Source organism: Carcharhinus amblyrhynchos, chromosome 9 (assembly GCF_965287045.1).
Source record: "Carcharhinus amblyrhynchos chromosome 9, sCarAmb.v2.hapA, whole genome shotgun sequence".
In the NCBI taxonomy this organism is placed as follows: Eukaryota; Metazoa; Chordata; class Chondrichthyes; order Carcharhiniformes; family Carcharhinidae; genus Carcharhinus; species Carcharhinus amblyrhynchos.
Window position 1 is genome coordinate 57,142,510 of NC_137332.1, and position 72,089 is coordinate 57,214,598.

Below are 72,089 nucleotides of genomic sequence, written 5' to 3' on the forward strand. Positions count from 1 at the left end.
CCAGATCAGTAGCAACTCGTCCTGATCGTTCTATGTTAATGCTATTGTTAACAAAGCTCACCGACACTTATACTTTCTCAGGAGGCTAAGGAAATTCAGCATGGCTGCTAGGATCTCACCAACTTTTACAGGTGAGCCATAGAAAACATTCTTTCTGGTTGTATCACAGGTTGGCATGGTTCCTGCTCTGACCAAGACGCAAGAAACTACAAAAGTCATGAATGTAGCCCAATCCATCACACAAACCAGCCTCTCATCCATTGACTCCATCTACGCTTCCCACTGCCTTGGAAAAACGGACACGCTGTCATGGAACTTGGCACCTCCCTGTCGAGGAACTGAACCCCAGTCTCCCACGTGACAGACGGGGATATTAACCTCTACACTAACGCAGAAGCTGCTAAAACAGCTGGACAAACAGTCAGCATAATCAAGGACGTCACACACCCGGGCTTACTTTGTTCCACTTTTTCTGTCAGGAAAAGAATATAAAAGTCTGAGATCACATACCAACCAACTCAAGAATAGTTTCTTCCCTGCTGCCATCAGACTTTTGAATGGATCTACCTTATATTAAGTCAATCTTTCGCTACACCCTGGCACTCTCTGCTTTCCTTCTCCCCTATGGACTCCATGAACAGTATACTTAATCTGTGTAGCACACAAGAAACAATATTTTTCACTATAAACCAATGCATGTGACAATAATAAATCAAATCAAATGATTTGCATTTAACTTCATGAGATAGTGATTCTTTAAGAATTCTTTCAAACTTCTTCAGGTAGATCAGAATGCAGCTTCTTTAATTTAAATAATTTTCAAATGAGCAAAATGTATGACACTATTTTCCTGACCCCAATATTTTTTGTCATTTCCAAAAGACAGGATCATTTGCTGATTTTAGCTACATGGGGACAGTGAGCAAACTGTGGGCTTTGCAGCTCACTGGTTCTAAGAGTCTGAATGTCATATGTGACAATGTGGTGGGCAGGACCAGAAGCAGCCACGTTTCCTGGTCCCGACTAAGATCAATTAAAAATCATGATATTAAGTTGGCTGTTAATTTAAGTGATAGTCAGAATGATTGGCGTCTTCATTGGATCAGCAGGGCCGGCCATGTGGCAGGCACCAGGTCCAATGGCAGCCTGGCACAGAGTTTAAGAACAGTTGCCAGAGGCCGCTGAAGACAACAGTGGAGCAAGAGGGAGATAACAGCGGTAGCAGGAAGGCACATCAGGAGGGAAGGAAACCCAGATGAGCAGCAAGTGCTGCGTTTTTCTGATAATCATTCGTGATCTCAGCCAATGGAGGGGTCGCAGGGGTGGGGAGCATTCTCATGCTCAAAGATGGAAGGAGGAGTCCACCTCAGCTCTGTCAACTTGGCAAAGTCCTCTTTACTAATATCTGGAAACTTGTGCCAAAACTGGGAGAGGTGTCCTGCAGACAAGTCAAGCAGCAGCCTGATAGTCATATTCAGGGAATCATACTTCATACACAAAGTCCTGGACACCACCGTCACCATCCTTGGCTATGCCCTTTCCCACTGTCAGGACAAGTCAAACAGAGGTGACAGCACAGTGGTATACAGTTGGACAGGAATTGCCCTGGAAGTCCTCAGCATTGACTTTGGATTTCATGAACTCTCATAGCATCAGATCAAACATGGGCAAGAAAATATTCAATTGGTTACCACTGTCCTGATGCACTGTGTTCCCACCCCCAGCTGATTAATCAGTACTCATCCATGTTGAACATCATTTGAAGGAAACACTGAGTGCGGCAAAAGTGCAAAATGTGGGAGATTTCAATGTCTATCACCAAGAATGACTCCAGTGCATCACTACTGACTGAGCCTGGGGCTTTTCTTTGACCAGAAACTGAATTGGACCAGTCATATAAATACTGTGGCAGCCAGAACAGAACAAAGGCTGTGAATTACATGGAGAGCAATTCACCTCCTGGCTCCCAAATTTCTGTCCATCATCTACAAAACACAAGTAAGGAGTGTAATGAAATTCTCTCCACTTGCCTGGGTGAATGCAGCTCCAACAACACTCAAGACACTCAACACCATCCAAGACAAAGCAGCCCATATGATGGGCACCCAATTCACGACCTTCAGTATTCACTGCCTCCACCAGAAACGCACAGTGGCAGCAGTATGCTCCAGCTACAGGACGCACTGCAGCAATTCACCAAAGCTCCTTTGGCAGCACCTTCCAAACCCACAGCATCTACCACCTAAAAGGACAAAGGCAGCAGATGAATGGGAAAACAACAACTTATAAGTATGCCTCCAAGTCACACATCATCCTGACTTGGAACTATATTGTCATTCCTTCACTGTTGCTGGTTCAAAATCCTGAAACTTTCTTCCTAATAGTGCTGTGAGCGTAACGACTTCACATGGCTTGCAGATATGAACCATCACTCCTAAATTCACATCCTGTGAACAAATAAACTAAAAAAAAAGCAGATTTTCATACTTCAATTTGGCTCCAGCCTAATTCAAGTGAGTGCACGGAGTGCCTTGAGGCCAAAGCAGGCAGGCAAATTTAGAACAGCAATGGGTGGTAAGTGCAGTGTTCCAATTTTATTGTCATTGCTGTCATGTTCCAAATGAATAGGCTTAGATGAAATTATCTCCTGTTGGTCATGTTCGATTGACTGCAGTAGCCCTCAAACAATTGTTTGAAAGGGATAAGTGTAAATCCCTAAATATGTAATCCAAACTGACACTTTAGCACCAAGTGAATAATGCACACAATAAAATTCTCTACATTAAATGCAGTACCATCCAAAATTTCTCCTTTGACTCTCAAACAGATTGGAATGCCCTGAGGTTGTGAAAGGCACTGTATAAATTAAGTCTACTTTACATTGTGTCAGGGATCTATTTGACTGAAGGGCATCAAAGTTCAGACAATTTTTCAACCAATTCCTATGCAGTTTCTGGTAATTTTATTGGCAATCAGGTACAAATGGTAACCCAGGTTTAATTTTCACAACTAGTGTCTAACATTGTATTGACAGAGGTCAACAGAGACAAGTAATCACAAAGCCTTGAACCTTCTGGTCTTTATGACTTAAAGAAATGTAGTATAGTCCCTCTGGGCCATGGACAAAGTGATATTCTTTAATATGAATGATCTGCACTCGGACTTCAATTATGTTCTTCTACTAATATTGACTTGTACCATGTGTTCATATTGTATTATTTGACTTTTGCTCTGTATATAGATTGGTAAGTACTTTATGTTCCAATTAATTCATGCTGCATATTTAGATTGCCTTTTTTGGTTAATTGATTTGCTCTGCATCTACAACTGATTTGATCTATTTGCTTAGATCAACCTGTACTTTGCACTGAACTGATAAACTTGCAGAGTGAGGTTGTAGGACAGAGTACGCGAATTGCAATCTACATCGGTGTGTTCAGAACGCTTCTTTGAAGCTGGGTTTCTATTTGCTCTGTAATGCACTTGCCACATTCTTGTTAACCCTATGACTGGAGGTCGAATTCTCCCATCCTGCCTGTGGTGGGTTTGCTGGCTGGCCTGTAGAGAACCCTAGCAGGGGCCAAAAAGTTGGAAATCAATTGGCATAAAATCATTTTGCAATTCTCTCAACGGCTGGTCAGTCTTCGCTCAAGCTGATGGGTGTGAATACCATTTGCATCTCATGAATGCTCATTAAAACAGCTGGCCACTGGAATCCTGTCTGGCCTTCCAATCCTGCACCACTTCAGCGTGAAATTATGTTAGTCGAAAACTCGATTGATGAAGAATGGCATGCACAATGTAGTCTTCGGTTTACAAGAGACTTTGAGGTGAATGCAATAAAGTTGCTCTGCTGTAGCACTGATGTGATGTACAACAATCTGCCATGGCAGACCTGTTCCTTGACTCCATTTCCATGTCCAGCTGGTCTTCCTGGACAGCACTGAGCTGCCGGACCCTTGGATCCTCCTGTGTCACCATCTTGGATTGGTGTGGATGTGGGCCTCCTATCGCTGGTGTCACACACCAGTGTCAATCTGGACAGCACTGTGCCGCGGGACTCATGCAGCCACTGCAACAAAGATCCGAAGTTTGATTAGGGGCAAGGTGAGAGATGAGGTCAGTGGGGGTGAGGGGGCAATGCTTGTGATGTGGAAAGAGGGCTATGCAAGGAGGGGGGGATTAAGGTTGAGGGCTTACATATGGACAAGGAGGCAGATGAAGAAGACAAACATTGGAAAGCAGGGGGAAGACAGAGGGGAGGGAAGCTGGAACCTGACAAGGCTGCATGAGAAGCTCATAAGCAAGGGGGTCAAAGGGATACCAAGTGTTTACTAAAATGCGATGCGAAGACTCCAGATGTGCTGGGTAAAGATCCAGTTGGTGAATGGGTGTCTCACAGGTGATGAGCTTAGGAGAATGGTTGATCCAAGGAACAGACTTCTTCTTGAGTCAGGTTTGCTGACATCCCACACAGTCTGCTGAAGACAAATGGGCTGGAGTGATATGAGTGTGTTGGACTGGTGTTTACATACGGTGCTGTGATCTTCAAACTTTCCAGCTAATAGTGGGCACACAAATCAGCTGCCAGTTTTACTGGGAGATTCAAAAGAGAACACATCAGCACATAATTAATGAGGTTCTAAGCGCACAATCTGACATGGGGTCCTGCCAAACTGGCCACCGCACTTAGTCTAAAAATGGGAGAATTCCACTCTGTGTAAATCGTGAGAGATAATCCAGTCATAACTTGAAAATCTTGGATTTCAATGAGCATTGTGTACATATATTGTATAGCAAATCCCCTAACCTCCTGCTCGTAAACTTAAGAGGAGAATGGGTTAAGTCCTTGAGGGTGTCACCTTCAGAAATTAGTCTACATGGTGAGTGGAAAATAGGATAGAACATAGAACATTACAGCGCAGTTCAGGCCCTTTGGCCCTCGATGTTGCGCTGACCAGTGGAACCAATCTAATGGCCCTCTAACCTAAACTATTCCAATGTTATCCATATGCTTATCCAATGACCATTTGAACGCCCTTAAGGTTGGCGAGTCCACAACTGCTGCAGGCAGGGCATTCCATGCCCTTACTACCCTCTGAGTAAAGAACCTACCTCTGACATCCATCCTATATTTATCACTCCTCAATTTAAAGTTATGGCCCTTCGTGTTAGCCATCACCATCCGAGGAAAAAGGCTCTCACTGTCCACCCTATTAATCCTCTGATCATCTTGTGTGTCTCAATTAGGTCACCTCTTAACCTTCTTCTCTCTAACGAAAACAACCTCAAGTCCCTCAGCCTTTCCTCATAAGACCTTCCCACCATACCAGGCAACATCCTGGTAAACCTCCTCTGCACCCTTTCCAATGTTTCCACATCTTTCTTATAACGCGGTGACCAGAACTGTACACAATACTCCAAGTGTGGCCGGACCAGAGTTTTGTACAGTTGCAACATGATCTCACGGCTCCGAAATTCAATCCCTCTACCAATAAAAGCTAACACACCATACGCCTTCTTAACAACCTTATCAACCTGGGTGCCAACTTTCAGGGATCTATGCACATGTACACCGAGATCTTTCTGCTCATCCACACTACCAAGAGTCCTTCCATTAGCCCAATACCCTGTAATCCTGTTACTCCTTCCAAAGTGAATCACCTCACACTTTTCCGCATTAAACTCCATTTGCCACCTCTCAGCCCAGCTCTGCAGCTTATTTATGTCTCTCTGCAAACTGTAACGTCCATCCTCACTGTCTACAACTCCTCTGACTTTGGTGTCATCCGCAAATTTACTAACCCATCCTTCTACACCCTCATCTAGGTCATTTATAAAAATGACAAACAGCAGTGGCCCCAAAACAGATCCCTGCGGTACACCACTAGTAACTGATCTCCAGGTTGAATATTTCCCATCAACCACCACCCTCTGTCTTCTATCAGCTAGCCAATTCCTGATCCAAACCGCTAAATCACCCTTAATCCCATGCATCCGTATTTTCTGCAGTAGCTTACCATGGGGAACCTTATCAAACGATTTGCTGAAATCCATATACACCACATCAACAACTTTACCCTTATCCACCTCTTTGGTCACCTTCTCAAAGAACTCAATAAGGTTTGTGTGGCACGACCTACCCTTCACAAAACCATGTTGATTATCCCTAATCAAATTATTTCTCTCCAGATGACTATAAATCCTATCTCTTATAATCCTTTCCAAAACTTTGCCCACAACAGAAGTAAGGCTCACCAGTCTATAATTTCCAGGATGGTCTCTACTCCCCTTCTTGAACAAGGGAACAACATTTGCTATCCTCCAGTCTTCCGGCACTATACCTGTAGCCAATGATGACATAAAACTAGTTGAGAGTGGAGTTGGATGCTAGCTTGAAGTTGGGATAGGTAATTAGCAAGGCTAAGTGTTGGAATGCCTAGTTGATTTACAAAAGTACAACAAACAAGAAGAAAGTTAAGTCTTCCAATGGAGTGCAGTGGATTGCTGGTTCCTTAAAATGAATCCATCACTCTTGAAGACTCAGACATCTCTACATTCATGTGGCATAAATTAAATTGCCGGTTTGTGTAGGATATTACTTTGTTGTATTATTCCAAAAAACAAATGATAATCCATGACAAAAATTCACAATATAAACAAAGGGGGTGATTTTGCCATCACGCCCTGCTGGCTGGTGGCTGGGGCGAGCCAGTAAAGTCACAGAAAAGGCGAGAATTCTGGTTCGCTCCTGACTTCTCACCTCTCATGATCTACCAGCGAGGTCAGCCTCACACCTATTTTCGGCACAATGCTGAATGAATTATTTAAATTACTTTTACATATATTTAGCATGTGATTAGCGAGTTCGGACCGCAATCATTCAGGCTCACTTACGTCTGTAGCCTTGCCAGGAGAGGTTCTCTCTGGTGAGAATCACAGCGGCTATCCAACAACAGGAACCCTAGGGGATGGCCTTGCCAGTAGAACCGGAGGCAATTGAGGTCTCACTGGGTGGTCAAGTGGAAGGGAGAGGTGATCCTTGGCTAGTGCCATCCTGGCACCCTAGGCAAGTTGGCTCTGCCACTGGGTACCTTGTTTCTGCCCACTGGGCAGGGCCTAGTGATGGGAGAGGCCAGACTGGGCCGGCCGATCAGTGGTACGGTTTGAGGACCACTGTGCACGCTGCAATTGGTGGTGGTAGGGGGGAGATAACCACTGCACACTCTGCAGATCTGCAATCATTTGGTGGAGGGAGGGGGGTTGCCTGCTGCCACTCTGCAGATTTGCAATCATTTGGGGAGGGAGAGAGGGATCAGTCTGGGCAAGGGTGGTGTGATTGCAGGGTAGATTGATCCAGGTGGAGGGGCTTGTGGGGGCCAATCAGTCTAGGCAGGGGTTGTCATGGGGCTCGATTAGTCTAGCCATTATCAGGCAATATCAATGCACCTTTCTCAAAAACGTACTCACTTAACCCTTAAAAGATGAACTGGTCTCTATCACATCCGTTCAATGTCTGATTACTAGCTGCATAAAAAAATTTCTCCTAATTTATTTCAAGACAATTTGGAATTTATGAGCCTTGGTTCACTGTCTCTAAAGAAAGGAAATAATTTTTGTTAATTCACCATATAAAAACCTTTTACAATTAAGAAAATTTCAATTAAATGTTCCTTTAGCCTTTTCTACTCTAATCTCAGTATTTCAAGTTCCTCCTTGTAACTACAGATTGTCTTCTATCTTGATGAAGCTTTATTCTGTAGCTATAATATTCCTGTACAAAGAGAGTCTTTGTTCATCAATACTCTTCAGTCCCTTCACATTTCATGGGGGCAATTTTGAGCCTATGTTAGCCACACATGGGATTGCCAACGTGGGCATAAAATCCAGCGAGATTCACCATTTCCAATTTTCAACCCCCTTTGCCAGTTGAGTAACGTGAAAAACCCTGCAGAAGCCTGGCAACCTCATTTTAATGCATTAGCATATTATTAGCGAGTGCTCAGTTTGGGATTTTCCTCTCACTGAATATTCAACAGGCGCTGATATTATATCTTGTCTATAAGAATGTGAAACTGGGGACCTTAACACCAAAGGGAATATTCGATGCTACAATACCAGATCAAAAACCCCAAGAGTAATTATGAAGCCAGACTGGACCATAAGACTATAAATATAGGAGCACAATTAGGCCATTCGGACCAGCTCTGCCATTCATTTATGGGTGATAGGTTTCTCAACCACATTCTTCCACTTTTTCCCCATAACCATTGATCCCCTTACCAATCAAAAACATATCTAACTCTGTCTTAAATACAGTCAATGACCTGGCTTCCACAGTCTTCTGTGGCAATGAATTTCACAGATTTACCACCCTCTGTCTAAAGAAATTCCTTCCCAGTTTGGTTCAAAAGAGTCATCCCTTTACTCTGAGGCTGTGTCCTCAGATCCTAGATTTTCCTACTAATGGAAATATCTTTCCCATGTCCATTCTGTATTTTGTAAGTTTTAATGAGATACTCCCTCATCCTTCGAAAATCCATCAAGTACAGACCAGAGTCCTCAGAATGCAACAATTTTTCTATTTTGGCATTAATGTGAAGATAGGATGTTTCACTCCAGGTGCGATTCTACTGACAAACCAGGGAGCTTTTATCAAAACTTTTTTTTTGACAATACAGTTTAACTATAACAAATTAATTAGTTCAACTTTTAACAATTGGAAAGTCCTTAAACAAGGCAAGATATGATTCGTAGCTACTAATCTATCACTATGAGTTCCAATCAGGCAAAATTTCCCCTATTGGCTTAAACTGCTTTATATATACAAAGAACAACACAGCACGGGAAACAGGCCCTTCGGCCCAATGAGCCCGCGCCACCGTCCCACTGTCTCAGTGTCCTATTCATGATTTTAGTCTATGCCTAATGTGCGAGGATCAGGGAGGTCCAATTTAGGGACAATTTAGTACCCAATCAATCAGCCTAAAAGCACATCTTTGGGGATGTGGGAGGAAACCGGAGCACCCGGAGGAAACCCACGCAACCACGGGGAGAACGTGCAAACTCCCACAGACACAGGCCCAAATCCATGTGTCTGCACAGCAACAGAGATAGTCTCTGAGCTGTCATGTTGCCCTCGAGATGGTCCAGTTTAAGCACACTAACGACATGAAGCAATAGGCAACTCCCGAAGCAACGTCCAAGAGCAGCCCACTACAACCTGCCGCATGCATGCCCCTTGCTGGACTTAAATGCCTGTGGAGACAAAAAAATTCATTATTAAACAGGCAAAGACTGTAACATCCCTGAGGCAAAACGTATTCCCAAGCCTACAATGTTTAGTAAGGCCTACTATATCCCCCTATATGTAGCCCGCTCATGTGGCTGTCTAAGTGACTCTTAAACAACCCTAGCGTGCCTGCTTCCACCACCTTACTCGGCAGTGCATTCCACATCCCCACTACCCTTTGCGTGAAAAACTGCCCTCTAATATTTGTCTTATACCTAGCCCCCCTCACCCTAAGCCCGTGACCCCTCGTTCTATCCATTTCTAATAGCGGAAAAAGCTTACCACCATTTACTCTATCTATCCCCTTCATAATCTTATAAACCTCTATTAGATCCCCCCTCAGCCGACGTCTCTCAAGGGAAAACAGCCCAAGTTCATTCAATCTTTCCTCGTAAGACAGCCCTTCCATACCAGGCAGCATCCTGGTAAATCTCCTCTGCACTCTCTCCAGGATCTCTACATCCTTCCGGTAGTACGGCGACCAGAACTGGACGCAGTACTCCAAGTGAGGCCTAACCAACGTTCTATACAACTGCAACATCAGACTCCTACTCTTATATTCTATACCTCTTCCTATGAAGGCTAACATACCATACGCTTTCCTCATCACATTCTGCACCTGCACCGACACCTTCAGGGACTTGTGCACTTGCACCCCCAGGTCTCTCTGCGTATCTATACTCCGGATAGTTCTACCTTTTATCGTATAACTCCCCTCCACATTATTCCGGCCAAAGTGCATCACCTCGCATTTCTCCGGATTAAATTCCATTTGCCATCTATCTGCCCAATCTACCAGCCTGTCTATGTCCTGTTGCATTGCCAGGCACTGCTCCTCAGTACCCGCCAATCCAACCATCTTAGTGTCATCAGCAAATTTGCTGATCACACCACCTACCCCCTCTTCCAAGTCATTGATATATACCACAAATAGAAGAGGTCCTAGTACCGAGCCCTGCGGCACACCACTGGTGACAGACCTCCAATTGGAAAAGGAGCCTTCCACTACTACTCGCTGTCTCCTCCTCCCAAGCCAGTTCTCCACCCATCTACATACCTGGCCTTGTATCCCATGAGCCTTCACCTTTTCTATCAGCCTACCATGAGGGACCTTGTCAAACGCCTTACTGAAATCCATATAGACGACATCAACGGCTTGTCCTTCGTCAACCGTTTTTGTCACCTCTTCAAAAAATTCCACTAGATTCGTAAGGCACGACCTCCCTGTAACGAAGCCATGCTGCGTATCCCTGATCAGATTGCAGCACTCCAGATGTTCATACATCCTATCCTTGAGGATCCTCTCCATTAGCTTGCCTATAACTGAAGTCAAGCTCACCGGCCTATAATTCCCTGGGTTATCCCTCTGACCCTTCTTAAACAACGGTACTACATTTGCAATCCGCCAATCCTCTGGGACCTCACCTGTGTCCAAAGAAGAGACAAAGATTTGCGTCAGAGGCCCAGCAATTTCATCCCTCACCTCCCTTAGCAGCCTGGGATAGATGCCATCAGGCCCCGGAGATTTATCCGTCTTTATACTGTCTAAAAGTCCCAACACCTCTTCCCTCGTGATGACTATTTCCCTCAACGGATCCTCAAACTCCTCAAGCACAGCACCAGACATCAGGCCCCTCTCCTGCGTGAATACCGACGCAAAGTATTCATTCAGGATCTCCCCCATTCCCCCAGGCTCCAAGCATAGTTCCCCTCCTCTGTCCCTGAGAGGACCAATCTTCCCTCTAACCATCCTTTTATTTCTAACATAGGAGTAAAATGCCTTAGGATTTTCTTTAATCCTACCTGCCAAAGCCATTTCGTGGCCCCTTTTTGCCTTTCTGATGCCCCTTTTAAGTTCTCTCCTACATTCTCTGTATTCTTCTAACGCTATCTCTGTCCTCAAATGCCTAGATCTAATGTACGCCTCCCTCTTCCTCCTGACCAGGTCCTCAATATCCCTAGTTACCCACGGCTCTCTAATCCTACCCTTCCCATCCTTCCTCTTGACCGGCACATGTCTTTCCTGCAAAGATTTTAGTTTTCCCTTGAGAGACTCCCACATACCCAGCGTCGACCTGCCATCAAACAGCTTACCCCAGTCCGTATCTTTAAGATCCTGCCTAATCCGGTTGTATCTAGCCCTCCCCCAGTTTAACACCCTCCCCTTAGGACAGGCTTCATCTTTATCCATTAATATCTTAAACCAGACAGAGTTGTGGTCACTGTTAGCCACATGCTCTCCTACTTCAACGTCAACCACCTGCCCAGGCTCATTCCCCAGAACCAAGTCCAGTATAGTCCCCTCTCTGGTCGGGCTATCCACATACTGCTCCAGGGATCCTTCCATTACACACTGTACAAATTCCTCCCCGTCAGCACCCTCTGATCTCGGCACCTTCCAATCTACCTCGGGGAGATTAAAATCTCCCACTACCACCACCCTATTCTTCCTGCACTTATCTAGAATGTCCCTGCTTATCCCTTCTTCCACAGCCCTCGGGCTGTTGGGCGGTCTGTAGTACACACCCAACATAGTAACATCTCCCTTCCTATTCCTCAACTCCACCCATAGCGACTCGATTCCTATATCCTCTATACCTCCCTCCCTCTGCACTGCTATGATGCAATCCTTAACTAACAACGCCACTCCCCCACCTCTCAGCGACCCACCCCTATCACGCCTGAAGCACTTATACCCGGGAACATTCAACTGCCAGTCCTGCCCTTCCTTTAACCAAGTCTCTGTCACCGCCACCACTTCCAACTTCCTTTCGAACATTATTGCCTTCAGTTCATCTGTTTTGCCAGTCACACTCCTAGCATTGAAACACATGCACCGAAGACCCTCAGAAACAATCCGATCCTTCTTCCTACCCTCCGGGCTTACCCTATCCCCAATCCCAGTTCCGTCCACCTCCCCACCCCCCCTCCATATTAGTTTAAACCCTGCCGAAACACTCCAGCTAACCTTCCAGCTAAGATATGCACACCCTTCCCAGTTAACTGTACCCCATCCCTCTTGTATATTTGCCCCTCTTTCATAAAGACTTCCCAGTGGTCTACGAATCTAAAACCCTCTGCCCTACACCAATCCTTCAACCGCGCATTTAGTTGGAGTATCTCATTATTTCTAGCCCTGCTAGCCCCAGACACCGGCAGCAGCCCAGAGAACGCCACCCTGGAGGCCCTACATTTCAGCTTAGCCCCCAACTCCCTGAACTGCCTACGTATGTCCTCCCTGCACTTTGTTCCTACATCCTTCTCTCCTACGTGCACTATCACATCAGACTCAGTCCCTCCACCCTTCAAAATTCCCTCTACCCTTTCTGAAACATCCTGTACCCCTGCTCCAGGGAGGCAGACTACCATCCTGGAGTCCCGCTTTTGCCCACAGAACCGCCTATCAATCCCTTTGACTCTCCCATCCCCCACTACTATCTCACACCCTGCAATCTTCCCTTCCTCCGAGGTATTCTGATCTCCCTCCCTTGCCTTCGCTACCCCAGCTGTCACCCCACCCTTGATATTCTGGGGTAATTCCTCCGGGGCGGTCCTAGTGCCATGACTCCTTTTCTTTTTGCTCTTCCTAACTGTAACCCATCCATCTCTCTTCCTAGGTCCTGGTATCTGCTCAAGTGTTACTGTCCCTATCCATTATTTCCTCATTTTCCCTAACTAAAAACATATCCTCCAGCCTCAGTTCCAGCTGCCTCACCCAGGCCCTTAATCTCTGCACCTCTAGACATTTCCCGCATATGTGGGCTTTCGGGAGATGTGCTGTCTCCAGAAATGTCCACATATGACAACGAACACAGTGAACCCGTGTAACCCTAGACCCTGCCATTATGTTTGCCCCCTATTAAGGTGTCCTATTAATTCCTGTTACCAAGCCTGCGCTCGCCCAAGCCCAGTGAGCTTAAGCCCTTTTACCTCTCACTCTGCTTCCCGCCTCACTCCGCTGCCCGCTCCCGACGCTGCCCACTATCTACCTTGGCCTTCTTTTTATACTCCCGCGCTCCCTTCCCAGCAGCCCCCGCGCCTATCTCCCGCTACGGAGCGCAAAAATAAACAAAAACCCTCCCGAACTAGAATTAAGTCAAAATACAGTAATTACAATGCAGCACACTCACCAAAAGGCAGCCACTCGTCGAAATCACAGCTCCAGAGAACAGTGAGGTGGATCCTCGGGTGAGTGACTGATTTATACTCCCGCGCTCCCTTCCCAGCAGCCCCCGCGCCTATCTCCCGCTACGGAGCGCAAAAATATGTTGTATAAGACATTGGTGAGGCCGAATTTAAAGTATTGTGTGCAGTTTTGATCACCTAATTACAGGAAGGATATTAATAAGGTTGAAAGAGTACAGAGAAGGTTTACAAGGATGTTGCCAGAACTTGAGAAACTGAGTTACAGAGAAAGGTTGAATAGGTTAGGACTTTATTCCCTGAAGCGTAGAAGAATGAGGGGATGTTTGATAGAGGTATATAAAATTATGATGGGTATACATAGAGTGAATGCAAGCAGGCTTTTTTCCACTGAGGCTAGGGGAGAAAAAAAACTAGAGGACATGGGTTAAGGGTGAAAGGAAAAAGTTTAAAGAGAATATTAGGGAGGGCTTCTTCACACAGGGAGTGTGGAATGAGCTACCAGATGAAGTGGTAAATGCAGGCTCACTTTTAACATTTAAGAAAAATGTGGACAGGCACATGGAAGAGAGGGTTGTGGAGGGATATGATCCAGGTGCAGGTCAGTGGGACGAGGCAGAAAAATGGTTCAGTACAGCCAAGAAGGACCAAAAGGCCTGTTTCTGTGCTGTAATGTTCTATGGTTCTATAATTAGTTAGCAAAGCACAGGTTTGACTTGCTTGACTTAGGCTAACAGTCCTGGAGCTTTTAGAAAGTCACTGGAGAGAGAGGGAAGGATAAAAAGACACCTGTTTCTTCTAGCAGGCCCAGGCAGCAACTGCTTGTATTTCAAAAATGAAAATGAAACTGGTCTTTTGTGCAAGCTTAACTCCTCCCATTAATCATATGACTCTGTCCCTGTCAGTCAACGTAATCCAATCCCTCATTACTCTACATACCTACTCTAAAATCCCAGGAGAACATAAACAAACAAAAGGTGCATTAATTCTACAATGTAACATATTCCTAGCTAACATCAATCAGTGGCCTGCACTTTTAGCAGTTGCTGCTTGTTTGTCAGACTTGATTCTTGTAACCAAACTCTTCCTCTTAAAGCAACCCCAATTTACACATAAAACATATCAAAATAGTACAGTATCATCACATGGAGGTGGTCACACAGATCACCCTTACATTCTTTGTGCCAGTAACAGAGGGGGCAATAGAGAGAATGTGGGGGAGCCAAAAAAGTTTCACCATCTCAAGGGGAGGAGTCACTCACATACCTTACCTTCCCTTCATGTCAGCGCACCCCTACGGTTAAAGGGGTTTGGCAGTTGGCATGAACGCTGCGCTTCCTGTGGCTTTCTTGCTAGCTTTTTGTTGATCTCACCACTGACAACATACTGAATATCTTTTGAAAATCCTTCTGCATTCTCTGTCTCAACTTCACCAGCCACTTTTTTCAAAAACCTCTGTTCAATTCAACATAATTTGCCATTAACAGAAGGTTTTGATTAGCTTCATTTAATCCTACATTTCAAAATGTTCTCTAGTTTTATCTTCAATTATGCATTTGAAGCAATTATTCACAAATGACATTATAGTTTCACATGAAACTGTAGGGGGGGTGCTAATTTTCCCTGGCTATTTTAGGTGCTAAAGAGCATACAATGGACAAAACCTTACCGAAAATGGCAGAATGTTGGTTCTGGCTCAAAAAAATGGGTAGTTTCCTGCTGATGATGCCGTCATGTTTTCAGGCTGAATCTTATGCTTAATTAGCAATAAATTTTATGTCCACATGTCTCATGCAGCTCCAGTAACATATATCCTCTGATGCACCCACCACGCAAAGACTTAACTGCTGCAAGCACTGAGGAATTCCATATAAACAGCTCTCCAACACTTGTTCCACAACAACTACAGGCAATGAGGTACAGAGATTCTTCCTGCTTAGAAAGGATAGCAGGACTACTAGAGGACACAGCCTCAAGATAAGGGGGGGGGGGGGGGGGTGCAGTTTAGATCAGAGTTGAGGAGGAACATCTTCACTCAAAGGGTGGTGAATCGCTGGAATTCTCTGCCCATTGAAGTGGTGGGGGCTACCTCGCTAAATACATTTAAGTCACAGGTAGATAGGTTTCTGATAGACAGGGGAATTAAGGGTTATGGGGAGAAAGCGGGAAAGTGGAACTGATCCACTTCAGATCAGCCATGATCTTATTGAATGGCGGGGCAGGCTCAAAGGGCTAGATGGCCTACTCCTGCTCCTATTTCTTATGTTCTTATGTTCAATGGCACGAAGGAGCCAATATCACGGTGTTGACATAATTAAATGATGTTGGCATAATTAATTTGGCATTGCACGATATGACCACGCCTTTGCCTGCTGAATATCTAATGAGGGAGCAAAGTCCTGCAGAGAATGCTCATTAATGACATGCTAATATATTAAAATGGGTTTTCTGTGGTCCAGTGGCATGTTTCACACCACTCCAGTGGTGAGGGGCTGGTAAGACTGGAACTTAGAAACTTGCTGGTGTGAATCATGCTCACCGGAATTGAGCACATGCCACCATTCCTGCAGAAGGAGGGTGCAGGCTCAAAATTGCCCCCTCTGTGGCCACAAATGTGGTTTTGAGATGCAATGGTTAATTAGCCTGCCTTTAGCTGAAGGAGTTTAAGGATGAAATTTTCCAGACCACTCCCTTTGCAGGTATAATCATCGGTGAGGGTGACAATGCAGCTGGTTTCTGCTGGCATAACATGAAATTTGATGCCAAACCATTTGGTCAGAATCTGCAGTGAAATTGTTTTGCATCCCATCACTAGGGTGCAGATGAATGACCGACCAGAATCCCTTCTAACCTGCCCAATCATCCACGCCTTCAATGAGATTTCGTGCCAGTCTAGAACATCTCTGGATCAACATGGCTTGCAAATGTTGCACTTATCTGCAAGAAGGCCTGGAGCAGCTTGGGGAAATTGCAGGGAAGATAATGTCCTCCGGTGACTAGACACTGGAACACCATAAAATTTATTGCTAATTAGGCCTAAGATTTGGCCTGAAAACATGATGGTATTAGCAGGAAACTTTTTGTTTTTTGTGCCAGAACCAACTATTGAAGGTTATGCTTTTTTAACAAAAGACAAATTTTCTCAAACATTTTTAGAATTAATTCAGGGTTTTCTTCTTCCTCCTCCATGTCAAAAACAAACAGCTCAAATTCCTTGATGGCCTCGGGGCCCACTATGTTTAATTAGGTATATGCTTGTACCCATTTGACTTGTCAGATAATGTAGTACCACAGTAAATATGCCACTCCTTCTCGAACCTTTCCCAGCAGTCTGCAATGTTTTCATCAAGACAAGTGGGTCGATGTGACAAAGTCCTTGTGCCATACTGCCAGATGTGTGGGTTCCCAAAACACTGACAAAGATTCATAACAAATAATGGTTGATTCACTAGTTGAACAGCTACTGCATGCTTGTACTCTGCCTGCACTCCAATGTGTGGCCCTTTTTGTAGCTGTGTCATCACTTCATCATGTAACCTGACCTAAGTAAAAGCTGACTGTGCTGCTATGGTATCTTTGTTGAAGACTTTGTAGGGGTCACTAGGAGAAAGAGAGTGGTTGGTTATAACATCTCACTAGAGCCCCACTCTTACCTGGGGGAACAATGGTAGAAAGACATGAAGCCAAGCAGAGCAGCACATTGTACAATAGTATGACACTAAGGGACACAATAATCAAGAAAAATGTTTAAACAGAAGCTAAACCAACAGCATTTCTTTTGCATTACTGCCCAAAGTCAAAATGATGTCCTAGGTATTTAAATATTAAGATTGTAAATGTAACCAGGTTCATATATGTTGAAATCATGTAGTTATTTATAAGTTTGGCAGTTTGACCAGAATTTGAATGTCAAACAAGCTTGTCCACAATACGTCCCTAAATACTCTGCACCAATGTGACTGGACATGTTTAGCTGATTAGAACATTTATCAACATAACTGTGTTTCTTTTTACTGTCAGGCAGTATCTTCGTATCATTTGTTCTTATATGATGAAGTCACTACTGAGAAATATATGTTACTTTTTTTTACATTAATCATCACTGGATTTCAAAACATTGATTATTTTTCTCTTGGATCAGGATGGAATATGATCCTTCTGACATAAGTAAGTAGGAATAATAGCCAGTTCTGCAATTTGATGAAATGGCAAAAAAAAGAAGTAGATATGAACAGGGAGATTGGACTGACTGAACTGCTCCACGGGGAGTTAGCATGGGAGGAAAATTTGCATTGGCTCTTTGGAGGGGTTTAAACTAATTTGTCAGGGGAATGGGAAAATGACATGTAGTCCAAAAGCCAGTGTTGAGGGTCGCGAGGTGATGAGGAAGGTATCAAGGTTGCAGGAGTGTACAGGCAGACAGGATGGTGGGTTGAAGTGTATCTACTTCAATGCAAGGAGCATTAGGAATAAGGTAGGTGAACTTGGAGCATGGATTGGTACTTGGGACTACGATGTTGTGGCCATTACGGAGACATGGTTATAAAAGGGACAGGAATAGTTGTTGGCAGTTCCGGGGTATAGATGTTTCAGTGAGAGTAGGAAAGGCGGTAAAAGAGATAGAAGAGTAGCATTGTTAATCAGGGATAGTTTAACGGCTGCTGAAAAGCAGTTCGAGGGTGATCTACTGACTGAGGTAATATGGGCTGAAGTTAGAAATAGGAAAGGATGGGTCACGTTGTTAGGAGTTTTCTATAGGGCCTCAAATAGCAATACTAAGTGGAGGAGGAAATGGCAAAGCAGATTTTGGATAGGTGTGGAGGTCACAGGGTAGTTATCATATTTCCAAATATTGACTGGAACTTTTATAGGTCAAATAGTTCGGATGGGACACTTTTTGTACAGTGTGTGCAGGACAGTTCCTGACACAATAATGTGGATAAGCCGACAAAAGGTGGGGCCACATTGGACTTGGTACTGGGTAATGAACCGGGCCAAGTGTTAGATTTGTTTGTGGGAGGGCAGTTTGGAGGTAGTGACCACAATTCGGTGTCCTTCATTATTGCAATGGAGAGGGATAGGGTCACAGGCAGAGCAAGGTTTATAATTGGGGCAGGGGTAATTATGATGTGAATAGGCAAGAATTAGGGAGCATAAGATGGGAACAGAAACTGTCAGGTATGGGCACAAATGAGAAGTGGAGCTTTTTCAAGGAACAAATACTATGTGTCCTTGATAGGCAGGCAGGGAGGAAATGGTCAAGTGGGAGAAGCATCGTTCACAAAGGAGGTTGAATGTCTTGTTAAGAAGGAAAAGGAAGCGTATGTAAGGATGAAAAAACAAGGTTCAGTTGGGTCGCTTGAGGATTACAAGGTAGCTAGGAATGAGTTAAAGAAAGGACTTAGGAGAGCTAGGAGGGGGCAGGAGAAGTCCTAGGCGGGTCAGATAAAGGAAAACTCTAAGGCTTTTTAATCTTATGTGAGAAATAAAAGAATGGCCAGTGTGAGATTAGGGCCAGCCTAGGATGGTAGTGGGAATTTGTGCATAGAGTTAGAAGAGATAGGTGAGGCATTAAATGAATACTTTTCTTCAGTAATCACTAAGGAAAGAGGACATGTTTTTGAGGATGAGTCCGTGTTAGAGGCTGATAGGATGGAGGAGGTACATGTTCTAAGGGAAGATGTATTAGCAATTTTGAAAGACCTGAGGGTCAGTAAGTCCCCTGGGCCAGATGGGATACATCCTAGGATACTTTGGGAGGCAAGGTATGAGATTGCGGAGGCTTTAGCTTTGATCTTTGGGTCCTCACTGTCCATGGGGATTGTGCCAGAGGATTGGAGAGTGGCGAATGCTGTTCCTCTCTTCAAGAAACGAAATAGGAATGACCCTGGTAATTATAGGCCAGTTAGTCTTACTTCGGTAGTCAGTAAGTTAATGGAAAGAGTCCTGAGAGATAGGATTTATGACCATTTGGAAAGATGCAGTTTAATCCATGATAGCACGTTTTCGTGAGGGGTAAGTCCTGCCTCACAAATTTGATTGAATTCCTTGAGCAGGTAACTAAGTGCATAGATGAAGGTAGGGCAGTTGATGTTGTATACATGGATTTTAGTAAGGCGTTTGATAAGGTTCCCCATGGTAGGCTCATGAAGAAGATAAGGAGGTGTAGGACAGAAGGAAATTTGGCCAATTGGATAAGTAACTGGCTGTCTCATAGAAGACAGAGGGTGGTGGAGGAAGGAAAATTTTCAGACTGGAGGCCAGTCACCAGCGGTGTACCACAGTGGTCAGTGCTGGGTCCTCTGCTATTTGTGATTTTTATCAATGTCTCGGAAGAGGGGTCTGAAGGGCAGGTTAGTAAATTTGCTGATGACACCAAGATTGGTGGAGTAGTGGATGAGGTGGAGGGCTCTTGCAGGCTGCAAAGAGACATTGATAGAATGCAGAGCTGGGCCGAAAAGCGGCAGATGGAGTTTAACCCTGATAAGTGCGAGGTGATTCATTTTGGTAGGACAAACTTGAATGTGGACTACATGTCAACAGCAGGGTTCTGAAGAATGTGGAGGAACAGAGAGATCTTGGGGTTCATACCCACAGATGTCTAAAGGTTGCCACTCAAGTGGATAGAGCCATGAAGAAGGCTTATAGTGTGTCAGCGTTTATTAGCAGGGGATTTGAGTTTAAGAGCCGTGCGGTTATGCTGAAACTATACCGGATATTGGTGACACCACATTTCGAATATTGCATTCAGTTCTAGTCACCTCACTATAAGGAGGATGTGGAAGCATTGGAGAGAGTGCAGAGGAGATTTACCAGGATGCTGCCTGGTTTGGAGGTTAGGTCTTATGAGGAAAGGTTGAGGGAGCTGGGGCTTTTCTCTTTAAAGCGGAGGAGGATGAGAGGCAACTAAATAGAGGTTTATAAGATGATGAGGGGGATAGATAGAGTGGATGTACAGAGACTATTTCCTTGGGTGGATGTAGCTGTTACTAGGGAGCATAGCTATAAGGTTCATGGGGGGAGATATAGGAGGGATGTCCAAGGTAGATTCTTCACTCAGAGTGGTTGGGGTATGGAATACACTGCCTGCTGTGATAGTGGAGTCGGACACTTCAGGAACTTTCAAGCGGTTATTGGAGCACACCAGAATTATAGGGGGTGAGGTAGCTTGATCTTGGGTTTAGACATAGCTCAGCACAACATCGAGGGCCGAAGGGCCTGTACTGTGCTGTTCTATGTTCAATGGGCCAAATGGTCATGTTCTGTGCTGTAAAAAATTGTGCCTCAATAAAGTTGCTGCTTTTATTTTTCATTTTGAGCTTCTACAATAAAGTATTTTAGAATCATAAGATTCCCTGCAGTATAGAAGTCTGTACCAACCACAATCCCACCCAAGCCCTATTCCTGTAACAGCACACTTATCCTACTAATCCCCCACTCACTAGGGTCAATTTAGCATGGCAAATCAACCTAACTCACACATCTTTGGACTGTGGGAAGAAACCAGAGCACCCACAGGAAACCCACACAGACAAGGAGAGAACGTGCAAACTCCATACAGATGGTGACCGAGGCCAGAATTAAACCTGAGTCCCTGGCGCTGTGAGACGGCAGTGCTAACCACTGTGCCACCGTGCCACCCAACTTTAATTCCATTCAGCATTGAGAGACCTTAAAGAAAATGTTTTACAGGAGAGTGAGGTGATTGAGTTCAAACTTGTTATTCACTGCTTTTGTCATGTGCAAATCATTTATAGGCAGTGAATGCTTTGTTACTTAACCCTCATGTCTGTCCTTGGAGTTAATAAGTAAATGGTTATTGTATAATCCTGATAGTGCTGGTCTGGATCTGTACTGTTAAATGGATCTGGATGTGGCAGTCAGCACGTTTCCCACATTGACCCTGGAACGGAGCTCCAATCATCAGCACACTGTGTGGGAAATCGACTCCTGATTGAAAAAAAGTTACTTTTTTATCACTAAACCAGAAACAGCGTTTGTTTTTTCTGTTTAACAGTGGAGAATTGCATTAATGTTTTGAATGGAGCTGAATGCAAGGGTTACTGTATTTCAAAAGATAAAAGCAAATTGCTGTGAATGCTGGAATCTGAAACAAAAACAGAAGATGCTGGAAAATCTCTGCAAGTCTGACAGCATCTGTGGGGAGAGGCCAGAGCTAACATTTCAAGTCTGAACATCTGAGATTTTCCAGCATTTTCTGTTTTTGTTACTGTAATTCAATGTGGGTTCAAAATTACTTCACAAAAAGGGAGCAATTAACTTTTAATAAATGGCTGTCTCACCACTACTTAAAAAAAACACTATTTATTATGTAATTCCTTCTTGTGTGACCTTGATTTCCTATCCTTTTTTACTTTCTCTGGCTTAAGTGAGTAGCATACTCCCCTCTGATCAGAAGGTTTTGATTTCAAGTTCCACTCCAGGATTTGAGCACAAACATCAAGGCTGACACTCCATTGGAGAGAGGGAATGCTGCACTGTTGGAATAATATGTTTCTAAGCTGATTATAGAATGTCATGGGTTCCTTAAAATCACTAACCTCCAGGACTTCCAACAGTTATACATAATACTTGTTCTCTGCCCAAGCTCCCAGGGTTGACTCCTGCACGCCCGCCACGTGACTCCTTTGTAGTTGCGTCACCTTATTCTTAAATAACCACTAGGTCTGTGTCTTCCCTGTTTAGTTGGGATACCTGGTGGCATGAGATGGAACTGTGGGTGTAGTAGGAAACTATGTACAGGTCATTATGTGACATACAATTAAACAAATTGACAATGCATAACTATTAACATATACATATTGAGGCGCAGATTAGGCTGTAGCAACTGTTGCATTGCCCTTCACGACTCCTTCTGCCGCCTCTTTTCTGTTGGAAAGAAAGCTGAACTTCAAGGTAAATGGTAACTATTATGTTTGGAGATCTGATATTGAAAATTAATAAGGGCCACGCGACCTGTAGTAATTAATTAACAGAACATTTTATTACACATCATTCTTTGACCACAGTCAGCACCAGACTGCCTAGGCAAGCTCCACCCAAGGTGGAGTTTCAGTCTTTGGCCACCTGACCCATTCTCTTAAAGGGACATACCCTAACAAACATAACACTTCTCCCTTCTTACTTCAAAAACCCCCAAATAACATATGTACACTTTTAACAAACTTAAATAATACACAATTCAACTATATACAAAACATGAACATGAACATCAACTGTGAAAAGCAATATCAATGTTCATTACGAGGTCTACATATACATAATCTGTCTATCTGGAGTTCGATTCTTCCTAGATGACTGACTTATTGACATTTGGCTCTTCTCAATCTTCCTCTCTGAACTAGTTAATGTCATTAGTAACTTCTACCATTGTTTCCTCTCTGGTCAGAACTCCCTCAGTTTCAGGAACGCAAGACTCAGTCAGTTCCTGCTTTAATGTGGAGCAGCTGATTCGTGTTTCTTCTCCAGACCTGTTCAAGCTGGGTCTGAACAGTATATGACAGCGGCTCCATCTGCGCCACCACTGGTACAGGAACCAATTTTTCCCCCTTCATGTAGTTCCTCACCAGCATGGTTTCTCTCTTCCTGAAATTCTTCATCTTTCCCTCTCTTCAAGCCATCTGCCCTTCTTGGTTCTTTGTTACCACTTCTCATGTCTCCTCAGGTCATAGGTGGTCCTCAATCTGCAGCCAAACATCAATGATGTCAGAGAAACATGAGGTGTGTTGCGTTATGTGCTTCAGAATCGATTCACTTGCCTTCCAAGACACCCCTCTCCTTGAGAAGCCTTCAAGGCCTGTGTTAAGGTCTGGACAAACCTTTCAGCCTGGTCATTTGTCACTGAGTGGTATGGGGCTGACTCTACCTGCTGAACTCCTTGGTGGTCAGGGTAGCCATAAATTTCTTCACCATGAACCATGGCCTATTGTTATTCGCTATTTGGTTGGCTTCCAAAACAAGCGAGCAACTGGTCCAGTTGCTCTATGGTCGCCTCTGTGGACATTGACTTCACAATTGCTACTTCAAGCCATTTTGTGTGGACATCAACCACCATCAATAGCATTTTCCATTCCACTGGATCTCCAGTCTATTTGGATCCTTTGCCAAGAAGCTTCAGGTCATTCCCATGGGTGGCGGGGTGACAATGGTGGTTCTTTCCACACTACAGTACAAGATTCACTAGCACCTGCCTTCTCCTCAATCTAGAAGTCTATATCTATCCACCAGAAATAGCTCCTGGCAATCTTTTTCATCCATACTAGACTCAGGTGTCTTTGATGCATTGATCTAGCACATTCCTACATAATGTGGAGGAATGACCATTTTCATACCCCACAAAAGACATCTGTCCATTATGGACATCTCCCACCTCCTTGACAGATAGGGAATCAATTCAGACTGATTCCTATGAAAGGTCTTTCCTCATAAAACTAAATACATTACCTTACTTAAGACTGGGTTATTTCTTGTGGCCATTTCAAGCCTGGGTCGCTGATATAAGCACTTCATCATCTAGGTGAAAATACATATTTTCAAATGTCATTCAAGAACATAGGGAGAGGCAGTGTCAAAAGTGCATCAGTATTAGCATGCTGTTTAGATTGCTTATAATGTATTTTAAGAATATGTTGCTAAAGCTAGTGTCCATTGTTTAACCATGCTGCTGCCATTGATGATACTCCTGTGTAGGGCCAGAAGATAGTGGTCAGGGGCTTGTGATCGGTTAACAGCACAAAATGCCAGCCATACAGAAAATGGAAGAATTTCTTCACCTCAAATATGAAATTTAGCCCCTCCTTTTTGACCTGGGCATATTTTTGTTAAGGACCCCTTGACACAAAGGTGATGCGTCTTTCTTCTCCATTGGATAATACATGTGACAATACTGTTCCAATTCCAATCATAAGGTACGGCATCACAGGCCAACACTTCTGACCTTCATGAGGTATGTTTTACCTCCCGGTATGTCTCTTCACATTCTCCATAGTTGGCCTTTACCCAGCAGATGGTGTAAGTGTTTCAGTACAGTGGCCAAATATGGCACAAATTTGCCATAATAATTTATCAATCCCAAGAATGATCGTAACTGCGATATATTCTCTGGTCTGGGAGCTTTAATGTTGGCTTCCATTTCCTTGGATGCCTTGTGAAGTCCCTCACTTTCAATGTTGTGGCCCAGATATTCAATTGAATCCTTAAAGAATTTGCATTTCTCTTTCTTTACTTGCAGGCCATGTCTGTGCAACCACCTGAGGTTCTCTTCAAGGTTCTTCAAATGCTCCTCCTTGGTGGAACCTGTCACCAAAATGTCATCTGGATAACAGTGGACCCCAGGTAATCCAATCAGAATTTTTCCAGTGCCCTTTGGGAAACGGCTGGAGCTGATATAATACTGAAAGCAGGACACTTATAATGGAAATGCCTCCAATGAGTTTTAATCGTTAGAGGTGGTTGCAGCTCTTTTGCAACTCCCATTTGAAGATAGGCCTGAGATAAGTCCTTCTTTGAAAATTTCTTCCCTCCTGCCAATGCACTAAGTAAGTCCTCAATCAGAGAAAGTGGGTATTGGTCTGCACACAGTGCTAGTTTATGGTTACCAAAAGTCCCCACAGATTCTCACCACGCCATCAGTCTTCAAAACTGGTACAATTGCGTGGCCCATTTGCTTGTCAAAACTGCTTGCAGCACCCTTTTGCTCAGCAGACATTGTAATTCACCCTCTACCTTCAGCGTAATTGCGTATGGCATCGGACATACCTTCAGATTCCTTGGATGAGCCACTGACTAAAGATGAATCTTTATTTTGACCAAATTTATCTCCCCCAAGGTCACTTTAAATATGTCTTGATATCTCTCTAGGACATCCTGCAGCCTTGTCTTCGAATCAGCCAACCTGTTTATCAAGCTCCAGTTTAATTTTAATTTCTGCAGCTAAGAGCGACCAAACAAGGCAAGGCAGTCACCCTTAACCACATACAATATTAGCTCCACACACTAGTCCTTCAGTTGTACCTCTACCAGCACAAATCCTCTCAGTGGCACCATTTGTTCCATGTAAGTATGTAAGGTGATTTTTGAATGCTTCAACGGCAGCATTTTCAACTTGTCTCTGCATACTGAGTCTCGGGTCAGTGATACCACTTTGCCCAACTTGGCTAGGAGATGCTCTGCAGGTTTCTCTTGAGGTCAAAGGGATATGGGGGCGAAGGCAGAATCAGGGTATTGAATTTGATGAATTTGTTGCTGTTCTTCCAACAACTATGCTGTTGGAAGAACAGCATAGTTCTTCCAAACACTACTACTGTGAGTTCCTGCTCTGCAGTGGGAGGGTGGGACAGCAAGCCCATCCAAACTCTGATTAAAGGCAATTAAAATGCTTGAAGGGCTTGTTAATGGAAGGAATTGGGAGTTTCTTGGGGGTGCATGGGCTACTTGTATTGTCTGGGGCAGGCCAGGTAAGGGAGTCAGGAACAGAATTGGGAGACAGTCATGGTCACCATTGGAAATTACCCAAGATCTATAAAAGTTTCAACAGTACAGTCTTGGTGATTGGGAAATTGGTGTCCTTGTTGCTGCGCAGATGATGGAAGAATGGGCAGTCTGCATTTGGGCAATTTAGGGAATGTCGCCACCCTGGAATTAGAGGAACAGAAGCAGAGGACAAGACTGCCAAGGACAAGTGGGCAACCAGCAGAACAGAATGTAGACAACAACTGGCAGTGGAGGCATTATTCAAGAATCCAAATTTGCAGATGGTGCAAAGTTTTGTGGAAGGGTGAATTGTGAGTAGGATGAGAGATGCTCCAGCATGATTTGGACAGGCTGAGTGAGTGGGCGCAGGTACAGCAGGTGCAGAATTAGATGGATAAATGTGATATTGTTCCTTTTGGTAGCAAAAATAAGAAGACATTATTATTTGAATGGGTGTAAATAGTGAGAGGTAGATACTCAGCAAGACCTTGGTGTCTACGTGCATCAGTCACTGAAAGTAAGCGTGCAGGCACAGCAGGCAGTAAAGAAGTCAAATGGTATGTTGGCCTTCAGAGGGAGAGGATTTAAATATAGGAATAGGCATATTTTACTGCAATTGTATAGGGTGTTGGTGAGGCCACAGCTGGAATACTATGTGCAGTTTTGACATCTTTATCTGAGGAAGGATGTTTTTGCTATAGAGGGAGGTTTACCAGGCTGATTCCTGGAGTAGCAGGACTGTCATATGAGGAGAGACTAAGAGCTGAATTTTCCTGTCCCGTCCCGTGGAAATCATAGCAGGCGGGATACAGACCATGCAAAGGTTCATTGACAATGGGCAGGATTTTCTGACCTTAGGGCAAACGTGGCCAGAAAATCCCATCGTAAATCAGTTAGGATTATACTCATTGGAGTTTAGAAGAGTGAGAGGGGATCTCTAAGAAACTTATAAAATTCCAACAGGATTTGACAGGGTAGATTCAGAAAGAATGTTTCCAATGGTGGGGGAGTTGAAAATTAGGAGTCATAGTTTAAGGATAAGGGGTAAATCTTTTAGGACTGAGATGAGGAGAAATTTCTTCATCCAGAGAGTGGTGAATCTGTGGAATGCACTAACACAGAGAACAGTTGAGGCCAAAATGTTGTGTGATTTCAAGAAGGAATTTGATATAGTTCTTGAGGTTAAAGGGATCAAGGGATATGGGAGTGAAGGCAGAATCAGGGTATTGAATTTGATGATCAGCCATGATCATAATGAATTGCAGAGCAGGCTCAAAGGCCAAATGGCCTACTCCTGCTTCTATTTTCTATGTAACCCTCTGGGTTCACAGCCACTCCTTCCCCCTAACTCACTCTCTCTTACTGTCAACCGTGGAAGCCCTTCATCATCCTTTAAGTTGAAGCTGCTCTCCTACCTCTCATCTCCAGAGCTTTTGCTCACAGCAGGGATTCAGGTGAGAAAACTGTTGAGCAAGAGAGTTGAGAGTGGGAGTTGAAGAGAGAAAGGATTGGTCAGAGGAGGTCAGGTAGTGGCAAAGGCCACAAGCCTGGAGGGTTGGCAGTTAGAGGGTGCGTCAGGAAATGGGAGGTGTGACGAGCAGGAGGCTCGGGAAGCAGGATTGGCAGCAACCAGATTAAGCAGTAAATGGGAGATAGGTAAGAAGTTACATTTTTCTTCTATATTTTTTATTTATTGGATTTTAAAAGTTACTTTTTACAAATGTAAGAATTTAGCAATTTAAAATATTTCAATGTACAGCCGATGTTTTAATGTAATGTAACCTAACTTTTACATTGGTTTTAATGGGAAAAGCTGTTACGCTACATCATTTAATTTCAACTTGCACTTTTTCGGAGTGCAGCTACAACTTTAAGTGAGGCCTACTGTAAGGCACTGCTATCCTCTAAAGTGAATGGCATCTTTCCCTTCCTGTTAGAAGCTGCATGTTTCAGTGCTAGTTGGTCCTCAACAACATTATAACTGCACGGCCATTCTGAGGGCTGAATAAATAGCCTGGGCACAAACTCATCGCATGTTTAGGAGCAACATGCATCATGAGGCTCTTCTATCTCATGGCCTCAAGTACTGCCTTACAGTCATGGCCCAAAAACTAAGGGGTTGCCGCACCCAGGATGCAGGCTTCCAGCTTCTAATCAATATTACTGGATACCGCAGTCTAGTCCAAGGCTCACAGGAATCCTTCTGCCTGTTTCCTCAACACTTCCATTGCAGCCACAATAATGACTGCCACAGAGAGTGTAAATCAGGGCTGCATTTCCTCTGGCTTGCCCTCTGCCCCTGCCCCCACAGTCTCGAATTGGCCACTGAATCTAAACCCAACCAAATTAAGTTTTGCCCCCCCCACCCCAGAAATAGTGAATTTAATGTACTCCCCTCTGGGACAGGTTCAAAACCCGGAATATGTCCTAGTATCTTTTTCCTGCCCCCCAGTGCAAAAATTAATTTTTCCCCATTTGCTTCAACATTTCTTGATGTGGAAGGGAATAACTAACCTCTGAGCTTGGGTAATGATCATGACTGAAATTTGAATATATTCCAAAAAGTATTTGATCATATAGTCATCAAATGATTATAGCATGGAAGGAAACCATTTGGTTAGCTAGTAGATTATACTAATCAGAGTTAGCAAATGTTTGGGTCTGCATCTCTGGATGGTTTTCCTGAGATGCAGGGTGTGGCAATCCATTCACCCCCAGGCCACTTAGGAGTTTTTATGAACAACAATCAATGTGGGATAAAAGGTTTATACAGGGTCGTGCCTGATACTCGGGGGATGCAATGATGCTTTCAACTTGCAGCATTCAAAGCTTCCTGACTTCTTTGCACCTGAAAGCAGACTTAAAGAGTGAATGCTCAGAGATATATCCCCTTCAAATTGGGCAATTACACCCATGAGAAGCCCAACCAATGAAACTCAAGAGAGTTGCAACGGCAGCCACATGACAATCGGGCACGAGATTGAGCAAGTGATCTGCATATTCAAGGCCCCTGGACAATATGTCTTCCCTTACTCACCAGCCAGAATCTTCAAAAATATCATGGTGTGTGCCCTTTCACATCGCTGTGTAACAGTGAGGTTTGGAGTTGCAGGAAAAATGAGACACTGGGAACCTATCAACTGTGGAAGAAGGCGGACAGGGAGAAAGAGAAGTGATCCAAAGAGGCACTAACCACTTAAACTGCTACCTGGGATGGCAGCATTTTTTTTTACAGCTGTCAACTGTTATCAATCACTTAATGACCAGGCTTCATGTGGTGATGACAAGGGGGAACAGTTTAAAAATAAGGGGTCTCCCATTTAAGGTGGATGTGAGAATATTTTATTTCTCTCAGAGAGTCATGCATGATTCTTTGGAACTCCCTTCCCTAAAGAGCAGTGGAGTCAGGGTCATTGAATATTTTTAAGGCAAAGGTACATAGATTCTTGACAACAAGGAAATTAAAGATTAATTGGGGGTAGACAGAATGTGGAATTGAGGCCACAATCAAATCAGCCATGATCGTACTGAATGATGGAACAGACTCAAGAGGCTTAATGAGCTATTCATGCTCCTAATTTGTATGTTCCAATGTACGTTCATATGTGAGCACACCTGATAGTGTAGATTAGCTGGAGTATAATAGTAAACATTATGGAGGCAATCTTACCGTTACACCCTACCGGCTAATGGGCAGGACAAGCCAGTAAGATAGCAAGAGAGCTAAGATATTAGGTTCGTGCCTGATTTCTCGCCTCTCACAATTTTACTAGCACCAGATATCCAGCGACTGATTATAATATTTAAATCCCATATTAATGTGGATTTAAACATTACAAGTGAGCCCAGAATACTACCTGCACATGTGCAACAGTGCGCTCTCTTGCTTTCAGCTGGCTTTCAGGTGATTTAGGCCCTGCCCACTCACCATACTGGCAGAAATCAGATCTAGGATTTTTTTTAATTGCACAAAGTTCATAAGATTCGACTGGTCACCTCACCTGAAAAAACAGATCTGAAACTCTGCCATTTTTGCACCCATTCTGGACTTTTGCGCCCATATTTTAGTATGATCACCTGCTATGGATCAGCCTGATTCTCTCCTTATCTGATATATATGCATGCGTAATTTCCATCAAAAGAACAACACAGTGACCAGCCTGGCTGACTTTTCAGCCCTACATCCTGCAGGTTTGTTGGGAACAATTATAGCATCCCCAACTTCATCCCATATGGGACTGATAACTTTGTTGGAATAGTTGAGAAATCAAGGCCGGAATTATCCAACCTTGCCTACAGCTGGCATTCTCTAGTCCCGCTGCAGTGAACGGAGATTTAGCTCAGCACCAAATTTTCTCTTCTTGTTGGCAGTGGCACATATGGGACCAGAGAATTCCAGTTCAAATCTTGGGTCTTCCTGATCTGTGTAGCTTTGTGCAATGTTGGTCAGTACTTTAACACATAGCTACTGGTGGGGCCGAAACATCTCTATTCACACAGTGCTCACTTGTGAATGTGTTATTTGTGAATTATTCTCCAGCATTACTTCAGGAAACATTAGCCATGCCACAATCTAAGTTGAAATGCGCACATGTTTAAATTATTTACGCTGCATAGCATTTTAAAAACCCACATCACAGATCATGTCCCCTCTGAAACCTTTTCTTGTTTTTCAATCAAAATAAATTTAATTCTTGTGAAAATGTGCTAATTTTTGAGACACTTAAGTTGCAATTGTTTTCCCATAGCTCTCTCCAGCTCTTTTATAGCTTTTTGTCAGCGAAGAGGAAGGAACTAGGAAGCATGTGAGTAAAAACTTAACCAAATTCAAAACTGTAAATAAAGTGTAAATTTACCTCTTAAAAGTTGACAAATGCTATTCAAAACATTCTGAGACACATAATTTCCTGTACTAAATCACAAATGATTAAGCTCTTACACATTTTCCTACTGACTGTAAGATTCCACCGTAGAAAAAAGTTTGCTCGTTCCAAGAATTTGAACGCCAGACACTAGGTAACAATATGTCGATAACATATTTATGCTCAATATTTTGATAGAAGAAATCAGGATTTTATTTCTGGAGTTCTGAGTATTGTTGGCTGAGAACATTCCCACAGCAAAACAATTTCCTGTTTAAGGTCTAAACATAAGTTTAAGACATAATAATATTTATAAACAGAACACAAATGTTAGTCATTGCCAAGGCCTACTTTCAAAATACTTTTATAAATTAACAGGAAGAGTTCTTGAATCCTTCTTAGGAATATTACAGGAAAAAATATTTTCAGCAAATTTTGTTCCCTTCATCCCTGAACTTTCCTGTGTCACACATCTTTCATGGGCATCTTTTACGAAACTAGTTTTGACTACATGGCAAGAACCAACAGGAAAAAAAGCTCTGGTCCAGACAACCTATGTGGACAGGTAGGCAAACTGGAGTCCTGGAGGTAAATTTTCAACATGCTCGGGCATAAAAATGACATTGCGGAATGGCTGCCTGTTATGCAAATTACCTAATTGCCATGCCCTATAATTTTTATAAGGGGCCATCAATTCTTAGCATCAGTTTTTGCCTAGCAGACAAACTGAATATTTATTTGCGAGTGCTGACATCTGCTCAAGAAGTTCTGTTCATATCCTTAACATTTGTTTCCTTTTAAATTAACTCGCTGTGATGCTGCACAACTATTATAATAACTATAACAACAGAATAAGGCAGATAATTAATTGTAGCAACTTGCAAGCCTTATAAATATTCTTGGAGAAAACTGAAATATTAACCAATGTTCCAGTTTTTGATAGTTACCTTTTTGGAGTAAGAATGAATTTTCACTAGGATGCTGTATCCCCTACCCCACCATAGTGTGGGATCATACAGGAAGAATGACTACTTGGATGAGTATTGAACGTCTGCCAATGCTTCTGAAGAGATACCCCAGGAGCCTGAATAAAAGTGGGACAAAGAAAAATATTTCTACTTACCTCTGAAAATTAATATTAGTTACGTAGCAGTTGCTGTCACACATGCAGTCACAATTTCACAATGAATAGACATGAGTAGTCAATGAATAATCTTATTATGAACACTAGACAACTTCATCAATTCTTTTTGTGTAGGCATTCGGTTCTGAAAGTGGAAGACTGAATTAAGTAAACACTTCTGAAATATTACCAGAAAAATGCTGGAAAATCTCAGCAGGTCTGACAGCATCTGTGGACAGAGAATAGAGCCAATGTTTCAAGTCTAGATGACACTTCATCAGAGCCCATCTAGACTCAAAATATTGGCTCTACCCTCTCTCTACAGGTGCTGTCGGACTGCTGAGATTTTCCAGCATTTTTCTGTTTTTGTTTCAGATTCCAGCATCTGCAGTATTTTGCAGTATCACTTCTGAAATATTGCTGTGTTGACATGTGACACTGCTATGTAGTACAAGAGTGCTGTCACTGATTCCAATTGTAATGTAAATAATGCCTTTGAAAGACCTACTGTTCTTTCATGGGAGCCAGTTCTTGAGACAATAGTTCTGTACAGGCATGAAATGGCACCACACAGTAAACTGACATGATCAAGTGTCAACCCTACTGCCTCCGAACTAGAATATTGTGGATTCAAGCCTCAGGCCTGAGCCTGAGCACTGCCACATGTCCTCCTCCATGGCAACACTTGTGGAGGGGCTATTTCAGTGACACCCTTAGGGGCTCCAGGGCTCATGATCCGACCTGCAAGCCAGCATACCAGCTGTAATGTCTGGAGGTCACTACCAGTGTGAGAAATGTATGAGGCACCAAGTCTCTTTGCTAGGTGCCCATGCATCAATGGTGAACAGGGAGGTGCAGATACATCTCAGGCTGGCTGGCAAGTTGTTTGTCATCTCTGTGACAACCTCTCAAGGTACTCAGATGAGGGCAGCAGCTTCTCTGCCCCTCTGCACCTGTTGATGCCGCTTTGACTGAGGAGTGCCGTGCTGGAGTCAACTCAGGCATTTGTGGCCACAGGGCACCCCAAGGTCATCACAACCACAACAGCAAACTGAGCAGGCTTTGTCATTGGATCGAGTTGGCCTCCATGCCTTGGATGCCCAGCTGAAGGATCACCTGTCCCCCGAAAGCTCATATTGTCTGACTCAAAGTCCTCACCCTGTGCAGTCCCAGGCTTACCCTCAGGCCCATCAGAAGTAATCTTCCCTGGCCTGTGGTCCTACTCCAGTCTCTTCAGTGTCCACTGGGTCCACTCATCACAGCTAAACTGTGCAGGGCACAGCACACGACCACCATGACGGAGACATGCTCTGGCAAATATTCAAATGATCCCCTGGGGTAATAGGCATAGACTTGTAGAATCTGTGTCCTGTGGTCACACACAACCTGCATATTCATTAAGTGGCACCTCTTCCTGTTGATGAAAGCTCCCAGCTCTCCTGCTGGTGCTCTTTTGGCCATGGGCATGCAAATTATAGCACTCTGAGTGCAAATCCCTGTGTGTCTTTGCCTGGCTGCCCTCGTCTATCCTGCACTGGGTGAATGTCAGCTTAACACAATGCTGATTGAGACACATTGCACACTGAGGGGGGAGTTGAGGGCCACTGTGACCTTCAATGCCACTGGCATGGAGTGACACCCACCCCCCCCGCAGAAATTTTCAATTGTCTTCAGCTCTAACAAAGAGTCATCCATATTCAAAACATTAGCTCTGTTCTTCTCCACAGATGTTCTGAGGCCTGTTGAGATTTTCCAGTGTTTTCTGTTTTTGGCCCCAATTTATAACATTATTCTTATGGGAAAATCAGTTCCAATTTATGATGTTTCAACTTAAAATGCTGTTTGCAGGAACTAATTGTGTCATAAGCTAAGAACCATCTATATTGGGAATATTGAAGTCATATCTCTTATCCCCATTCCTGAACCACAGATTTCTTCTCCCTCCCTGGCAGCAGCCTGGGACTGAACCAGGCTGTTCATAATCTTGGTGTGATGTTGGTGTGAGATTAACTTCTGACATCATATCCATGCCAACACCAAAACTGTCTATTTCTAATTTTGTAACATTGCCCGAACTCACCTCAGTTCATCAGCTGCTGAAACACTCAACCATACCTTGAGGTTTTTGATTGTTCAGATGCATGCCTAACCAGCCTCCTATTTTCCACCTTTTGTAAATTTAGGTTCATCCAGAACTTCATTGCCTGTGCTCTAAATTGCAAAAAAGTTCCGTTCAGCTACAACCCCTGTGCTATATTGGTTTCTAGTTGAGTAATGATTTGATTTTGAAATTTCCATCTTTGTTTTCAAATCCTTATTTGGCTGTCTTATATCACTGTATATATATTCAGCCCTACAACCCACCAAGATATCACTGCTCCTCCAATTCTGATCTCTTGCATATTCTTAATTTTAATCTCTCTGCCATTCCTGGCTGTGCCTTTAACTGCCAAGACCTTGAGCTGTGGAATTCCATCCGTAAAGTTTTCCATTTCTCTACTTCTTTTAAACTTCCTTACCCAAGCATTTGATTAGCTTCCCTAATACCTCCTGTATGTTTGAGTGCACAAATTTATTTGATTACATTACTGTTAAGTACCTTGGGACATTTTATAATGTTAACTATGTGCTTTAAAAATGTTGTTATTGTTGTTGTTATTGAAAAGAATAGCATTGCTGCCCCAATCCCCCAAGTTGTATTCCTTTTGACTGCAGCTTCCTATTCTCCACCCTTCCGGAAAGGCAGGATTACCCCCATCAGACCTGGTCAATGGCTTTACTATAACATTTAGTTGTTCTCACTCATATTAGACGATCAGAATTATTCATTAGTTGAATTTCTACAGTGGGAATTCAAGCATTCCACATTCCATTGAATATGTGACTGTCTTCTAATTTCAGCCCTTTGAGTATCCGTGCTTTTGAAGATATGTCGATAACCACCCAGAAGTCACTCCTGAGCTTCTCTGGTGTAGATAAGTACACAGAATCACAGAGCCAATCTCAGGAATGTTTCTTCAAACAATGAGATACAAATATACTTTTCTCAACTGATTATTGAAAGCGTACAGACGAGCAGAACTCTGACATTTACTAACACTCATGCTGCCCTCCAGACTTGATAATCTGACACAATTCTTGTGAATTCCAGAATTTAGTTCAATTGTGCCATTGAGAGCCAGGCCAGCCAAAATTCATTTTTTAAAAAGGGGGAGGGAATCACTTGAAGCAAAACAGAGATGTTCATGCAGTTCATTTAAATGAAATAGCATTTGGGATCTTTGGTTGTTTATCAATTTTGATTATCCACTGAAGTAGCCCCATTAATGTGGTGGATAATTGAGATTGCATTGTCATTATGCTGTTGCTTAAGTGTACAAGGAACCTCATTCATTCTGTTACATGTACAATAATAAGGATCATATTAAATTAAGGCTACATTTGTTTCCAACACCGTGCATGCACAATTATACTCTGTCATGTAATTGGAGGGAACAGAATAGACAGCAGCCTAACCTGTAAAGGTTTTGAAGTATTTTTTTAATGGAAGTAAATTCTCTAAATGGAAGAAAAACAGTTGGACCCCCATTGACTGCCATCTTCTCTGTGGAGACTAAAAAAAACATTTCAAAAAATTGAAACATTTGTGTGGATGTTGAGTTATATTAGCCAGAGATTTACAGCTTGTATGAAGTTGTAACTGTTAGAATGGTGGAAGTAAATTCTCTAAAAGGCTAAAAATAAGTAGACCCCTATTGACTGTCTTTTCCTTGGAGACAGAAAAAAAGAAAAAAATAATAATTTTAGAAAAAGTGAAACATTTGTGTGGATGTTGAGTTCCATTAGTCAGAAATTTACAGCTTGTGTGAAGCAACAAAAAGGGCTATAGCTTTAACTAGTGCTGCACCTTGGCTCATGGAACGATATGTAGAAAGCAGTCTAGTACTCTTACAGTTTAAAGTGATGAATAAGGTGATAAAAATAATTTCCACCATGGGAAATAATGTCTGAGAAACACAATCAGGCTATAGTAGAATGGTGTCACTGCATATCTCCACCTGCACAGACCAGTATATGTATGCAGACAGATATCGGTAACCATCTTGTGTGGTCATCTTGTGTTGGCAGGAGACACAGGCCAGAATTTTACTCTCCCACCCACAATGGGAATTGGAGCGGGCAAGGGGCAGACCACGGAAAAGTCTGTTGATCTCAGGCGGGATTTTATGGTTTTAGGGCAAGCAAGGCCATAAAATCCCACCAACAGTGTTAATTTAATTGTCTAGATTGTAGTCCATTCACAGCACGAGGTAGTCCCAATCCACTATGATTCCACCCTCCCCCCCAAAAAAAAGTACTCAACAGGAAAGAAAACTGAGTTTTTCCCACCGTTCTTTGGGTGAGCTTAGCAAAATATATTTATGATACTCTGTGCAATACAGAGGCCATCAGGTGATTCACGCTGGTAAGGGCAGGCCTAATCTCGCTGGAGAGGCCGGCATTAGACTTCTGAGGGGGCCACTGTGCATGCACTGATCTCCCAGTATACTGGGAGATTGGTTGACATGCCTCTCTGCTGGATCTCCGACCACTCCCCTGGACATCACTGGCCCCGACTTCCCCCCCTTGGACACTGCCAGCCCCTGACACCTCCAAGTGTGGCAGGGCCAGAAAATCGTGCTCTGTATTAAAGAGGTGGTTCTCTTGTGATTCTATCAATGAACTGGGAACAGTGGTTACTTGGTTGTTTTTTGTGAATGATTAAGATGCCCTTGGTTTTTAGCTAATCAAATGGCACCTAGTTACTCAAAATGTTACTCCCACCTTCAAAATAGGTATTAGGAGCCTGATGACAGGTAAATGGGAAACATATAACAAAGAGAATAAAAATGTCCTTCTGGAAATCTGAAATAATGCAAAATGTTGGAAATACACAGCAGATCAGACAGCATCTATGGAGGGAAATGGAGTTAATCCTTAGCCTCAACCTTTAACTTTGAGATGGCTTTTCATCTCAACCTGAAATGTAAACCCTGTTCTCTCCACAAAAAAGGTTTCTTCAGATCAATACAGATTTGTAATGTATAAAATTAAAGTTAGAGACAGAGATTGAAGAGGGAGGGAGACAATAGCAGCAGAGTAAAGAGTCAGAAAAGTAAGCAGAGGTAAAAATGTTACTTTTATGCAAAATTGTACTTTAAATCCTTTTAACAGTCATTGGAATTTAATTTTATAGTAATAAAATTATTCCTGATGATTCAATGGCTACCAAAATTTCAACATGTGAGGATATTTGTATAGTGGCATAATGTGTACTTTCTGACTGCTGGTTTTTCCCCATCAACATAAACATGTGAGTTGAGGTTAGAGAGTCGGAAAGGGAAGTGTTTTTGCAGGATTCTTTCCTGATTCGTGCAGTACATATGAGACGCAGCATGATTTCCTATCCGGTCGGGATGTGCAATGGGCCGAAAGAGGAAGTTCCATGTTGGGTTCAGTTTTTAAAGGGACAGTTCCTTATTTTCCCTAATATTTAATATGTTTTTTTCTTCAATACTTATTTTCTACTTTTTGTTACACTTAATTTTTTTAGTTGTTTGGTCGTACAGGACTTAAGTATTGTTGAAAAAAGGACATATCAAAGCTTTTCGTCTTGCACTCATCAGGACACTTCAGACCTTATGTTGGTATTCCTACAAAGTGTCTTAATGAGTGCAAGACAAAAAGCTTCAGCATGTATCTTTTTTCAGCAATACTAAAATTAGTTTTGTTTTCATTGATTTTCATATTTTTTTCTAGATGAAGTCAGGAATGTAGACATTGAAGCATTTACATTACATCTATTGATGAGTCAGTAGCCCTATGAAAATCTAAGAGGAAAAGTAATCGCAACCCCATACCTCAAGAGTACAATTGTCCAAATTTTTGAAGGAACTTGGTTTAAACTGCTAATATCTTGCTGGAAACAGGCATGAGACTAATCTATATATTTATAACTGAGTTTCAAGACATGTTTGAGACCTGAATGTGATTTCCACGTTGATCAGTGCTGCCATCTTTACTTCTGCAACAGACCCATAAATAATGGGTGGTGGTACAGATCAGAAGGTAGCCATTTTCAACATGACTTAAACAGAGCTTCACTATGCTGTAATTTAAATTACTGCAAAGGTTTGGGAGCTTGTCTTGTTTTTTAGCACGATACTTATGTGCAACCTTCTGAAATATTAAGGGAATGGTAGTGACTTACTTAAAATGGGATTTCTTCCAGCATTTAGTTTTTGTCTGTTCATGGGATGTGGGCGTTGCTGGCTGGACCTGCATTTATTACTCACCCCTAATTGCCCTGAATTGAGCAGATTGCAAAGCCATTTTAGAGGTCATTTAAAAACCAACCACATCGCTGTGGACCAGATCAGCTAAGGATGGCAGATTTCCTTCCCTATAGAACATTAGTGAACCAGATAAGTTTTTACTATGGACTCGCATGATGCTTTTATATTGTGGCAGTCCTTCATTTTCCTCACTCTTTGCCAATGCACAATGAATGAGAGGAAGCCTGCTTCAGGACATGGGCTATTCCCTAAGCAATAAGCTCATGAGTCCTCTCAGAAACACACATTCAGCAGCTGAACTACACTAACACCAGACCCACTGGTGAATTGGAGCCCTCATCAAGCATATTATTGGACTCTTTAAGTATTACCTACACTGTCTGAATAGGCCAAGTGGCTTCCTCCAATGCAACTCAGAAAGATTATGATTGTGTTTTCCGGCATTTAATTTGTAGCTTTACTCTGCAGCAAGGACAAGTAGAACCAGCATTAGAGGAGGTCCATCAGCAAAATGTGTCAGGAAAACTAGAGGTAGTTTAAGTATTCTATATTTGTATAGTTGAATATTAGAAATAACGTTGTGATAACTCTCATAAGAATTATAGATTGCATTGGGTCACTGCTGAGGTTCTGAGTCTCCTGCTTTGGGAAGGCAGTCAGGCAGCAGTTCTCCTTTGCACCCAGGTGGTGACCTTCTACCTTCAGACCCTACAGCGATAGCTTTATGTCAATCCCCCTCCTTGATGGTGTGCCCTGGCTACATACTTCTTCTGCCAGGTGCATGGCCTGAATTATAACTTGTGGCTCCTGGTCAGAGACATGAGGGGTCTTGGGAATTCCCTGCAGGTCTTGCCCATCTTTCATCGGGACCTCCTTAAAGTTTGGGAGACAATTGCCTCATGCTGCAGCTGTTTCCCATCTGAAATAGTGGCTGTCATCAGGGGGCTGCTGCTCAGGAATCCACTCTTCTACCAACAACATTTCCAATAGCTGAAGGAGAGACAGGTTGTGGTTGCCAGGGTGATCAGGATTGGGGAAATGCTGGGTGGCAGAGGCATGGGCTGAGTGACACCTCATGAATTGGTTCAGCACATGGAAGTGGGCTCAGAAACAATGCCATCCATGACCTCAAAATGATCATGCTCAGACCCCAATGTCACATGTTGTCTCGAGGAGGGGCAGCTGTGCAGTGGAATCTTGTCTGAGCTATGTGGAATCCTGCTCATTTGGAATTTCACATCAGCCCCAAGCACAAATGATCTTCCTCTCACCCATCCGCCAAGGACTGGAGCCCCACAGCCAGAGCTGTCTCGTGAAAATGTCCTCCGTGCTTTTGCCACTGCACAAAGGAGTTTCCTGTGTGGGCTGCTGTTGCACCCCTTCCACTTCCTTGCCCTTGCCCTTCATCCTTGTTGACGTCTGATGGCAGAGGTCCCCAGTGGTAGTCCCTCAACAGATGGGTCATCCTCTTTATCAGCTGGGATCTGGGATGGAGAGTGTTGCATGTAGCAGTCCCATGCAACCATAGGTTACACAGTATCACGGGCTCACAAGAAACCTGTCCCTTTTATGGTCTTGTGGAGTCAGTGGACCCATTTATTTAGAGTACTTCAGATTGCACTCCCTTTTTAGTTCCTTAGAAAATCTTTTACTAATGCTTTTGTTTGTGCTTTTGCCCCATGCTCCTGATCTATGGGCACCTGGTGCAAAGTGGGATGGGAAAGGAGGAGGACCTCCTCATGAACTTGCTGCTGAGCCTGGCCAAACTTGCTGGAAACAGATCCAGGCAGCAGCTGACCAAGGAGGTCATCGAACCTTACTGTCTGCCCTCCTACCACGGCTACATTCGAAGCAGGATGTTCCTGGAGAGGGAGCATGTCCATGGCTGTCATCGAGGTCCTCAATGCTCAGCACTGCATTTTCCAGCAGAGCAGTTCAGGCAATGGGAAGTGTTTCAGTATGCTCTAACAAGCACCGCAGGGACTGGGATGAATTAGCAACCTCTTTAACCACATTTTGATTTAACATTTTAAGTTTCCTTTATACTTTGCTTATATTTTGGTAGGTCCCCCCTTTTAGGGGCTGCCCTGTTGCTTCGTTCCTTAGTTTGTTTGATTTAGTTTAATTTGTTACAGCACACTGAAACACTTTCCATTGCCTGAACTGCTCTGCAGGAGCATGCAGTACTGAACTGAGTGATGATCTGCTGCAAGCTTCACAACCTCACCAGCTAAATAGTGAACAGCTAAACAGGAGGATCAGGGAAGAAGCAGGAGATGGAGGCAAGAAGTGAATTAGTCACCACAGAATTCCCAGCCTCGGCTCTTGTAGCCATTGTATTTTTATGATTGGTATAATTAAGATTCTGGTTAATGGTAACCCCCAGTATGCTGTTGGTGAGAGATTCAGTGAAGGTAATGCCATGTTGATGGGAGATGGTTGAGATTCTCTCTTTCGGAGATGATCAATGCCTGGCACTTGTTTGGTTTGAATGTCACTTCCCAATTATCAACAATCAACCCAAGTCTGAATCATATCTAGGACTGTGAGCATGGACTGCTTCAATATCTGGGGGGATGTGAATAGTACTGAACACTACAGTCTTCAACATATCTCTGATGATATCGCACTAATGATAAAATCCAGAAGCAATGTCATAACCATTTTATGACCCTCCCACTTCAGAACCCACTCCAATAGCCCAGTACGATTCTGGCCTGTAACTCATAGCCATAATGACAGTAAGCTGAGTTTGCATGATTGCAGTCTCACCTTCCACTGCAGCACTGAGATAATGAGTGACTTCTGTTTGCACTGCAATCAAAACTGTCCATCAGCCATAAAACGCTGCATCATAGTTGAGTCCACAAGTGTGCACATTGAGTTAGCCAAAGCTCCCATGTTGGAAAGGATGAGCTCCAAACATAAATTGTTAATTTCTCCTTGACATTGACTACAGACTTTCTGGCAGACTTCCCATGGCACTAGACATTTCATTGTGCGTACAGATCAGCATTTTTCTGTACCTGCTCGTCAGTATCCTCTATAGCAGAACCTGTATGCAACCGCAACCTTCAGTGGGCTGGCACCTGCATTACCTGTTCCTCCCGCCTTAGCTGCCAGTTTTTCATTCCCAGTGTCTCACCATGGGCATCTAATCCATCCTTTAAATTACAAACCGTGGCAGTACGTGAGCCAACAGCTGTGAATGTGAAATTGAGTTAATGGTGCTGTGTCTTCATCATCACTGTGCTTTTGCTGTTTTAAAGTTTATTCATTTTTCTCACAAGTAGGCTTACATTAACACTGCAATGAAGTTATTGTGAAAATCCCCTGGTCGCCACACTTCGATTACTATTCAGATACACTGAGGGAGAATTTAGCATAGTCAATGCACCTAACCAGCACACCTTTCAGACTGTGGGAGGAAAACAGAACCCCCTAAGGAAATGCACACAGACACGGGGAGAACGTGGAGGCTCCGCACTGACAGTGACCCAAGCTGGGAATCGAATCCGGGTCCCTGTGCTATGGGGCACAAATGCTATCCACTGTGCCACTATGCCACCTGTTTCTCCACTACCTGGCCAGGTTGTGTTTTTGGGTATCTGAAAGGAGAAAGGCACAGGCATAAGGTTGTGGTACAAGGAATGGAGAAAAGCTAGAAGTGCATGTTTATACTAAGAAAAAAAATGTGAGAACAGGGGTGGCATGTAAGGGAGGAGGGATGAGCACAAGGATACCGCCATCTTTGATTGTTTCAACTCTGTCACTGGTCATCACCTCAATAATGATGGTATTAATACAATATTAACAATGCCAACAATGTCACCTCCATGGGAGTTAGGATATGTATGTGCATCTGTCTTTGTCTGGTTAGCTTCTGCTTTAAGGTTCCCACTCATCGGATTTTATATCAGGACAGTCCAGTTTTTAGCTGGTCTGGCTCCTGTATGGTATCATTCAACTTTATCTCTGGTAGTTTTATTTTGAAACACCCAACCTCTGAGAACCATAAATGAACATTATATTGTTTACCTTCATTGGTCAATATTAACATTATTTATTTGGTGACCCCTGAAGACAAAGGGAAGATAATTAAATAGAAGGAGAACAAATTCAACCTCATCAAAAATTTTTGCAGTTCATGGAAGACAGAGGAAAATTCCATTCAGTTAATGGAACCAAAATCAACACCACTTGTACATTTCATTGTGGGAGCAATGCAAAGAAGAAAACGTTTGTTTGAATGATATCTCTTTTTGCATTGAATGGATCTATTCCACTGTTTGAGTCTTTCTTCCATTTAAAGGAAGAATACACTCAATTGGAATTAGAAAAATAGGAAGACAATTGGAAGAACAGGAGAAGGGGAAATAATTAATGTGGCAATGGAGAGACTGAGCTAGCCTTCATTGTGTCCTGGCAGAAGAGTCATTTTGGACTCAAAATGTTAATTCTGTCCCTCCCACCAGATGCTACCAGATCTTCTGAATTTTTTCAGTTATACTACATTCTCTCCGTCTGAAAACAGATATGCTTTTTTGAGAGGAGGACAATTCTACTGAACATATTGCCTTTTGTAAAAGAATGCAGTTTAGAAGATAAAGAGTTAAGCCTGGGGTGGGGACAGAAATGTGCATAATACTTTAAGTAAATGTTAGTGGTCCTGATTTCTGCATGATGTATAGAAACACAACTTATTGCATAATCTTCATTTCTTTATACTGTAGTCATTTTAACAAACTATTTATTCAGGCGTATGTGTACATTATGTGGTTTGACTTATGAAAATAATATCTTTCTGAATGATTTATTTCTATCTCTATCAAAATCTATATCTATTGTAAAATCAAATTCTGCTCATTGTATGAGGTATTGGCCTGATCTTAACATAAACATTTTTTGGACATTTATGTGGCAGAGAGCAAAGGACTGCCCAGTATTCCATCAGCAGCCATCCTATCCTGCTATCTTTGGTTGTTTGACACCTGATTGATAGTATTGTTGGTAGGTGAGTGATTGGGCTGCAGTGATTTGAGTAGCGTCTGATGTGCAGATCAGTAGCGGCGCAGATGGTAGAATATGAATATTTGTTTGTATGTCCTGGGCCCATACAGTGAAGCCTGGTTTTCAATTGTCTTAGATTCCTCCCCTCCTTACTGTCGTTAGAACAAGGCCTTGCTCCATGGTGCAACAGCCACCCAACATTAAAAGAATTCAGGCACAGGCATCTTCCACTCCTTAAAATGAATTCTGGGACCTGGAATGTCAACACTCATGGACAACCCCAACAGCAATAGACTGGAATAGGGTACTGCTATCGTTGTCCTGAAGTTCGGATGTTTTGACATTAAACCAGAAGAAGATCATTGCTTCCATGGAGTTGGCATCGCCTTTAAATACAACTAATTGATCATCTTAGAGACTGCTCTTGCAGAATAAATGAATGCCTCATGATGCTTTGCTCACCTTAGCCAGAAACAGGCACTACAGTTTCTGGCCCAAACTGCCCAATGCTGGAAGCTACAATAAAGTCCAAAGAGGAACTTTACTCTAGCCTGAATAATCCTTGGTCAGAGTCCCATTGGGTGATAAGCTGATCCTCCTTGGCAACTTCAATGCCAGATTTGGAAAGCACGCAGACCTCTGGGAAGTATAATCGGGAGAGAGAGGGCAGGGAAATCCAACGCCAATCGTATCCTGCTCCTGACAAAATGCTTAGAATATGGTCTTGCCATAAACAACACCTTGTTCCATCAGAGAGATAAGTAGAAGGCCTCATGGCAACACCCTTGCTCCAAGCACTGGCTGTTGGACTACTTCATCATCTGATCAAGGACCATATGGATGTGTGTATCACCCATGCCATGACGGCTGAATGGACTACCATCTAATCCACTCTTTGATCAACAAAGTAGCAACAGTGCTGCTGAAGCACTCAAAGACCTTGGTAAGAGAGTACTATTCAGCCAGAACCTCCCTGCCAGTATGATGACTCCTGGTGATACAGAGACGTATAGTGCTCACAGTGCCTGGTTTATCCTCAAGGCCTCTATAGTCAGCAGCTGCTAAAAGACACTTGGTCACTGCACAAGGAAACATCAAGACTTTATTGATGAGAATCACCAAGAGATCCAGGAGCTGATAAACTGCAACCATAAGACTTTTCTGAATCTGCAACCCAACTTGAGAGCAAGAAAGCAACTCTACAGAAGGCTGAGGTTCAACAAAAAGTCCGTGATCTACAGGACAGATGGTGGATGGAGAAAACATAGGAGATCCAGCAGTTAGCTGACACCCGTCATGCATGAGGTTTGTTTTGTGCAGTCAAGACCACCAACGGCCCAAGCACCCTGACCCCAAGGTCTGGCCAAATATGGAGAGGTGTTCATCAGGAATGGAGAGACAGCATCCACTGGAAGGAGCACTTCGAAGATCCCCTAAACAGGTACTCTGCTTGCAACACAAGTATCCTTGGTTCCTTCTGACAGAATGCTACCTGCCACTTTCACAGCCCAACTCCAATCTGGCACAAGGAAGAAAAGGCCAACTGACATCTAAAGAACAACAGGACATCTGGAGCAGATGGAATCCCAGCCGAGGCACTAAAACATGGCAAAGAAGCACTACTGGAGCAAATACATGACTTCATTTCCCTTATCTGATCAGAGGAGAACATGCCAGGAGATCTCAGAGTTGCCGTAATCATGATCATCTTCAAAGAGGTGACATGTCCGCCTGTAGTAAGGAATTTCCCTGTTGCTATCACAGAGAAGTTCATTGTAAGAGTCCTTGTTAATCATCTTCTTCTTGTGGCTGAAGAGCTTCCACCAGAGTCCCAGTGCAGATTCCACCTACTAAGGGGCACAATGGATGAGATCTTCACTGCATGGCAACTCAAAGAGCAATGCAGGGATCAGCACCAACCCTTGTTTAATGTCACAAAGGTCTTTGACAGTGTCAATTATGAGCAATTATGGAGCATCCTTCCCTGTTCTGGCTGCCCCAAATGTTTGTAACCATCCTCCACCTGCACTGCGATGACATGCAATGTCGTGATCCAAACCAATGGATCCTCCACAGATCCAATTCACATTCAGACTGAGATCAAGCACACCTCTGTCATCACATTGACATTTTTCTCAATCTTACTTGCTGCAATGCTTCATCTCACCCTCAGCAAGCTCCCTGCATAGAGTGGAGCTAAACTACAGAATAAAAGGGAACCTGTTCAACCTCTGCCATTTGCAAGCCAGATCCAAAGCCATATCATCCTCTGTCATTGAACTATTGTGTACAGGTGATATTTGAGTCTACACACACTTGGAGACCGAGCTCCAAGGGCTGACGACAACAATGAGGTTCAACACCACCTTCAATGTACCAGTGCAGCCTTCAGTCACCTGAGGATGACAGTGTTTGACCTCAGACTCAACACCAAGATCATGGTCTACAGAGCAGTAGTGATGCCCACTGTGCTATGCAACTCAGAGATGTGGACTATGTACAGCAGACATCTCAAAGCCCTGGAGAAGTACCATCAGCATTGCCTCTGCAAGATCTTGCAAATCCATTGGCAGAACAATGGCACCAACAACAGTGTTCTCACACCAACCCCAACACTGAAGCACTGATCATGTTCAGTCAGCTCACTGAGCAAGCCATATTGACTGCATGCCTGAGAAGGGTCTGCTGAAACAAACACTCTACAAGGAGCTTTGACATAACAAGTGAATCCCAGGGGGGCAGAGGAAGTGCTTCAAGCACACACTTAAAACTGCCTTAAAATAGTGCAACACCCGACAACACTTGGTCTGGCCTAAACCATACAAATTGAGGAAAAGCATTTGGGAAGAAGCTAAATACCTAGAATTTCATTGCCGAGAGCAAACTGAAGCCAACTGTTGACAGCGAAAGGAACGCATGGCAACCTGGGCACCCCACCCACCTCCTCTTCCAACCACTATCTGCCCAGCTTTGACATAGATGTAGGTTATGCATTCTAGATCATGCATTAGGCTCCTCATCACCTGAGAACTCATTTTTAGTGTGGAGACAAGTCATTTTCAACCCTGAGAAACTAAGAAGAGTATGATATTTGAAAATACATTCACTTATCATGTGAGGTATTTGAATTTATTGTGGCACTGCACCCAGAACTAGACTCCTGGCAACGACCTCCATGATTAGTACTCCATGATTAGTCCTTAGTAGGGAGGGGGAAAATTGGCCAGGATCCTGATTCCTACTTGTTTTCAATGATTCCTTCTGGAAATATGTCTCTACAGACATTGAATGAGGGCAAGCAGGCTGCTCAGCTGTGATGGTCTTATGTTAGAATAATTTGGCACCTTTTCCAATCAAGGCTCACACCTCCTGGCCACTGGGCAGAGTGCAGAAAGAACCAGTAGCCAAGATTGGTGCACTGGTATGAATCAGGGGTTTCAATGGATTTGAAATCTACATGGCACAGAATGATGTTGACAGTTCTGGAGTCACAGAGAATACTTGCTGAAGTACTATTTCTTTTGCAGTTATGAATTGTTAGAAGAAATATGTTAGCCCGCACCACTAAATGTTTTAGTTGCAAAACAACTTGAGGATTTTTTTTCCACACTCCTTTCATTTATTTGTTTAAGTAAAAATCCCAATCAAGGTGACATCAGCACAAATGGTTGGCACTGACAAGAACAGGAACTCAAATCAATAAAAGTCAGACTGAGGAGACTATGAGAACACAAGCAATTAAGGCCAAGCTAATTTTCTTTTATGGGGCTAGGCTTGCATTGTTAAGGCAAAAAAGATTCAAACAACTTACAAAACCTCAACACCTTTCTTGAGCTGACAATGCAATAGCATTTTTAGAAAGATAGATTTGTTTAAATTTGCTTTAGGACTGAAATTTTCACTCCAAGTTCACCCTCGCTTGAAAAATTAACAAGCACATTTGAACTTGTTTGCTATGAGCAAGACTTACTTTTTCCAATTTTCCTTAACAGCAGGCCCCTTGCTTCAGACTTCTTTTGTGCATGCTGAGAATAACTTTAACCCTAAGAATAGATGACTTAGGCAGATAGTAAGAAAAACTTGGTTAAATTTCAAACCCAACCCCATTCCACCTCCAACTTACCCTCTTTCAGTTTTACCAGAGGGGTATCAGGCAGGCAACTGTGGCATCTGTCCTTTGAAATGTTTTAAGGGCACTACATTCCTGCAGTTTATTTTCTTTTAAAGTGAGCTGGGTTTTCCAGGGTTCAGAAATGACAGTAGGTAGCAAGGGTCTAATTCATAAATTAGGTGCATTTTCACCATTACTTGCAGACCAGGAGGAGCAAACATTTCCTCTAGGCCTGATAAGCTTTCCTATGTAGCCCCCATTTCCCCTTCTTTTGCCCATCCCCACTCATTCTCCAAATTCTCTATAATCTTCCTCCACAACTTACCTGCTCTTTGGCTACTTGCCTGCACAACAGGCAACCATTCGGTCACTCAGGCTGGCTGTCAGGTGGGAAAGCTAATGAAAAAAGATAAATAACATCCTGTAATTAAATTATGCAGGATGCCCGAGAACTCCTTACTTCAGTATTTCCAGTCCGGAAGTTCTTACCATAAGTCTTGCTCATTTTGTGGCCGTGTAAATATCAGGGCCACTTTGTATAAATAAACATGAACAGGATACCTGTGGTCTTACGTGTCTTATTTTAAGTCATTATATCCATTATCCAGACCAGGAAATGCTTTTTGCCAGAATGGCTCTCTATTATGTTAGGTGTTGAGTTCTCTAAATAGAATAGGTTGGCCACGCAGAGACAGCAATTTTCTTCACATTGTGTTTATCAGTGTGGTGAATGATTGCCTAGTCATGCAGCCTCCACAGTGATTGGGTCTGCTTGTATTTGAATTTCCTTACTGCCTATTTGTAGAATTTATTTTCTTTTAAATCAGTTTTTCTCTATGGCTTTTTTCTGTTTTCTCCCTGTTCCCTACCTTGAGCCATTGCCTCTCTCACTGCAGCTCCACAGTTCCAGATGAATAACTTTACCTCTGATACTTTCTCTCTGGATGATTCTTGGCAGAATCAGTTGCCTTTCTGACTTCGTAGGACATTACAACCAACCTTGGTCCTGTCTATAGTGATTAAGAGCAGGGATTTTGGCCTTTATTTTCACTTGCTTAACCTGAGGTGTTACAGCCAATTAGCCAATGTAGCATTGTTATCACAAGTCTGGTTTTGATCACCTACCTTCACATGGACCAAATCTGGACAGAGTAACTAAACATAATTATATTTCAATCAACATTTTTTTTAAAAAGCTTTTTAATTTTGATTTTAATAGTAAAGTGAGGTTTTTCAAGCTGTCTCATATTGTTGTGTGTTCACTATAAAATCATGAGACTTGACAGCTATGACCAGCAAAGTGAGATCATCATCCCAAGAATCCTTTGCACTAACTATATGTTTTAATTTAATTATCTAGCGCTCAAGATATATTTGCCTAAATACGGAGCAGTGGTATTCCTACCACGAGCATGACCTTTATTGACTATTTGATTAATGCTATCTCCCTCTTGATCCCAGCCACTACCCTTCCTCCCTATTACCTGCTTTCCCATGTTGTACACAATATAGGGAATGAATTTTATTCTCCCCGGGTGAATCTGAAGGTGAGATGGAATGGAAATTAAAGTAGGTACCAGCCCACTACTTTGGCATCTACCCCTGACATGTCAAGGTTATTATTATGAGATGTGGAGTAAAGTGTCTGGCAACCCATCTACTTTAGATTTATTGAGGCCCTTAAGTAATCAATCAGCAACTGCTTAAGGGCCTCAATCTGCCTCCACCATTAAACTACATCGGACTGGGGAAAGCAGGAGGAAGATATCCAACCAGACAGCTTTGGCTAAAGGTGGGCAAGCCCACCAACATGGTAGCTCCCTTTGTGCCTCCCTCCTGGCCTCTCCAAAACAACCTCCCACCCCGTCTCACTGGGGTCATGAAAACATGCCCATCCAAAACCCCCAGGCATTGCTTAATTTCAAGAGACATTTGCTCAGGACTCCTTACAGTCTCAGCAGTGACCACCACTATTTTCTGGTTTGACTTAGATTACAGAACAGTCAGCCAATCTAATAGGCCAGCAGCTCTCTAGAGCAAGGCTTCCTGCACCTGAGTGGAGGTCCCGCTATCAAGTAATTTAGTCCACCCCCAGTGTATGGTCACTGAAAGGCAGCCAATTTTCTGGTTGATACAGTACCATCTGTCTTTATGGCATGGGTAATTCATCCCTCCATAAAATTCACTTCGGGAGAATCTCCTGCTCTTTTTCAAATAATGCAGTGGCATATTTTAAGTCCATTTGAACAGCCTCAGTTTAGTAGATCATGCAAAAAGATGGCACTTCAAGCAATGCAGAATCTGATACCTCAACACTGCATTGATATATCAGCTGAGAACATGTGCTCCAATGTGAATCCTGCTTGACTTGGCACATTTCTGATTGAGAGGAAGAAATGCTATCAATGAGCCAAGATGACACACAAGTTTGAAATTTCACATTAAGATATTATTCAGGGTATTTACTGAATAATACACTGGCAACAAAATTATGTTTGCATTATTTTATCAATAACTTTGTTAAGATAGGGTGTTTGGTAATTTAGTATAATTTTTGATAACCAGATTAATGGCTTAGTTAATTAAAACAGTTCATATGTTAGCCATATGCTAAAAATAGTCTACACTGGAATTTCAGTGCAAGTTTAGCACATGGCATGGATTAGACTTCAACCGATTCCCAAGAGTCAGCATTTTACCAGCTACCCTGAATTTACATAACCATAAAAGGTATAGATGAAAGGGAATGTTATTTATTCAATGCCATAATTTATTAAAATAGTTTTCACCTAAGATAATGCACCACCCCTCTTTATTGATAAGCCATCAGTACTGTACAGGACATGTGAGTTCTATTGTTTTTCAATATTGGCTGTTCTAAAGATATTTTCTTTTTGAGAATCTTGGATTCTTGCTGACTAGCACTGCAAAAAATGTGATGATTATTTTTTAAGAATATATTTCTCTTAAAGCAACTGGAATCTTCATCAGCAAAAGACTAGATATGATAATATGATTAATCATTAAAGCATTGGAGACTCATTACAATTTAAATATTAGTACCTTTACACAAATCATTAGGGAGATTGATCAGCATCTTTACCTGTGAAGGAAGAAACACCGAAAGGGCAATTTCTGTTGAATTATGTATCTTGCTTTGTGGTATATGTTACTGTTTAGTAAAGTCATTGATCCAGTGAAATTTTACACCTGTGGGCTGTTTGTCAAATTCTGTAAGATCTTATTGACTATTTGGGTAATGAATGTTCCAAGCATGCCTCTTTTTACAACCAGAATCAGAATTTTTTGTGTCTATTTGCATGCTCATTTGGTTGCTGTTCAGATCCGAACTAATTATTTCTATCTCATTTTTTCTCTCTTACTGCTCTCAGGCCCTTCTCTCCTGTCTCCTCTTCTCCTAGCACCCAGCATGTCACCCTTAATTTTGTCCTTGTTGAATACTTAACCTTCCCAAAAATCTGACCCAACCCATCATCTGCATATCCATTCTGTGGAATTCTATTGCCCAGAGAGCAGTGAAGGCTGGGTGAATATACTGAATATATTCAAGGCTGAGTTGACTGGAGGGATATGGAAGGTGAAGACAGCAAAGTGGAGTTGAGGCCAAAATCAGATCAGCCATGATCTTATTGAATGGCAGAGCAAGTTAGAGAGGTTGCCTGGCCTCCTCCTGCATGTGTGTTCTACTCGTCTCCCTTTAAAACAGCCCTTTCTGCCATTTTTACATGCTCCAAAGGACTCTTTGAGGCATCTTCCTCATTTGTCAACCTTCCTGGCTTGCATAACCTTGCGAGCTGTGCTCCTATTTTGCTCAACTCATCCAACACTATATCCTTGGACTCATATCAGCAGATCAAATTACTAGATGCTGGTTGTGACTGGCTAACGAACGAATGCTGGGCATGGGTCTAGGATAAACATAACTAAATATGGAAATACAGCATTAGATGCTACTCCATGTAAGCCATGAATATTCTTCCACTTGACTCTTGGTCATGTGTCTATTACATTATCATGTAGGTGTTACAGGATGGGATCTTACGGCCCTGCTCATTCCGAAACCATAAAACCCTGACTAAGGTCAACAGAGCTTCCCATTATATGCCCCTCACTCACTTTGATTCCCTTGGTGAGCAGATCACAAAAATTCTGTCCATTGTTTCTCCAGTCCCATGCCTTTCAACCCTCAGTGCTTTAACACTACAAAAGTCACCACCATTTGCAAATGTCTGTTTATACATGGACGAAGTCCTTAACATTCTGGATTTTATTGTGGAAATTGTATTATTCACATCCTGGTTTGATTGAACTTTGGCTCTCAAGTTTTGATACTTAAACTATGCCCAAACCTTGGCAATACTTTACAAAACCTATCTCATCCATGCTTCCACAGTAGACCCCTGTAAAAATGGTCGTGGTCCCAGTGCTAACGGTGGCAGTAGGTCTAGTGATTCCATGTTGGGGATCATTAACACCAACTTCAGCAAGTTAAAATCAACACCTTTCTTTCTCAAATCAGAAAGTGTTGAGGATGTTTAACAGATAGATCAATGTCTGAAAAAAGAAAACATTGGGTGAAATTTTTTAGCGTTCCTGCGGCATGGCATCCCATGGGGGGGGGGGGGGGGGGTTGCGGTCTCCCTGACAGTCGGAAGGAGGGGAAACTCAAAATGCTGGAAACAGTGATGGGAACAGAAGATCCCACCAGTGGCCAATGGCCATCACAGAAAAACATGCTGCAGGGGACACCTGGAAAATTCCCACCCCTAGTAAATCCTGACACAGGATCTAAAATCACTTATGCACATATGCACATTTGACCTCGTGATGTCCCAAAATGCTTTACAGAAATTAAGTTCTTTTGAAGTGAAGTCAATCCTGATGATGAATCAAACCCTCAATGTAAAAGATCTCATGGCACTATTTTGAAGAAGAACAGGGGAATACTCCCTCAAGGAATTATCTAGTTACTACAACATCACCATTCATTTGATCTTGTTGTATCTAAATTTGTTGTAGAGTTTCCTACATTACAATAATGACAACATTTCAAATGTATTTAATTGGCTGTAGAGTAATTTGGGACATTCTGAGGTGATGAAAGCTTCCAGTGAAAAAACAAGTTATTTCTTTTTAACCTTTCTTTCTTCTTCAGCATTTTTGGGGCAATTTTCTGATATTGTAGTTTCTCTGCTCCAGGGAAGTACTGGATGACGAAGGGTCCAGTACTCTGTCCGCCATGTCCTGAGGAGGTCGGTGTGGTGTTTCACTGTGGCGTATCGGAACTGTCGATCGATGAGTCGAGCACCATATCCTGTCCTTATGAGAGTATCTTTCAGTGCCTGGAGGTGTCTGTTGCGATCCTCCTCATCGGAGCAGATCCCATGTATATGGAGGGCTTGTCCATAGGGAATGGCTTCTTTAACATGCTTAGGGTGGACGCTACAGAAGTGGCGCATCGTGAGGTTATTTGTGGGCTTGCGGTACAGTGAAGTGCTGAGGTGACCATCCTTGATGGAGATGCGTGTGTCCAAGAATTCCAACCGATTCCAGAGAGTAGTCCATGGTGAGTCTGACAGTGGGATGGAACCTGAATTCATCAAGCGAATGACGCTGCTGGAGTTCTTCCACAAACCCCAAGAAGCCAACAGCGAACACAATGAGACAGCCAATGAACTGGAACAGCCGACAGAGAGATCCACGGTGCAGCAACCAAAGAGGAAAGAGTTGAACTGAAGTCCTTTGGAAGGCCGCTGCCCTCGATTCGACATGTATGCCCAAGCCGTCAGGAGGTGCATCAATGCCAGATTCATCAGCCACGCTCGCAAGATAGCCCCAAACATCACCCAAGCACAATGTAACGCCATCCACGCTCTCAAGACCAACAACAACATTGTCATTGAACCTGCAGACAAAGGAGGAGTTATCGTTATACTGAATAGAACGGATTACTGCAAAGAAATGTACCGATAACTGAACAATGCAGAATAGTACAGACAGTTACCCACAGATGCAACCAAAGAACACACCCATCAACTCAATAGACATTTGATCTGGACCTTTAGAGCACCCTCCATGTTCTCATCCCACATACTCCCCACATTGGAGATATCTACTGCTTCCCAAAGATCACAAGGCAAACACACCTGACTGTCCCATTGTATTGGGCAACGGGAGCCGGTGCGAGAACCTCTCCAGCTACGTCGAGGGCATCATGAAACCTACTGTACAAAGAACCCCCAGCTTTTGTCACGACACTACGGAATTCCTACTCAGCACACATGGAGCAGTTGAACTAGGAGCACTCCTCGTCACAACGGATGTTTCAGCACTCTACACCAGCATGCCCCAGGATGATGGCATTGCTGCAACTGCCTCAGTGCTCAATGCTGATGACTGCCAATCTCCAGATGCAATTTTATAACTCATCTGCTTAATCCTGGACCACAATGTCTTCACCTTCAAGAACCAGTTCTTCATCCAGACACATGGAACAGCAATGGGGACCAAATGCGCACTTCAATCTGCCAACATTTTCATGCAGAGGTTCAAAGAAGGCCTCTTCACCGCCCAGGACCTTCAACTGATGCTATACACTAGATACATCAATGACATTTTCTTCCTTAGGACTCATGGTGAACAACCACTGAAACAACTATATGATGATATCAACAAGTTCCATCCCACCATCAGACTCACCATGAACTACTCTCCGGAATCAGTTGCATTCTTGGACACATGCATCTCCATCAAGGATGGTCACCTCAGCACTTCACTGTGCCGCAAGCCCACGGGTAACCTCACAATGCTCCACTTCTCCAGCTTCCACCCTAAACACATTAAAGAAGCCAACCTCTAAGGACAAGCCCTCCATATACACAGGATCTGCTCAGATGAGGAGGATCACAACAGACACATCCGGATGCTGAAAGATGTCCTCAAAAGAACAGGATATGGTGCTTGACTCATTGACTGACAATTCTGATGCACCACAACGAAAAACCGCACTACCCTCCTCAAAAGATAAACACGGGACACGGCGGACAGAGTACCCTTCGTCGGCGTGGAGAAGCTACGACATCTTCTCCGGAGCCTTCATCATGTCACTGATGAAGACGACTATCTCACCAAGGCCATCCCCACACCCCATGTCTTGCCTTCAAACAACCGTGCCACCTCAAACAGACCATTGTCCGCAGCAAACTACCCAGCCTTCAGGAGAACAGTGACCACAATACCACACAACCCTGCCACAGCAACTTCTGCAAGACATGCCAGATCATCAACACGATGCCATCATCATCCACCAGGTACATGGTACGTACACTTGCAACTCGGCTAACATTGTCTACCTAATGCACTGCAGGAAATGCTGTCCCAAGGCATGGTATACTGGGGAGATCATGCAGATGCTACAACAATAGGTGAATGAACACCGCTCGCCAATCACCAGGCAAGAGCGTTCTCTTCCTATTGAGGACAACTTCAGCCGTCATGGGCATTCGGCCTCTGATCTTCGGGTGAGCATTTTCCAAGGTGGCCTTCAGACACACAACGCAGAGTCGCTGAGCAGAGACTGATAGCCAGGTTCTGCACACATGAGGACAGCCTCAACCGGGATCTTGGGTTCATGTCACACTATCTGTAACCCCCACGACTTGCCTGGGCTCGCAAAATCTCACTAATTATCCTGTCTGGAGACAATACACATCTCTTTAACCTGTGCTTAACCCTTTCTCTGCTCACATTGTCTGTACCTTTAAGACTTGATTACCTGTAAAGACTCCAACCATTATTTTGTAAATTGAGTTTGTGTCTTTATATGCCCTATTTGTGAATTGAAATCCCACTCACCTGATGAAGGAGCAACTCTCCGAAAGCTAGTGGCTTGTGCTACCAAATAAACTTGTTGGGCTTTAACCAGGTGATCTGAGACATCTTATTGTGTTTACCCCAGTCCAACACCGGCATGTCCACATCTTGTCCACCTATACCAGAGAGACACTGCAGACTTTAGGGGCAACAACAGTAACAATGTCCTAGAAGGATCAGATGGTGCAGTATGGCCACATTTAATGGGGCTTGATTGGCTTACCAGCACAGGGGAGCAATTGATTGTGGATTGGGTGGAACTGCCCCACGTGACAAATCCACAGACATTAGGAACCTCACCCCACTCCTGCAGAGCTCCCTCCTTCCCCACCGATCACCACTCCAATATCTTTAATCAATTCAGCTAAATCTGCTTAAGCCAATCAAGCCCCATTAAATGTGGCCATACTGCGCCATCTGATCCTTCTAGGACATTGTTACTGTTGTTGCCCCTAAAGTCTGCAGTGTCTCTCTGGTATAGGTGGACAAGATGTGGACATGCCAGCGTTGGACTGGGGTAAACACAATAAGATGTCTCAGATCACCTGGTTAAAGCCCAACAAGTTTATTTGGGCCAGCACAGGGGAGCAATTGATTGTGGATTGGGTGGAAACCGGCACAGGGAGAGCAGGGCACCTGTGCAAAGACGCCCCAGTCGCTCTGCAGCCGCTTTCACTGGCAAGCTTAGGCTCTGCACCCTCTTCCTCCTCCCCCACTACTGGCAAGAATCACATTCGAGATCTTTCTTTGCAGTGCCATAAGATTGCAACTCACAATTCGCCAAAAAAAACTGGCATGACTTTCTCCCATTTTCTTGCTCATTCAAGGACCATCAAGAACACTGCCCCCCAGCATTCAGAAACTGTACAATTATCAGCCCCACGTCTCATAATGTTGAGGAGAAAAAGCTCATAATATCCAGAGCAATGGGTAGAGCCTGCAGCCTCTCAAGTAAAGGAATGGCTGAAGCTTTAGCCGGAGACATGAGCCTAGTATTGCTGACCCTCGAAATTTTGCTCCAGAGTGACCTAATGTCAAAATGCATGCCATTGGCTACATGCAACAGCAAGCTTGCAACATGATTAAGCATTGCATTTGTTGCAGTGCATCATAAACATTATCATTCCCTGTTCCCAAAGGAGACAAGGGGCCCAGAATGCCAGAGACAAGGCAGGGTCCCAAAGATTGCTATCCTGATTTCCATGGAGGCAGCAGTTCTAGTGTTGGCATGCTAAATGCTCTACTGCAGCAGGAGCAGTTGGAATGCCCCCACACTCTACACCACTGTAGATCAATTTACCTCAGTAATTATGCACTAACAATCAGAATTGGAGTCATAACCTGGCAGGAGCAGCACATGCACACCTGATCAGCTTTTGGAATCTGTGACAGGTGAAGCTACTGACATTTGGAAGAATGTGACAAGCTAAACCCATGCTAATAACTTGCCTTTGGAGTCATCTGTGAAGTAGCAGATGTTGCACGTACAACGTGAAATGCATGAAAATCTAGCGGAAAAGCCGAAGGGTATTCATGACCGGATTTGGACAATGGAGGAGTCCTACAGGTCATGAGTGCTATAATCACACTCTCGACTACACACATGGTTTCCTCCACAGAGAGGCTGGTTAACTTTCATGGAGAGTTAACTCCAGCAGACCGGTTGGTGTGGTGGCTGCCAGGAATGAGCTCAAGGGGGCAGTGTATGACAAGACTGTGCCTTTAAGAAATATATTTGTGTCATGTTTCTTCTGAAGGGGACTGTTTTATACTTCGGCTCTGATTAGGGTGCCAATTGTCCACATGCTGAGTGTGCAGAAGAATAATTGCTTCTAATATTGAGGTGTTTGTTCCAATCTGACTCAAGGCAATTTTGTTCTATTGTGGGTTGTCCCCTTGGTGGAAAGGGGGTGGTGGTCAAAGTAGGATTGAATTACGTTGATTGACATGTTCATGTCATGTGCCAATGGGTAGAGCTAGGCTTATAGAGAGACAAGCAGGCAGGCAGTTGTTTGAATTTGAAAAGGAGCAGCAGCCATTTCTCTTTCCCTTGCTTTCTCTGGAAATTGAAGTCTAGGATTTTCTAGAAAATAGGTATCTCTCTCCAGAGATCTGTAAAAGGCATCAGGTGTTTTCTCCCCTTCTTTCTGGTGTTCTGTTGTTTGAAAGACAGATCATTCTGTGGAGGCTGCAGTCTGAGAGTCAGAAGATTGGCGTCTCTCTGTATCTCTGTCCAGAGGTGTTAAAAGGCTGGAAGGCTAACAACCCACATAAGTCTGTGTATTTTTGATACAGATTCTGAAGAGGAGTCTATGTCTATCCAGAATATTGCTCAAATTGGAACTAATTGTGGTAGCTAACAGTTAAGAATTATACCTTATCATGTTTAAGTATTTCAACTGGTAAAGGTTATGCTAATTCTTTTTGTTATCATCAAACTGCATTGTTAAATAAAGTTTGTTTTAATAAAAACTTCTTAATGGGTCAATAGAATCACACCTGGAGGAAAGCACCTTCTGCTCACACTAATGCCAGAAGCAAAAACAATTGGGTTCTAAGCCAACTTCATAATATATCTTGGAGTTTCTGATTTGGAACCTAACAGATGGCAAGGCAAGAGGGGGTAAGGTGGCTTGCTGTCTGCTGCTCATAAGTTTGGGCATGCATGGTAACACTGGGGGCCTTATCCAATATCATCCCAAGCAATTTTGTGGACCCACTGCCTGCCCACTGCCATTTGTTTCTGCAGCATAAAATTCCAGCCTATGTTTTTGTCTGTCTGTGTATGGATGTGCAGAGAGTCAATTGACACCACTGTGTCAAGCAATGTGTTTCACTGTATCAGCTGATGAATTAGAGGCTGGGTGGACATTGTAGGAATTTTGAGCAAACAATTTAGTGTATACTTAGGGATATAGCTGCCACATGAAATGATTGAGGTAAATAGCACAAACACATTTAAGGAAGTTGGTTAGTACATCAGGGAGAAGAAATAGAAGGATATCCTGATAGGATTAGATTAAGAAGAATGGAAGAAGGAAGTGTTGTATGGACAAGTTGAACTGTATGGCTTGTTGCTGTGCTATAATTTCAATGCGTGTACAGTTCTACGTACAATCCTATTGCAGATTGGCTAGATTAACAAAGACCAACTTCTCTTGAATAGCTTTATGGTTATTCTTCCAGAATGTTTTACTAGTTCAGTGACGTTATCAGAAATGCAAGAATGTACTTTGATAAGTTCCATTTTACCTATCTAAAAACTGCTGTCTGTAAGTGGTTGGATTAAGGTCTCTTCAGATGACTTGTAGAGATGGTGAATAAATATGACTTTGCCAGTGTCATTAGCATCCAGAGAAGAAACATAAAACTAAACAAAACATATTCAAATTCAGCTCTCAGCCTTTAAAAAAACAAAATCAGCACTTCATCCTATGTTCAGATTTGATCACTTTTTGTTAATTGCTGTCTAATTTTTCCAAATTTCAGCTAGCATAAATCATTTTAAAGTGTATGCATGTCATTATTGGCTCATTATTTAGCATAGGATGAGTCATGGCTCTGGCTGTAGCATTAATTGTTCCACAAAGAGCTAAACGCAACACAATTCAAGGATAAGTTATGCACAAAAGCAGGCCTGGTGCAGACAAGGACTGCACATTTAGTCTGAATTACTTATGCTGATACATTTTTTTGCAATTAATGCTAACACGTTGCCAAAATCATTGGTGCAGTAGCAAAATTCATTACTAAAGCGGCAGGGGTTTTGTTTTTAATTGCCTCAGTGTACTTGTTTGCACATCCAGAGGTTTCTTATTTGTTCGATCATTCTATTAAACTACTTGAAAAGGAAATTATAAACTTGTGGACAACTGCAGTCTGAATAAAAAATTATTTTGATCTATCTTCAGACAGTTTTTTTTACTTTGTACAATTGTAAGAATAAGTAATATCGATTTTATATACGAGGTACTAATTCTTCTGAATGAATTTCCCTGTGTTATAAATATACGATGCTATTTTAATTATGTTCAGCTCTAATCTAGAGGAGGCAGTCTCCCATGGCTCCTGCATTATTATAGAGATTACAAGCTTGCTTCATATTTTTTCAATGATGGGGAGTGATCAGGATACTTTGGAGTCAGAGACAGCACAACAAACTTTCTTTTCCAAACTTTTTTAAAAAAGTAAGCTAAACTTGTTGGCAACTGCTGAAGAATGGAAAACAATTTCTCAATTTAACCTTTAAAAAAGCACCTGTTGTCTCATTAACATATGCAAGAAAACTAATGCCTGTTTTAGGTTGCCAGTGGAGATGGCTTACAAATGGGTCAAATGTCTTTAGTGGCCAGAAAACTTACATAGATCAAGTGACCCATCCCTCTGCTAATCAATGTGTGCCAATTTTACATCCTAAAAATGAGTGCAACACATACCAATCTTTATACCCCATTGACCTTGGTGCATCCTGACATTATTTAGGCAACACATAAATACAACTTGTTCATTAGACAAAAGTTTGCCAGTCTTTTATTTGAACAGTAAAATGACTTTGAATGATTAATTGAATAACAGAAACTGAAAATAATTTATCAAATCTTTTCTTTTTCTTTTATTTTGATTGACCATTTGTGTATTTGTTTGACTGATGACTACAACACTTGGCAAATACTTAAAGGTTATTTGCTTAAACCGCTTCTTTCTATAATGATTTCCAAGCTGCAATAAAGCCAGTGATGAGGCCCGATTTTCATGGACTAGGCAGGAAGTTTGAGTCCTCAATGGACCTATCTTCTTCAAAAGAGCTACCACCAACAATATTTTCTTTCTGAGGAAGCAGGGCAGAAACAGATCTGAAGTGGCAAAGGTGGCAAATGGTGAGGATAGGAGGCTACAACAGTCACCTCAAATTACTGGGACATCGGTCTATTTTTATTTTCAGGCCTTCAAACCTTTACAACCCAATCACTCCCCAGGCCTTCTTCATGCCCCTCATATCCCCATACTCATCCATGCGTCCTCATATCCTATGTCCCCTCACCAATCTACTTTTGCAGATGTATCCATCAATGGAAGTATTGGCAAGAGTGACTGCCTTCTTATTGAGTTGGCAGCAATGGGAGCACTGAATGCTGTCCTTCATAGAAAGCCGAACAGGAAGGTGGCCAATTAGTACCCCGCTCCAAGAAAATGGCTTTCCCCGGTCTGATTCCCAAGTTTGCATTCAGGGTTCCCACTTAGTCCCACACCAGGGTCTCAAAGCCCATGGGAAAGTCCTGCCATGTGGCTCAGTTGATAGCATTATTTCTTCTGAGTCACAAGGGTCCAGCTTCAAACCCACTTCAGAGCTTGAGCACAAAACAAAGGTAACTTTCCAATGCTGTACTGAGGGCTCCACTGTCAAAGGTTCTGTCTTTCAAATGAGACTTTAAAACAAGGCTGACTGCTGTCTGAGATGTGGGTATAAAAGTGCTATGACATTGTTTTGAAGAAGAGCCAAGAAGTTATCTCCAGTAACCTGGCCAATATTTCTTCCTCAATCACACCACAAAACAATTTATCTGGTCAATATTGTATTGCTACTTGTTATATGCAAATTGGCAGCCGCACTTTTTGCATTACAACTATGAATAAGAAGTACTTCACAGCTGTAAAGCACTGAGATAGTCAGAAGTTAAGAAAGGCACTTTATAAATGCAAGTTTTTTTATATTACAAGACTACATGCACGTTAAACAGTTAAAGCAGCATGCTAGACAGAGTTACATTCTGCGCTTCTGCAAGGTATAAGTCAAGAGTCAGTCTGCAAGAGTGCAGTTCCAACAACACCCAAGGAACTTTACACCATCCACTATCCTAAACATTCACTTCTTCCATCACTGATGCACAGTGGCAGCAGTATGTACCACGTACAAGATGCACTGCGTGGACTGACCAATATTTCTGCAACAGCACCTCACCAATCTAGAACAAAGGCAGTAGTCTTTGGGAACACCAGAAGCTCCAATTCCCCTCCAAATTGCTCATCACCCTGACTTGGAAATACATCGCTGTTCCTTCACTGTCACTGAGTCAAAAAATCTGAAACTCTTACCTACAAACACTACAAGAGTACCTTCACCTAACAAACTGCATCAACGCAATACTACCCTCTCAAGGTAGTTATGGATGGGCAATAAATGTTGGCCTTGTCTGTAATGGCCTTGTACCAAGAATGAATAAATAAAGAATAAAAATTCATGAGGCACATTTTAGAAACCTACCGTTGTGTCGGTGACCTGCAGGTTTCCCTTTTAAGGATTACTGTTCAGGGCAAATAAATTTGTTATAGATGTGCTACAACACTACGTGCTATCATTTAGCAATTTGAATATGAGCATTGCCTAAAGTATGTATCAAGCATAAGCCCTGGAAACATTTGACACTTATACATGGTGACAGACAGCACACTTGTGGCTCTGAATGTACACATCACACAATGTCTGCCATATTGGACTCTTTGTCCCAATTTTGCCTCTGATCTCTGGCTAATGTATTTTAAAGGTTAGAACAGTAAAGTGCTAGATACTAGCAGTTTTAGTAGTACAAAGTCTGATCTTCATTCATTTTGGAAAAAGTAAGCCTTTAGCTCATAAAATGATTAAGATAATCAATCTTTTGTCTCAAAGAAGCTCAGGATAGGGTGATGGAAAATATTACATTTTTTATGGTGCATGAGTACACAGCTGACACATATTTACTTAATGATAGGAACTTTATACACTTCTAATAATTAGGTACATTACTTGCTTCACTGTGATGTCATTGTAAAGGCAATATAGAAGAAAGAAGAGAAACAATTAAATTTTCATATTCTTATGAAAGATTTTGGATGTGTTGTAACATCTACAGATGCAGCTTGCTGTGAATTATTTAAGGAGCTCAGCTTTGTGGTTCATGGGTTAAATCCTTGAATGACGTTTGTGCTATGACAGCAGAGGCATGCCACTGCTGCTGGGAATAGACTAGATTAGGCTAACTTGCTAAACTGTTCCAATGAAGTGTGATTCCTTTTGATATTAATATCACTAAGAACAGAGACTAATGCTCAATGACAGGAATTTCTATTACAAAATCAGCCTTCTGATTAAATATTTTTCTTTATTTGGTCAAAACAGCAACTGACTGAAATATTTGCCCTATTCCCTTATTTTCTGTGTTTTGTAATAATAGAGACTGTGGACAAAGTTGACGTTATATAATTAAAAATTGACGTTGGGTTTTTTCCTAATTAATTCAATTACAATTTACCCCTTCAAAAAAGACAAAAGCATGGACAATGAGCAATCCTCATCATTAGCCAGATAAACCATTGGATCCCTCTGTTTATTGATGTGAGCAGTAAAGCCGTCATTTTGAGTTAAAATGACTTGAGTTTAAATCCCATCCTGACATCTAGGGAAGTTAAATACAGTTAGAAAATTAATCTGGAATTAAAAACATGCTATCAGTAATAAATTACTGATGACAAAATGGGCACAACTTCAGGTGTAAATTTCAGCATAACTTGTCAATTATACCCCACAAGAAATTTTGCATTTGAATTTGAAAGTCAGGAAATCTACAATGTTTAACTAATGATAGCAGTTGTATTATTGCAAACTGCATTCACTAAGACAATTTGTGACAACACAGGAGGAATTCTACAATAGCTTCAGTGAATACTCCAATTTCCTCCCTAACAGCACAGTGGGTTGCACCCCACATGGACTGCAGTGGTTCAAGAAGGTGGCTCATCACCACCTTCTCAAGGGCAATTAGGGATGGGCAATAAGTGCTGGCCTAACCAGTGATACCCATATCCTATGAAAGAATTTTTAAAAAGACAATGTGGTTAATTTTAATTTTGGGAGTAATAGAGTAAAACCAGCGAGATAGAAGTATCTACTTATCATGCACTATTGTTGATTTTTCTTTTCATTTAAGTCATTGAGAAAATTGGATGGTACGTACTGTTAACTAATTTGATATTGCTTGTTTTACACCAGTGTCAAAGTTAAAACCTCATTCACACTCTATATTTGGTTTACATTGCTATTAAGAATGGTTTTTTTTAAGTTAATTGATTCCTAAATTTCAAAAGGCTTCATCATCTTATATAATAATCAGAGTCAGTTTTGTAATCTAATTTCTCAGAATGGTGAATTAGAGAAAAAGAATTGACAGTGTCTTACTGTGGCAAGTAGAATGAAAACTGAATAATCAGAGACTTTCAATAAAATCTGGTTACCCTAGCGACTGCACCAGAGTGGTAACTAAAACTGCTATCCAATTATGAAATGTAGGCTGGAAATCTCTGACCTTGCCTGCAGCTGTAAGTCTCCAGTCTTGCTGCAGTGAACAGAGATTTGGCTGAGTGCCAAATTCTCCGCTCTTGCTGGCAGTGGTTGTGGGGCATGAGCAACCGGAGAATTACACCCATAATTTTCCATTATTTTACTGGCAAAGATTGAATAAAGCTTTCTTTTATTCATTCATGGGACATGGGCATCGCTGGCTGGCCAGCATTTAATGCCCATTCCTAGGTTCTTTGAGAAGGTGGTTGTAAGCTGTCCTCTTGAATCATTGCAGTTCATGTGGTGTGATTGACCCACAATGCAGTTAAAGAGGGAGTGCCATGATATTTACCAGCGACTGCAAAGGAATGGCGATATATTTCCATGTCAGAGTGGTGAATGGCTTGGAGGGGAACTTGCCATTGGTGGTATTCCCATGTAGCTGCTGCCCTTGTCATTCTAGATGGAGGTGGTCATGGGTTTGGAAGATGTTATCTAAAGATCTTTGGTGAATTGCTGCAGTGCATCTTGTCAATAGTACACATGGCTGCTACTGAGCATCGGTGGTGGAGGGAATGGAAGTTTGTAGATGTGTGCCATCAAATGGGCTGCTTGCATTATTTCAACAGACATCATTATTTTGTTACATGCCTGGTTCAGAGTCTAATTTAACACATTAGTCTTGGGATGGGGTTTTGATTTTAACCATTGGGATACCATCTGGCAAAGTGTGTTGACTAGTCACCAAACACTGCTGATGAAAGGCTTCCTCCAATTTGAGGGCTGGGCTTCATCATGAATAATGAGGCACCAAATGGGTATCCACTCTAACTTGCTGACTCAAGCCAGTAGAATAACAGGCAACCCATAAATTGGCAGAAAGATTGGTCAGGAGATGGTTGCGACGAGATTGATCCTAGAATGATAGGAACCCCAGAGTGGCAGCAGCACACAGTATTCTTATGGACCAATATTCTTCTGTGATGCCAGTTGATAAACCTGGCCAGAGCTATGTATAGTATGCTTCACCTAATTCTCCATCAACACTGCAATTGGGCTCCTGTTTTCAGCATACATTCTCAATTTACATATTGAAACATATTACAATTTACATATTACATACCACCTGGATCACATGGATGCTCTGAGTTCCCAGTGGAAGTTCACTTTCAGGGGGGTGACCACCATAGTGCCTTTGTAAGCTGACTAAGACATTTCTGGTCACTCAGTCCTGAATCTAAATTCAAATCTATCCTAGCGTGTATTACCAATTTTAACCACATAGCACGAATTCTTGGTGGACTCTAAAATCCCGCCACTCAATGTGGGTACAATGTTTTGAGATTTTTAGGAATTAAGATATGCTTAAAGGTATATTGGAGAGATTCTGAAGTCAGACCTAATAAGACACATCCGCAATGAGTCTAAGACAATTGCATAAGGCTACACTCAGGAGGCCTGAACCAATTTCAGGTTTGAGCCCTGTCTAAAATTTATTGGCGAACTGCAGAACCCAAACAGGCTGAAACGCACTTGTCTAGTGCAAAGGGATCAGATTTTGCATTGAGCCATTGGCAGGTAGGGATTGTTAGGGGTTGGGGAGGAGTGAGGGGGATGCGGTGAGAGAGTGAGCCATGGGAAAAAGTCACAGAGCCTTTGGTGAGGGAAACAAAGTTAGACCAGCAGCATAGTGAAAGAATTTTGAGGGGACAGACAAAAATGGGTCTCCTGCCCCTGCAAAAATCTTAAAGATTTTTTAAGGATCTTAAAAATCTTACCTTTACAGAGTGGCTCTCAAAGGTATCTTTAAGGACTGTAGGTTAAGCAATTTGAAACCTTGGAAAACTAGGATAAGGGAGCATTTCACATTTTTTCCATGCAAGTTGCAATCAGGGACCTAAAGCTACTGTACCACATTCACCAAATGTTTAAAATGCCTTCCATCTGTTTTGGGTGGGATGTCTGAGCATCCATTTAAAGCAAATAAAAATAGAAAATGCTGGAAATGCTTAGCAGATCAGAGAGAACCCGTGGAGAGAAGCTGAGTTAATACTTCAGGTCATAATGATTTTTGATCAAATGACCCATCATCCATAAGGGTCGGCATAAAAATTGAAATAGGCCAGCAAATGGGTGTTCAGATTTACCTCTGCTCTTACTTCATTTATCAGGTGAGAAATAAGCAACAAACAGTTAAAATTCCCCTCTCCCCCCATCATTTCTCATTTTCTAAGAGATCTGTAAGAATGAGGCAGCACAGTGCTTAGCACTGCTGCCCCACAGCACCAGAGACACAGGTTCAATTCTGGCCTCGGGTCACTTGTCTGTGTGGGGTTTGCACATTCTCCCTGTGTCTGCATGAGTTTCCTTCAGGTGCTCCAGTTTCCTCCCACAGTCCAAAGAATTGCAGGTTAAGTTGATTGACCGTGCTAAATTGTCCCTTAGTGTTTGGGCAACTAGCAGTGTAAATATATAGGGCCTGGGTGAGATTGTTGTTGTTGCAGGCTCGATGAACTGAATGGCCTCCACCTGCACTATAGGGATTCTATCATACTTATGAGAAGAGGCCATTCAGCCCATCGATTTTCTCATCATATCTAGATCAATTTTCGGATTTTGAGTAGACTACTGTTTATGTCTTTTCTGCTTCAATTCAAAGTTTCAGCATTTATTAGTGGAATTAAGAACCTGCCTTTGAATGCTCTGACTCCAGATTCACTGCACTCAATAATACTTCATTACAGGGAATCTTTTTACAGAAACATTTGGTGAATCTTGTTTTGCTTGAGCCAGAATTTTATATTGATTGGGCAGGCTTGCATCCTGATGTCACTGTGCTCAGGTGCAACATTATGGTTAAGCAGGTTAAGAACGCAATTGTTAGTGATTTTACATGGCCATCAACTTTTATAGTTGGCGGATGGGTCAATCGGCCAAGCAGCCTTCACATTTTCACTACAACTTTGATCCAGGGTGGAATGAAATGTCCCGCTGAAACATAATGAAAAATGGTGAATAGGGACTCGGGTTTTTTTTAATTCTGCTGTCAGATGTTTGAACGTGCTGCATTTACTATATTCTTTTCATCTCATTTAATTCGTACAGATCTGCAGCTCCCTGCAACAGCTCCACAATTGCTGTTTGTTTTCAGGGTGCTTGTTTGAAGGACTCACCTGTAACCTCACTTTTCTATGCATCCACTCTTCCCCTGGAAGTGCTGAGCCTTTCCCAATTAATGGGTAGCCAACGTGAAATCGCAGTCAGGGTCCAATCACAGCTAAAACTCATATTGCATCTGCTTCTGGGCCTACCGATCACAAGCTCCTGAGAAGCACAAGATCCAGGCTGTGATTATCTATGATGAAAAGTGATCATGATATCACTAATTTGAAAACACTGCATGACACTTTAAAATTTCTTCTCCTCCAACACTCCGCCCTGGCCCATCCCACCATATCATTAATAAAAAATAACTGTCAAACATTTTTTATGCAAATATTTTGACAAACATGGAGAACAAGAAAGGGCAGCACAGCGCCACAGTGGTTAACACTGCTGCCTCACGGCACCAAGGACCCAGATTCAATTCCCGGCTTGGGTCTGTGTGGAGTTTACACATTCTCCCTGTGTCTGCGTAGGTTTCCTCCAGATACTGCGGTTTCTTCCCACAGTCCAAAGATGTGCAGGTTAGGTGGATTGGTTATGCTAAACTGCCCCTTAGTGTCAGGGGGACTAGCTAGAGTAAATGCATAGGGTTATGGGGAAAGGGCCTGGGTGGGATTGTTGTTGATGCAGACTCAATGGGTCAAGTGGCCTCCTTCTGCATTGTAGGGTTCTATGATTCATGGTTTGCACTATAATATTCTCTGTGGTATTATTGAAAATGTATTTAAAAAAGAACTGATTGAAAAACTTGATAACGAGTTTGGTTTTAAGATGAGATAATCTGCTAGGCAGGTCTCAGAAACGTTAAATTGGAATGCCCCTACCTTATGAAGGGACATCACAAATGAACACAACACAAATGTTTGTTTAAAATTGTGAAACATTTTGGTGTGTAATTTACTTTCAGAAATCTCTGGGCAGGTTATTCAAATTTTACAACCCAAAAAAACAGACTAGAAGCAGCCATTTAAGACAACCATTCAAATAAGCTTCCTGAAAGCAAACAGGCACTGTAGAGCTGTTTCAGGAAGGAACAGATCTGCACAAATCAAATAACCTTTCAATTAGCTCAAACTTCTTTCCTTCCAGCCTATTTCTGCCCTCAGGGTCCTAGCTCTCTTTGCACCAGAACAAATAATTTATCTTCATCTATCTATTGAACCTTTCATGCATCTTTCTTCCCTTCCTCCACAAATCTTTATTATGAGGTCTCTTGGTAATTTATTGATCTATATGCAAACAGATTTTCTCTTGAATGGAATGATAGAATTACTTTCACTATCTCTTGGACTTCTTTAACATTGGACGGTATCAGGCTCAAACTGAAATCTATTGATATCGATTGCGTACGGATAAATCACAAGCACCTCATCCATGTACTATTCAGACTGAAAACAGGATGTGAGCTTTCCAGCTGCATGGTTCGGTTTTCATTTCACTTCAGCTCTTGAGCTTCATTGAGTGAAATAAAAAGGTGGGGTTTATGCTGTAACTCTGGCGGGGTGCGAGGTACTGGGGGATTTCTCATCATCCACCCCCCCACCCACACAACATACGTACTTCAAAGGAATCCTCCCCCCAACATTGTGGCGGTACCGCCGGTGTTCCCTACTTCACTGCCCGCTCCACCCCATGCCTGCAAGTTCTCCCCTCACTGCTGCTCCACTCCTCCAGCACACAAAACTGGAAATAGTTCCCCACCCCACCCTCACCATGATGCACCTATGGGTGTCGTCCTTGGCACTGTCCCTTGCCACAGGGTGGCACTGCCAAGTGGGGGATGTACTAACCTGGCAGTGCCAACCTGTGCCAGGACTGCCTTGTTACTCTCCTTGAGAAGCTATACTTATCTTTGCACCCTGGGGGTCCCCTTGACTGAATCTCATCTTGGAAAATCTGTTGTTAACCTAGGCAATGTAACATCACATTGGCAAGATTTCAATATTCAGTGAGGAGAGGAATCATGTGATGGGGGGGTCTGGCTAATAATATTAAAATATATTTAAAGCCATTAAAATGAGGTTCTCGCCCTTTGTGGGTGAGAACCTTATGATGTCACTGGGGAAGGATGTGGAAAGTTAGAAAGCACAATCTTCCTGGAGAAAAATCACAATGTTAAACATGAATGGAATGTACTTCTGCATTCCAAAGCTGTAACTTTTATTCCAACTTAGTATTTTAATATAAAATGTAAGTGTTTTATAATTCTATATTAATATACAATCTATTTCCTGAAGTAATTTCTCAGGAATGAAGATCAGTTTTGGAAGTATCATCACTTTTGTACAATAGGAAACACTGTAGTTGATTTGTGCACAGCAAGGCCCCATAGATATCAGTTAAATAAATGTGCAAGCATTCATTTTACGGATAAGTTGCAGAGAAAAGTTTTACAAACCCACAAAAAGAACTTTCCTGCTCTCCTTTAAATAGTATTGTATGATCTTTCATGCCCAACTGAGAAGGCAAATGGGTTCTTGGTTTAAAATTTTATCCTAACACTGGCATTTCCACAATGTACCACTCCCCAAACATGTCATCGTAGTCCTTTGGAATTATAATGGGCAAAAAACTGGCTTAATAGCACCTGTTTCTTCAATGTTCCGAGTGCACTTCAATGTCTAAAATGACATCCATGTTGTGCACAGTGAATGTCTGCTGTAATTTAAGCAAAACAGGCAGATTTAAGACCTCTATCAACAAGTCAATCAGTGTGCAACTAGAATTGTCATTTTGGAGTTCAGTGCTCCAGTTAATGCCCTTTCTTAACTTCATACTGATGAATATATGTTAAACAGTAGAATGGAGTGCCCCATCAGTACCATTTAGAGGCATCATCAACTACTGCTGTTCTGCTGAACGGTTACAACCTGAAACATTGGTTGAAATTCTTCCATCTTGCCCATCATGGGAATCATAGGGGGTGAGATAGAAAATTCAGCAGACCATTCAAAGATCTGTGGAGCTTAGGCAGAAATTTCTGGTCTTGGGGCACATCTTGCGCAGAATTCCGCCAATTAACTCTGTTGCTCTCTCCACAGATGCTGCAATAGCTGCTGTGTCATTCCAGCATTTTCTGTGTTTGCCTCAAATTCTTCCAATTTGGTTGTCAATTGATTGCTTTTGCTGCTATGATTCTACAAGTGTTTGATATTTTCTACAGTTGGTTTGAATTGCAAAAGACTACAAGGTGTGCTGTGGCAGATGCTGAAAGAGTTTTTACTGACTCCAAGAGTGTTACACAAGTCAGTTGCCTCCATACAAGGGTGTAACTAATAGGACAATTCCCTTGGAATACTGCATGACTTGGAGTAATATGTAAGAAGGCTCACAACACCAAGTTAAAGTCCAACAGGTTTATTTGGTAGCAGAATCCACTAGCTTTCATCAGGTAAGTGGGAGTTCTGTTCACAAACAGCGCATTTAAAGACACAAACTCAATTTACAAAATAATGGTTGGAATGCGAGTCTTTACAGATAATCAAGTCTTAAAGGTACAGGCAATATGATTGGAGTAATACAGGCAGAGCAAGAGAAGTTTCTGGAAGAATGAGGAAGAGAGAAAGGACGCTCAACAGAAGGTTCTCAGGGAACAATTTTGATACCTGAACATCAGTAAGGAACAAGGTGCATAACGTGTGTGCACAATGAATGTCGTCACTGAAATTTGTACTTGCTGCAGCTTTAATTGCTACCTCAAGGTAGTGGGAGTGGAGGCAAATTTGCAATGAATCTTTATGCGTTTGGCTCCTTCCAGGTTACAATTGGAAATATTTGCAATATCTCCCTGTTGTCATCCAGTCTAAGGGAGGTCACTAAAACCCTCTATTCAATCCAAGCTAAATACACTTCAGTTGCTGTTCGTATGAGCAGTTGATGAGCAGGAGGAGGTGGAAGGCAAATGCACCCCCTTTCTAGCCAGGCTTCCATGAAGAACAATGCAAGCGTGATACCAGATTCCGGAAAACAATTCGTCATTCATCAACTGTCCCACACTCCATCTTCACTCTGTGACAATCACATTGACTACAATGAAAAAAATTAAAGCCCTCATAAAATGAATATTCCAAGCCATATTTTTAAATTAAATCATGTCATATTGGATAAAATAGTCAACTAATCATACTTTTGCATTCCCTTTGTGCGTATCTTTTATGTGCCAAATGCTCCATTGCAGTGTTAGTTAAGAAAGCCCAACAAAACCTCTACTTCCTCAGGAGGCTAAGGAAATATGGCGTGTCTGCATGACTCAACAACTTTTACAACTGCACCATAGAAAGCACCTTTCTGGTTGTATCACAGCTTGATATGGCTCCTGCACTGTCCAAGACCACAAGAAACTACAGAGAGTTGTAAACAAAGCTCAGTCCATTACACAAACCAGTCTCCCATCCATTGACTGTATCTACACTTCTCGCTGTCTCAGAAAAGCAGCCAGCATAACCAAGGACACCACACACCCCAGACATACTCTCTTCCACATTCTTCCATCTGGAAAAATATACAAAAGTCTGATGTCATGTACCAACCGACTTAAGAACACTCTCTACTGCCCTCAGACTTTTGAATGGACCTACTTTATACTAAATTGATCTTTCTCTATACTCTAGCTATGACTGAACCACCCTCTGCACCCTTTCCTTTCCTTCTTCCCTACGTATGCTATGAATGGTGTGTTTTGTCTAGAACAGCGTGTCAGAAACAATACTTTTCACTGTATCCCAATAGATGTGACAATGATAAATCAAAATCGAATCAAGTCAAAATCAACATGCCTGGTGAAAGGCTGCTACGTACCAGCGGAGGAGATGCCAGGTGATCCTGCAGGATGACCTTGAACAACCTAAAAGCCACTGTACTACATTATTTGGGCTAGGGAAGCAGCAGTCCAGATGGGCTGTTTGTCAAGCAACAGCAAGGGTGCTGGTGGAGCGGCAGGGATGGAAGGACACATATGAGCTTTGTGCTCCATGGAACCACAGCCACCTCATCAATCCTAGTAAGCTGCTGAGTACTGATTGCTGTACTGCTGTGAAATCCTGCAAACCTTTGTACACTGTAATTCACAACCATGATACTGGCAGTCTGAACTTGCAAACTGACCTTGGGTGACAGCAGTCTAAGCTGCACTTCAGACAATGAGTGGCTCCAACATTCAGTTGTTACATTCATGATTGGGTCCCAAATGTGCAAACAGTATTCGTTATCAGTTCCACGCTAGAAGGGATGGGTTCCAAGTTTTGTGCAAATTGTATTAAATTGGTGCTTCACTCCTCCATGTTCCTTGACACTACTCCCAATGTACCAAGTTTTTTTTAATGCAAACTCATCAGTGTTCTTTTGTAGGCT

General features: G+C 42.6%; 1 long non-coding RNA gene across 1 annotated transcript in view; it reads right to left on the bottom strand.

Moving 5' to 3' along the window:
* Positions 1 to 70,081: 70,081 nt before the first annotated feature.
* Positions 70,082 to 72,089, bottom strand: part of LOC145347830 (uncharacterized) — a 5,446-nt gene continuing 3,438 nt past the window's right edge. The window contains exon 2 of the long non-coding RNA XR_013887862.1: positions 70,082 to 70,766. This is a non-coding gene — a long non-coding RNA (uncharacterized LOC145347830). The remainder of the gene's footprint in view (positions 70,767 to 72,089) is intronic.